Source organism: Cryptomeria japonica, chromosome 5, assembly GCF_030272615.1.
Source record: "Cryptomeria japonica chromosome 5, Sugi_1.0, whole genome shotgun sequence".
NCBI classification, from domain to species: domain Eukaryota; kingdom Viridiplantae; phylum Streptophyta; class Pinopsida; order Cupressales; family Cupressaceae; genus Cryptomeria; species Cryptomeria japonica.
The window spans coordinates 511,108,550-511,180,638 of NC_081409.1; positions in this window are offsets into that span (position 1 = coordinate 511,108,550).

Below are 72,089 nucleotides of genomic sequence, written 5' to 3' on the forward strand. Positions count from 1 at the left end.
TCGTACATTAGACTTCTCCTATTTTCAGTCTTCTTTCCAATCTATAGTCTGCTCAGTTTTCTTTTAGACTTCTCCCTTGATAGGTCTTCTTCCTCTATATTAGTCTTCTCCCCCTTTGTAGGTCTTCTCCCCCTTTGACAACAATGCCAAAAAGTAAATAACTAAAACATAATTACTTTCTGTAAGAAGTGATTTCCTGCTATTGTGTATCAACTGAGTCTCGGTCAGAGCATTTTGTCTTCAATTCCTGTTCCCTATAATATTTCTTTTATTATTTCCTATACACCTTTAGAAAAAATCCTAAAGTGTATAAATCAACATCAACTCCCAAAAGATATGTGATAGAGTCATCGAATTGATGCTTTCATTGAACTCGGTCAGTGAGTAGAAGATAGGGGTAGGACCCCTAACTTGCTTTTGAGATATTCAAAAGTGTCCCTTGGTAGTGGCTTGGTGAAGATATCTACTATTTGTTCCTTTGTGCTAACATACTCCAACACCACTTTCTTCTCTTGAGCTTCTTCTCTAAGATAATGATATTTGATAGATATGTGCTTTGTCTTAGAGTGCATAACAGGATTTTTTGAAATATTAATGGCACTAGTATTGTCACAGAATATAGTTACTGGTTCGGTAACTTTCTCATTTATACCTTCCAACAATTGTTTGATCCATGTAATGTTGGTACAATTCAATGCTGCAGCAACGTATTTAGCTTCTGCTGTTGACTGTGAAACACATCCTTGTTTCTTGCTAAGCCAACTCACTAGTCTTTCTCCTAAAAAGAAAGCTCCTCCACTTGTGCTTTTTCTGTCATTAATGTTTCCTACCCAATCAGCATCAGTATAAAATTTTAAATCAAAATCATTGCCTTTCTGATATACTAAGCCATAATCCTCTGTCCCTTTCAAGTATCTATAAATTCCTTTGATTGCTATCATGTGTGTTTCCTTAGGATTTGCAAAGAATCTTGCATCTATACCTACTGCATGTGCTATATCTGGTCTGCTGTGAACAACATATTGTAGCTTTCCAATCATGGATCGGTAAAGTGTCTCATCAATAGATGCAGATTCATCATTCTTTGATAATTTACAGTTGGTAGTCATAGGAGTACTTACTAGTTTTGAATCCTCCATTCCAAATTTCTTCAAGATTTCCTTTATGTACTTGGATTGAGTAATGAAAATCTCATTTTTCATTTGCAATATCTGTAAACCTATAAAATACTTTATCTCACCGATTAATGACATCTCAAATTCTTTGCTCATTTCATTTCCAAAGTTCTTGCATAGAGAGTCATTGCCACAAAATATAATATCATTAACAAATATGGCTGAGATCAGTATTCCATTATCATCATTCTTCATGTACATGTTGTTGTTCTCACTTGTCCTTATAAAACCAATCTTAATCAAATAAGAGTGCAATCTTTCATAACATGCTCTTGGTGCTTGTTTCAAACCATATAAAGCTTTGTTCAATTTACATACCTTATCCTATTTATAAACAATTAGGTAACCGCTTAATCTCCTTGAACACATTTCCCATGATCAATCATAGCCATCAGATCTTTGATCTTGTCTAGGTTCAATGCATCTTTCAATCTGAAAATGTTTTACCCCGCCTAGGAACTTGCATATTAGTCTTGGAACTTGTGCCAAGGTATTGCAGTTCAATCTGAGCTGTAGATCTTCATGCCAACTTTTCATTGCCTTAGATTTGTTAACAAACTTCATCCATGGCTCACCAATCATTTAATCAGTTCCAGCTCATTAGCTTCCTTCATTAAATAACAAATGTAAACATTTAATGTATTTTGTTATAGCTCGGTTACAACTCGGTAACAACTCAGTGAATACTAAACTTCACTTGGTAGACATTCTGCCTTCATTAACCGATAATGATAACCTTAGGGTTTACCGACTAGGTTCTTTGCTTGGTAACATAGTATAGTATTAACCTTTGCAATTTACAACATATCTATGATGTTAAAACAATCTAAAACATCATGATCTCATCATTATCTGACTCGGTACTAGTTGCCCATTGAATACCTTATTCATCCCCTTATTCATCATATTCTTTCTCGTGTCTTTTACCGATATCCTTATAATCTTCATATTATACTTCTCAAGATATGGCAACATCATACTGAATTAGAAAATCAATTTCTTGACATCAATGACAAAATAATAATATCAAGATAGTAAAACATCCTTAATCAGTTATATCCATAATCATCAACAGCCTTCTCAATATCCTTATGAAATGCCAACAATCTTTCATTGTTTGTTATAAAGCTATATTGCCAATAGTTAGAAGAAAAAAGTGGAAACTTGGTGAATATACCAAAACACCTAAAAAGAGATAGCACTGACCCTCCTAAAGACCCCCCTTGAAGGGGAATAAAAAGAATGAAACTAGGGAGTTTGAGATCAAAGTAGGCAATACATTTGAGGCTCTGCAGGCATAGGCAAAGGAGAATGAAATTAGTGAAGAGACACTTGAAGATGGTGAGATTGAGAATTTCACTGACTCTCATCCTGAGGATCTTCATGAATTTATATCGAAAAAAGATGAACCTTGTATAGAGGAAGAGTTTCAAGAACATGAAATACAACTGGGAAGGAGTTACAAGTCTGGGTCACTACAAGCAAACTTAAATGCCTTATTCTGGAATATAGAAGTTGATATGACCACTTCTTCCCAAAAAATAGAAGACCTATGGAGCAACAGGAAAGATGAGTCTAGAGCTAAACAACAAGAAGAAAACACAACAGGAAATGGAAAGAAAATTAAAACCAACAAGGGAAGAGGCCCCAATGGAGTAAAAATGAGAACCAGATCTAAGGCTGATTTTGGGGCTTCAAGATCCCCACCGGGATGCAAAACTATGAAATGGCATAGGGACTAGGAGAGTAAGAAAAATATAGCTGATGGAAGGCAGTGAACTATCAAGGAATCCTGCCCTCAAGCTTCCAAATGAAAGTAATATCTTGGAACATCAGAGGCCTAAATGGTCTCAATAAACATGATATATTAAGGAACCTCATTTGAGATCAAAATCTAGATATTATCCTGGTACAGGAAACCAAAATGAGTAAAGAGAAAGTGGAGAAATTAAAGTTTTTCAAAAATGGAGGGGCTTGTGGCAGTAGCTCGAATGGAGCCTCAGGAGGGGTTGCTATATTCTGGAATAAAAGCACAATCTCTAGAGATATGACTAATGTTGATGGAAATATTTTATCCCTAAAAGCTAAAAGCATCTTTGATGGTAAGGAATTTTTCATCACTAATATCTATGCCCCTAACTCCAAATCTGCTAGAAGTAAATTATGAGAAAAAATTCAGCTTAAAAGAAAAAAATTCCCTCTGTACAGCTGGGTTGTGATGGGAGATTTCAATACTCCTCTACAAGACATTTAAAAATTTGGAGGTAGTCAAGCTCAACCAAACAGCAGATCTGACCTGATGGACTTTATTAATGACAATGCTCTCATTGATATGGATCTCAATGGGGCTTCCTACACTTGGTCTAACCAAAGGGATGGTGAAGATCTCATCTAGGTAAGACTTGATAGATCCCTTCTCTCTAATGATTGGATTCTTTCTCATAGATGCTCCCTTACTGTTATTAATAGAATTGGGTTAGATCATTATCCCATCTCTTTTGTTGCTGAGAATTTTAAGAATAATCAAAGATTCCCTTTTCGTTTCGAAAAGATGTGGACTTCCCACCCTAATCTTGAAAAATCCATTGCTAATTGGTGGAATTTTGATGTTAATGGAACTACCATGTATAAAGTTGCCAAAAAACTTAAAAACATCAAAACCAACATTAAGACCTAGAACAAGAAGGTCTTTGGTGATATCTTTGACTCAAAGAAAAAATTAAAGGAGGAACTAGACCAGATACAAAATTCAATCCAGAAAGAAGGCTACAAAAAGTATTCCAAAGCCATGGAAGATGATGTTCTAGTCAGTATCCACAACATTATTTCTAGGGGAGAAATCTATTGGAGGCAGAGATCTAGGGCTTTATGGTTGAAGGCAGGGGACAGAAACACTAAATTTTTCCACATGACTTCTCTAAAACATAAGGTAGCAAATAGAATCACAAGACTGATTGTTGAAAACAACACTTTGCTTAATAAGGATGAAATCAGGGATGAAGTTGTCAGATTCTTCAAGCAGCTCCTTTCTAGTAACAAGGACATTGATCAGACCCATCAACTCAATTTGGTTAATATTATTCCTAAGGTCATTAACCCTATTCAAAATAAGGCCCTTACTGCCATCCTATCTGTTGGAGAAATCAAAAAAGCTGTATTTTTGTTTCAAGGGGATAAAGCTTCGGGTCCTGACGGTTTCCCTATGTTCTTCTTCCAAGAATTCTAGCATATTGTGGGGGAAGACACGGTTAATGCGGTCAAAGAATTCTTTGGATCTAGAAGAATCCTTAAGGAACTTAATTCCACTTTTATAGTCTTAATCCCCAAAGTTGCTGGGGCGGACTCCATGGGAAACTTCAGGCCAATTAGCCTATGCAACTCCTTCTACAAAATTATATCCAAAGTTTTGACCACTAGAATTTTTGGCAGTGCTTCCTTTCATCATATCTGAGGAGTAGAAAGGTTTTGTTCCTAGTAGGCAGATCCTAGACTCAATTATTCTTGTTCTTGAGAACATTCATTCCCTCAGTGCTGCTAAAAAAGAAGGTTTCCTGATAAAGCTGGATGGCAAAGGCTTATGATAGAGTTGAGTGGGATGTTCTCTTCAAAATCATGGGGGCTTTTGGTTTTGATGATAAGGTAATCAAATTAATAAGAGAATTGATCACTACTCCTATGTTTTCTATCCTGATTAATGGATCTCCTACAAATTTTTTTAAAACTTCAAGAGGGCTCAGACAAGGAGATCCCATATGTCCTATCCTTTTTACCATATTGGCTGAAAGTATGAGCAGACTGATTCATAAGTTGAAACAAAGAAAAACTATCAAAGGCCTTCAACCTTCCTCCACTAATGTCTTTTGCACTCATCAACAGTTTGTTGATGACACTATCCTCATGGGATATTCTTTGGTCAAGGAGGTTGATGCCTTCAAAATAGCCCTTTACTCCTATGCTTTGGCTACGGGTCAGCAAGTCAGTTGGGACAAATTGGCTATGTACTTCCTTAATACTCTGGTTACAAGACAACAGAAAATTGCTAACATTATTGGGTGCAAAGTGGAAATGCTCCCATCCACCTATCTAGGCCTTCCTTTGGGGTTAGCTCCCCCAAATTCCTTCTGGAATATGCTTATAGATAAAATTAATAAAATACTTGCTAGATGGAAAGGCTCAATGTTATCTCAGGCTGGGAAAATGCAACTACTTCAAGCTACTCTTCAAAATCTCCCTGTTTATGCACTCAACCTATTTGGTATCCTGGTTAAATTTTCCGAAGCTATGGAAAGAATCTAGAAGAGATTTTTATGGTCAGGAGTAGAAGAAAAAAAGAGAATACCCTTGGTTGCTTGGGACAAAGTGTGTAGACCAAAGAACAAACGAGGGCTGGGGATTAAAGCTCTAAAAACCTTTAACAAAGCTCTTCTTGCTAAACAATTATGGAGAGCTTATGATACTAAGAAAGATTGGAATCAAATTTGGTTTGAAAAATACATTCAAAATTAGACTATCCAAGGGATCCTTAACTCTGAAGATATCCTTGCTGGATCTTTCATCTGGAATAGTATTATCAAATCCATAAAAGTAGCAAAAGATGGGGTTGGTTGGGTCCTTGGAAATGGTGATAGAATAAGGTTTTGGGAAGACCCTTGGATGAAGAATGAAGCCCTTTATGATCAAAACAATAGTTAAATTATTGAGGAGTGTAAAAGGAGGTTTGGGCTTATGGTATGTGACTATTGGAAGGAGGACAAGTGGGTTAGGCTAGAAGACCTCCATTCTGGATTTTCCTCTCTCCAGAAGGAGTTGATGTCCTTTTCCCCTAACAAAGGATATGATGATGTTTTCCTCTAGGAAAGTGATCCTAAAGGTGAATTTACGGTTGCCTCTACCTATAAAAACACCTTTTATCAAACTAGCAATCCCATTTGGAGAAAAGTTTGGAACAACATTCTGATCCCTAAAGTCAACATTTTCTTTTGGCTTGCTTCTCATAATAGCACCCTTACTCTTGACAATTTAATTCAAAGGCGTTTCAAATTCCCTAATAGATGTGAGATTTTCCAGAAGGAGGGGGAATTAGTTGACCATCTCTTCTTTCACTACTCCTTTACTTGGGATATTTGGTGCAAAATGTGGGAAAAATGGAAAGTTAATTGGGTCATGAACAAGAGCATCAAGGATATTATCTGGCAATGGAATTTTCCAACCAAATGCCAAATCATCAAGAACCTTTGGTCTTTGACCCTCCCCATGATCTGTTGGGGCATTTGGAAAGAAAGGAATAATAGGATATTTAGGGAAGTTAAGTGCAATACTCAGGTGGTCTTTGAAAAAATATGTAGGGAAATAAAGGAGAACATCAACATTCCTCACAAGAATAATTAGCAGTGGTCTATTACTGATATGAATGGTATGGAAAAAGACATCCTTACCGAATGGAACCTAATGCATAAGGTCTATAGATCAAAAAATAAGAATAAGAGAGATAACATTGTATGGGGGTTTCCTGAATATGACTGGATAAAGATTAATTTTGATGGGGCGGCTAAAGGGAACCTTGGAAAGGCTGGTGGAGGAGGAGTTATTAGAAATGCTCAAGGAATATGCATTGCTGCTTTTGCTTCTCCTTTTGGGGTCCAAAATAACCATGTGGCTGAAGCTCTGGCAATGCTAAAGAGCCTCTAGCTAGCTCAGGATTCAAATTCAAAAAAATTTGGCTCGAAGGGGACTCTTCAAACATCATACAAGCCCTCAAAGGTACTAGTTTTGTTTCCTGGAATATTACCAATTTAATTAAAAATACTAAAGATATTCTAAATAACTATGCTAGCATTAGTATAACTCATACCTTTAGAGAAGGCAATAAGGTTGTGGATATCCTAGCCAATGAAGGGGTTAATTTGGAGAAGGATGTCAAATACATTGGAGAAACTCACATCAAATGAGAGGTTAAAGAGCAATTATACTTTGATTGCATCAATGGATCAAGTTAATCTCATGATTAATTTTTGGAGAACAAGTTCCAAGGATAGTTTTTGGGGGTGGATTAACTATCAGATTATGAGTGTTTCTCGGCATCATATCCAAGAACATATGTGTGTGAAAGATCATAGTAATAATACTTGGGTTTGTGCGGACATAAATAGCAACTTCAAAACTGCGAAAGGGCCTTTACATGAGGAATCCAGAAATAACAAGTTTTCAGATTTTTATTTGCAGATTGAGCTCAGAATGGGTGGTAACCTAAACAGGAATGAGCCTCCAGGATGTGAGAATTGGAAGAGTGAAAGAAAGGTCTGGAGAAGGCTCCATAGACATGGTTTCACTGATTATATGGAAAAGCTTCACGGAAGCAGAAACTCTGTGTCTTATGGTTTTGCTAAAAGCTAGAGTAACAACAGAGTTACCCTATTTGGAGATATCTAGCAAATCGATGAAAAATTGATTGCAGGGGTTGTGGGGCTCAAGATGGAGGGGATGAAATTCTACAGGGATCAGAAGTATGCAGCTGAGGCTTACAAAAATTTCCCTAAGGTGGAGGATGAAAAGGGCATGCTTGCAAAGAAGGATAATATCTCCTACTACACTCCCCAGCAGGTAAAGCCTTTCTAGCAAAAATTTCTTAGGGCTTTAATGGAATATTTGACTGTGGATGGTAGATTTACAAAAATTTATAACTATCATTTCGCTATCCTAAACCATTTCTATCATGGGGCTAAAATATCCTTGCCCTTCTATTTAGCATCCTCTCTAAACGAGAGCCATGCCGACTATGCTAAAAAGCCGAAGTCCTATCCTTTAGCTCACCAGGGACTCATTCTGCTAATATATGAACACATTAAGGCTAAGGCTAGGGCAACCAAGGATGATCCTTTGATCATTAATTCCCATATATCCGAGAGAGGCATAGACTCTGACTCGAATGGGGATCAGCCCAGCATCCCTACCCATAAAAAAAGAAAAGCTGAAATAGAGCATGAAGAACAGGAGGTACATTGTGATGAAGAAGAGGAAAAGGATAAGGACACTGATACTGAAATGGAGGCAAACAAGGAGGAGAACTATGGTGAGGGGAGGAAGTGGGTAATTCAGAGAACCCTCACTCTAACCCTAAGGGTTCGAAAAGAAAGAATGAGGCTCTGAAGCCTAAGGAGTATGACAAACCTAATGCTGAGGAGACTAAACAGAGAAAGGACTCTGCGGATACCATCTTGGACACCACCCGCAACTGCACTCTTGAATTCTTCAATTTCCAGAAATGGGTTGTTGAAAACATCACTAGTATGTAGGGTAAGCAAAGGGAGTTGGAAGATAAGATCAATAAGCTGATTAAGATGTCTGATTCTGGGAAATAGATTGAGGATATGGAAAATAGTGAAGCGGAGAAGGAGATGGAGATGGAGGACTGGCTGGAGAAAGATCTGATAAAAGGGGACCTGAAACATTTGGAGGATGTTATTAGAACTATGAAAGAATAGGTGAAGGAGGACAAAGACAACGTCAATATCTAGATTGCTCATAATGAGAAGGCATTAAAAATCCTTATGAACCACAGCCTCCAGGTCCTTAAAGTTTCTTCCTAGAATATGAATGCACTGGTGGATCATTTGGAAAAGAAAAATTAGGAGAAGAACCTGGTAATTATAGAAGATGCTCCAACTTCTAGCCCTACCCACCAGAACCCTAGGTGCAGAACTAGGCAAACTATTGCTGAGAAGGACACCAAAATGAAAGAGAGTCAGATTGGATAGGAAAACAATGACCTAAGGGAAGTGGCCAAGGTGATGATGCTCTTGGTATAGAATGCTTAGGAAACTATGAAAAGTTTTTTAACTTTCTTGTAATGCTAGGCTTGGGGTCAATTTCTTGTTGGCCTCTTGTTGTCCTTTTCTCTGCTGCTGGTTTTTTTTGTTGGTTTTTTGCAGCTATCTTGTTTTGTTTCCTTCTTGAATATCTTTTGGATGTAATTGGGTTTTAGGTCCCTTAAAACCTATTTTTACTTAATCAAAAACACATAACACATCAATATCATAAAACTATTAGTTTTTGTTATAACAATTACATTACTATCTCTCTTATCATGAGGATCATGAATTTCAAACACTTATCCTCTCATATTACCATAAACTCTCTAAGTTCATTTTAAAACATCAATTCTAAGTGTTCCTAATTCCCATATCTTTACTAACAATCTCTCTCAATGTGAATCCAAATAGCACTATCAACATATAAGCAATTCCAATTCCTTTCTTAGTTTCAACATACTTCCTATCAAGATAACATATACGTAGCCATGGTCAAGTATACACAACAAATACTAGTTACTTTCCAAATGAAACTACTTATAACAAGATTATCTAATAACACCATTTCTACAATAAAGACACACATAGCTAACCATTTAAAATCTTATTCCATATAGATCTCCATCTCTTTTCTACCTAATGATCTTTCTTACAACATGTATCATACAATGAATACAATATCCTATTCCATTACAAGATCGTAACCTCAGCTACCTCATCATGATGTCCTATTATATAAGGATACATGACACAAGTACATAATCTCTTTTACATTTTTGATATCATCATGATTCAATATACTATATCAATGCCTATAAATTATCTCTACGTAAGGAAGACTCATAGAGTCCATGCAAATCTACAACTACTCATTCTTTCCATATTCAAAGGATAACTATCATTAAGGATTAATATCTTTCAAATCAAGACATACATGATCATTAACACATCCACTGCCATTCACAAGATATACACAAGATAATCCAATCATATCATTAAGTCAATTAATTCCTTTCTAATCTAGAATTACATATGCATTGAATATCCATTATAGAGATCTTATCCAATACTTTTCATTATGAAATCAACCAACTACAAGCCCAAATACATGTGCTCACAAGATATTAATTACATAGTTTTCCTTTTCTTAAGATACAAAAACACATGATATCAATTCCATTTACATGAATTATGCTCCAAAGATCCATCCACATTATGAGATAATATAAATTCATATCCATGCACACAAGCATCCAATGAAGAACATCCCAATGGAAGAAGGCATCAAACCACCTGACCATGTGGAACCAATAGGAACCACCCCCCGTGCTAGGAGATGACATGGGGTTCCAACTCACACTCAAAACATAGGCTAACACCTATCAACCAAGGGACTCAACATGACAACCACAAGATAACTGTAGCGTCATAAATTGTACGCACTTGCTAAAGCAGTACAATTTAACACCTAGTTTAGCACCCGCCTTGGCGCAGTTGCACTTTGCATGGCATTTCCCCTTTAGCACTTAATTAATCAAATTAATTAGGTCTAAGGTCCTATTTCATCATTCTCTACATCATAAAGTTGGGCCCTTTCACTAAAGCGCGCCCTTCGCATTTTATTCCTCCAATACATCACTCAATCAAAAACCCTAATTAAGTCCTATTTCGAACTTGGGGGCTTGGTTTTGGGGTCAAAACATCTCGAAATCACCTGTAACTTTGGGATTCTCTCTAAAATCATCATATCCGACGGCCCTGAAAATTTGGTGAAAAGTTGTCGGGACCGTGGCACCCGGAGTGCACACGGTCCCAGACATTTTTCCTAAAATTTTAGGAGCGCGATCCAATCATAAAATAAAGCTTAACCCCAAGAAATTGGCGGGATATTCAATCTCTAGGTCGGCCAAAATACGAATTTACAATCTAGGGTTTCCTACATAAGAGCTCTCTTTCTTCATTTGAGGGGATCAGAATTTTGTTTTCAGGAACTTCATATGCAGTGAAAGAGCAGATCTTTCAAGACTTCAACATCTTACAACATCCCTCTATCAAGCATTTATCAATTCCATTCATCCATTTAGGGCTTGGAAGACATTGAAGAACAATAGGAGATTACCGACTGAAGATTGGCTTGTACTCCTCCCTTGAGGGTTGGGTATGATTTCATGTTGTTTTCATGTCTTTACATAAGCTTCAATACATCATTTATTCATGCTTTAGATCACTTTGCATCTTGATTTAGAGCATTTACGTTATCATTTACAAGCAATTAGGGTTTACTTTCTAGGTTGCTCTAGTTTGCTTTCTTGCATTTTAGGACCTTGCACACACAATACATTTTACAAAACAACTTGGCTATTCGTGGAGGTGGAAATCACCGAAGCGGGGGTTTGACTAAGGCAAAACCCTATATAGCCACCCATACACCCTTTTTCAGATATCATTGCAGGTTTCGGGATTCAGACGATGCCGCAGGATACAGATCCGGAGAGAGAAGGTCGAGACAGCACTCTGTATCAAATTGCAGAGCAGAAGACTGGGACAGGGGCGCTGGGTGCCCTGGTCCTGCCAGGATAGGGGCGCTGGGCGCCCTGGTCCCTGGGACAGAGGCGCTGGGCGCCCTGGTCCCTGGGACAGAGGCGCTGGGCGCCCTGGTCCTGCCAGGATAGGGGCGCTGGGCGCCCTGGTCCCTGGGACAGAGGCGCTGGGCGCCCTGGTCCTCCAAATAGACAGCTTTCAGACAGCTTTCCGACAATGTTCCAGAGTGCAGAACAACAGTTTTCGGTGCAGTTTTCAGGACAGTGGCACCCGCGCCCCCGTCCCGAACATTTTCAGTCCGATTTTTACTCTGGGTACACATTTGCATTCTTATTTCATCCTTGTATTAACAGTTGTTCATTGTTTAATCTCAATTCTACAATCTTGTTATTAGTTCATACTTGCATTTTGGGATTAGGGTTTGAACTTGCATTACTTGATCTTACAATTTCAACAAGGGAATAGAAATCCTAATAGATATCCCGTGGCTCTCTCTTTCACAAAAAGAAGTAGCCAATTGTGCGATATCTCTAGGCTCTTTCGTATTTCGTAATGTGTGTCAAAAGGTAGGATTAGGGCATGATTAACCTAGTCTCTCTTTTTCCCCCACACATTTTGGTGAACCCGACGTGAATCTATCATTGCTTCCTCTTGCATTGCATTTGTTAGATCTAGATCTAGATTTAGTATGTTTTCATTTCATTTTCATTAAAAAGAAAAAAAAAAAAAGTGTGTTTCTTTGCATTGGGTGTTTAAGTTGTGTGTAATCTTTTCAAAATGTTCATGCTTTTGATGATTATTATGAGTATAGCCAAGACAAATTAGATGAAGCTTTAGATGAGTTTTTAAACCCTAAGGATGCCAAACCTTCATTTTACCAAAAACTCATAAACCTTGTTACTATGCCATTTAGGTGTGATGAGAAAGATAAGTCGAATGATTCCTCTCAAGGATACATTCCTATCCACTCTTCCACTAAATCTAGTAACATGGTTGTTTTCAATAATCCCCTCTATGAGGAGATGTCTCCTTTTGAATCAAAAGACAAACCTTTTAACCGATATGATCATGCTTTGTTGGATGATGCTCTTGATGACTTTGTGGCTTTATCAAAATCTTTAAACAAGAACAAAACTTCTAAATTAGTTAACATGATAAACTTGAATGAGCATAAAAAGCCTCTCTTTGAAGTCCAAGGAGCTTATCCTTCTCCCACCTTTCAAGTTTCTAAGTCACCTCTCCTTACTGTCCAAGGAGGGTATGATCTCATGATTCCTTTCATACTCCGAATAAACCAATCATCACTGTGCAAGGAAGAAAACCTATAAGTCCTTATAATTATGCCAAGCAAATAACTAGAGAGAGTTATCATGCGGTTGCCCATACTTATCATACCAGAAATAATAGGCAGCCTAGTCCTCCTCCTGTTATCCCAGTTTCCCTTCTGAATCCTCAACCGGTTCTTCCACAAGCTCCACGTATTTCACAAGTTCTTGGAAAGGAATATGATCTCATAGAACAACTTAAAGCTACCCCTGCTAAGATATCCCTTTGGGATTTGATTCAAACTTCTTCCGCTCATAATGGAATGTTACAAGATGCCTTGAAAGATTTGAATGTTCCTCCACCGAATACATCTAGTAATATAGCATCTTTGGTTAACTCTTTGATGAATCCTAAAGCTCAAATTGTGCTTACCCAAGATGAGTTGCCTACTAGTGAAATCCAACATCAATATGATCCCTTGATGATTGTGGTTATCATGAAAGACACGGCTATAAGGCGAACACTAGTAGATAATGGCTCTGGTCTTAATGTTTGTAGCATTAATCTTTTGCATAAGATGAATGTGGATACATCCTTAATTGAACCGGACTCTCATCCTATTCGAGGCTTTGATAATGTGGCTAAAACTTCATTAGGTACTATCACCTTACCCATCACAGTGGGGCCTGTTACTTTGCCTACACCTATCCATGTTATGTCGGGAAATCTAACGTACAACTTGCTACTGGGGAGACCTTGGATTCACAGTATGCAAGCTGTCCCTTCTACATTGCATAGAAAAGTTAAATTTATTTATAACAATAAGACATATACCTTGATAGGTGATACTAATTTTTAAGCTTGTTTGCAAACATCCACTTCTAAGGGGGGTTCTTCTAAGCCGTCCTCATCTAGTGATGAATCTTTAAATAAGATACCTATCGGTGAATCCTCGCTCTCCGATGATCAAAATTCTTTGGATGAGTCTGGATCTCTTGGAGAAGATTCTTCTCGACTTGAAACTACACATAAGAAGGATTTTGATCCTGGGAAGATCCTCGAAGATGACAATTGGGGATACCTTGATTTTAATCCTACCTTTGTGGGTGAATATAAGGTTCCTTCTAGAGAAATTAAAGTTGAAAAGAAGGAAGAAGCTGAAAATCATAAAGTTGAAAAGAAAGAATCAACCTTACCTGAATCTATGAGTAATAATTTTGTGGCCGCCTCTCAAACTTCTTCTCCTCACATCTCTAATTATGAAGAGTTTGATTCTTTGTCTTATGAAAAACCACCTTCTCTTCCTGAAATGGCTGATCGTTATGGTCATGGTTTTTGCATTTTTGCTAAGCATGGGTATCATGGAAAAGGTTGTGGTGCTCATGAACAAGGGATAAGAGTTCCTCTAGAGACTAATTTTCACAATTATGCCTTTGGACTTGGCTTTAATCCCTGCAAACGTACTAAAGCTTCTAAAAGACCATGCATTAGTGTTAATGCTATCTCTACATCTTTATCAATACAACATCCTGAGTATATTGATGGGGATCCTTCGTGTGCCTGTGCTTTGGATGTCTTCCCTACCGACGATGCTTTAGCTGAGTTCTTGGGAGCCTATGACACTCTTCCTCGTTATCATCACAATAGGGGACTCCCTTATTGTTTGAACACTGAAGCCTATTTTGGAAAAGAGATTGATAATGACAAGATTGTGAAAGAATTCCCTCAGTTAAAGGATACTCCTCAACAAAGTAATCTTCTCATAAGTGACACCACTGATGTTAAGATGGATCCTTGCAATAAAGAGAAAGTCATTAAAATTGGGAAATGTTTGGATGAAGAGGAACAAAAACAATATGAAGAACTATTGCATGAATTCCCTGAGATCTTTGCTTGGGCATATTCTGACATGCCTGGTATAGATCCTAAGATCGTTACTCATAATATTGTCTTAGTTCCTGATGCTAAGCCCGTGAAACAAAAGATTCGAAAAATGAATCCTAAGGTAGCTTTGCTTGTTAAGGCTGAGATTGAAAAGTTATTGGAGGCTGGATTTATCCGCCCTATTGACTATTCCCCATGGATTTCAAATATTGTCACTGTGGCTAAACCAGACAACAAAATAAGAATGTGTACTGACTTTCAGGATCTAAATAAGGCTTCTTTAAAAGATGATTTCCCTCTTCCAAACATTGACATGATAGTTGATTCTACGGCAGGACATGCCTTGTTATCCTTCATGGATGGTTTTTCAGGCTACAATCAAATTTTTATTAACCCTCAAGATCAATTCAAAATTGCTTTCACCACTCCTTGGGGTATGTTTTGTTGGATAATGATGCCTTTTGGACTTAAAAACGCCAGTGCAACTTATCAACGAGCGATGACCCTTATCTTTCATGATTATATGCATAAGATTTTAGAGGATTATGTTGATGATATTTTGGCCAAATCCTTTCTTCGCATAGATCATGTTAAAATCCTTCGTCAAATCTTTGAAAGAATTCATAAATATCACATGTGCTTGAATCCCCGCAAATGTGTTTTTGGTGTGGATAGTGGAAAACTATTAGGGTTCATAGTTTCGCATCGTGGGATTGAGGTGGATACTAAGAAAATAGATGCTATTGTCAACATGCCACCTCCTAGAAATGTGTCTCAACTTAAAAGCTTACAAGGAAAGATTTAAGCTATTCGTAGGTTTGTGTCTCAGCTTGCGGATTGTACCTTTCCTTTTACTCAACTTCTTAAAAAGGATATCACCTTTCAATGGAATGAGGATTGTCAGCAAGCATTTGAAGATTTAAAAGTGTATTTGGCTAGTCCTCCTATTCTTCAACCTGCTGAACCTTCTAAACCCTTCCTTCTGTATATAGTTGCTTCCTCTCATGCTCTCACAGCATTGTTGGCACAACATGATAAAGATGGTAAGGAATGTCCGGTTTATTACATAAGTTGTACCTTACTCGATTATGAGACCCGATATTCTGCGATAGAAAGACAATGCTTGGCCTTGGTATTTGCGACTCAGAAATTGAGACATTATCTTTTAAATTCAGAAGTCCATGTCATGGTAAAGTTTGATCCTTTGAAGCATCTTTTCTCTAAAACTGATTTATCAGGACGTCTAGCTAAGTGGGTTATGATGTTAATTGAATTTGACCTTAAATTTGTTTCACAAAGAGCAATTAAAGGACAAGCGTTGACCGATCACTTAGTTGAGGCCCCTTCACCTTTCTCCTTCGCTAACCCTGAGTCCTTTCCTGACGACTTCATTCTTTCTATAGAGAAAGATGAAACTTGGGAGTTATACTTTGATGGCTCTAAGTGTCATACGGGATCGGGGGCAGGTGTTGTTCTAATTTCTCCTACAAAGAAACCCATTCCCTTATCCTATCGTCTAAATTTCCTGTGTACCAATAACATTGCTGAGTATGAGGCTCTTATAGTGGGAATAAAAGTAGCCTTAGCTCTGAACATAAAACACATACATATCTATGGAGATTCGCAATTGATTATAAGACAAGTAACAGGAATATATCAAGCAAAACAAGACAAATTATCACAATATAAAGACCTTGCTATCTCTTTATTACAAAATTTTGATTCTTATACTATGGAACCTATTCCTCGAAAAGATAATCGACATGCGGATGCAATGGCATGTGTGGCTTCTCTTGTATCTTTAGAGGACCCTGTGGTTGATCTTAAATTTTTTATTCACAACCTTATTTCTCTAGCTATTGTAGACGATTCTAGCTTGGTAACATGTTGTGATTTTATAGACTCAGATGAATGGTACTCGCATATCGTAAGATATTTGACTGATGGTACCTTTCCTGATTCCGCTAATAGGAACACTAGGGCTAGAATCCGCAAGCTGTCTGCTAGGTATATCATTCTTTCTAATATCCTTTACCGAAGGGGTTATGATGGTCTTCTCCTTCGTTGTCTTAACAAGTCGAAAATCCCTGTTGCTCTTGAAGAGGCACATTCAGGTGCCTGTGGGGGGCATTTTGGGGGCAAATCCTTGGTTCATAGATTGCTTCGTATGGGATACTATTGGCAAACTATGCAGAAGGATTCCTTTTCATTTGTTAAAAAATGTCATCAATGTCAACAACACAATAATCTGATTCATGCTCCTGCCCAAGAACTCCATTCTCAAGTAGCTTCTTGGCCTTTTTCCGCATGGGGTTTGGATCTTATTGGTAAAATCTCTCCTCTTTCATCTCAAGGACACACCTTCATTATAACCACAACAGATTACTTTACGAAGTGGGTAGAAGCTATTCCCCTTCGCTCTACCACTGCTGAAGTGATTTGTCAATTTCTTCTAGAAAACATCATTTCTCGGTTCGGGATACCTTCTACTATAATCTCAGATAATGGGACATCATTTAAGAATAAGGACGTGAAGAAATTCCTCGAGAAGTATCATATCAAACATTGATTTTCTACACCATACTATCCTCAGTCAAATGGTCAAGCCGAATCATCCAATAAGATAATTGAACAAATTCTTCGCAAAACCGTGAATAAGCATGGTAAGGATTGGAGTAACTAGCTAATCTATGCTCTTTGGGCCTACCGAATGAGTGTACGAATTGCTATGGGAACTACTCCTTATAATCTTGTTTATGGTGCTGACGCTATTATGCCCTTAGAATTAGAGATTCCATCACTTAGGGTTTCTCTCAAAGGTATAGTAGATGATGACTCTTATAGAGAACAACGACTTCAACAGCTTGAGATGCTTGATGAACAGCGTATAAACGCTCTTGAGCATATTCAAGCGTATCACAAAACTCTACAACGAAGCTATAATGATAGGGTCATTCAACGTTCCTTCTCAGTAGGTGACTTAGTCCTCTATGAGAATCAACACAATGTGAATGCCTTACCTGCAGAAAAGGGAAAATTTAGTCCTAATTGGCTTGGACCATATATTGTTATTGAGGATTATGGATCAGGTGCTTACAAAATAGCGGATGTAGATGGTATGCCTCTTAAAGAACCTATCAATGCTATGCACTTGCATAGATATTATGCTTAATTCTTCGTTCTTCATCTTTTCAATTCTTCAACATTGGATAATATGTTAGTGTCTCTTAATTAAAGCAAAATAGAATTAAATGTTATGTTGTTTAATCTATATTGCTTCGTTCCTGACAAGCATGTCTTCTTACTTTATGGTTTGTCTTGAATTCATTTATGTAAATTGTGAAAGATTTACATTCCATTATGCTAGCATATTATACAGTGTCGTTATGTGTTAAGTAGAATCGTATCATGTTGTGTTTAAGTTCAAAATTAAATCACATTAGTTATATGATTCTTAGACTTAATGCATATTTCTTCCTTATCATCAATGTTGTACTTGATTAAATATTTTAATTAAGTCACACATGTATCAATTTAATCATGGAGCATTGAGAAATCAATCGCATGGAAATTAAATTCTGAACATACATGTACATTTACCAAATGTATCAGATTTAATCAAAACAAAATATACAATGTTTTAAACATTAAAGATAACACATTTGAGACAAAAGAGAAGCATGTATATATACATATATATGTGTGGATCGTATACAAATATAGGTCACTGTATATCCAAAATGTGACCTCTCCTACATCATAAAATCATCTCCTATCCCTAGGGCTAGTGGCTGGAGAATGTCGACTGGACGCTCCCTCCTGATCTGGCCGTGAAGGTGGACCCATGGGTGTATAGCGCAATACAGATCGTGAGTGACTCCAAGAGGAACTCCTGCGATCCCTATCCATAAGGATCGTGCGATAGGTGGTAGCCTCGGTCTGAGCCGCTGCTAGATCTCGCCGTGCCTGCTAGAGGTCCTCTGATAGGACTCTCTCTCTCTTTCACGCCTGCTGGAGGTCCTTTGATAGGACTCTCTCTCTCTCCCTCCATATATCTACCTGTACTCGAAATGGGAAAAACAAATCCTCATGCCGACCCCCGTTGCCCTGAGGCCTATAGGCAATCTGTGAGGAACTGGGGATCTGTGCTATCATGGAAATGTCTGTCATTGCCTGCTAAATTAAGGAACGCCACTCCTGCACATTAGCTATGGCAGTAGAACATATTTTTTTGTTAGTACCATTCTATATCATCAAAACATCAATCAATCAATATAAACCTACTATACCTGGATCTCCCTCGCGCCAGTAGGGATCATGATATGGTAGTATCTGTGCCTGGGAACCGCTAGGCTCCCCTCGCTCGAATAATCTATCCACGATGGGTGTAGGCTAGACGGTACTTGGGACAGGCCTCCGTATCACCTCATGTTCCCCCTGTTGGGGAATAAGAGGTGGATCTAGTGCTATGGTATCATCTCTTGAATGGTGGGGAGCTACATTTGACTCCTCCTCATCATCTCTATCCTCCTCCTCGTCGTCCTCCTCATCATCCTCATCCTTGTCCTCATCCGCATCATCACCTGCATCTCCCTCGTCCTCCTCTCTATCTGTATCCTCCTCCTCCTTGGCACTGGGCTGATCGCCTGTAGGTGGATCAGGATCTCCCGCCTCCTCATGACCCTCTCCCTCCTCTGGCTCCTCTGACCTGGATCCCTAGTCCTCGTCTTGGTCTCCATGTCTCCATGGGCCCGGATAGCCTGTCGGATGATCTCGTGGAAAGATAGGACCTGGATATGATCTCATAAACCATGAGACGTACCTCCGCTGTGCTCCAGGCTCTGCAGAATAGTCAGTGACTACATCCTGATTAGATCCCTCTAAGTCTGTAGTCTCGATGTCATCTATCATCGGTCTCGCTACTGCTCTAAGTCTGGGAAGGACCCGTGAGTGTCGAGTATAGATGGGCACGTCGGCTGGAACACACTGCTCTAGCTTGAACTGCCTCCATACTCGGTCAAAGTAGAAAGGGACTATGATGTGTGCATATCATCCCCGCAGTAGGCGGTTCCTCTGTAGGCATGCTAACTATCTCTCCATCCCATCCCATCTGTGCATCCGTAGGTAAGGTCTCCACACTGTCACCTCGGCTGTCACTCTGTCAAAAATCACTCTCCAATATAACAAATCTCCAAATCTCCACTCGCTGGTAAGTGGATAAGCGAACACCCTAGGTTGCTCGCTCGCTGTACTCAGTGGAAAGCCGACGGGCCTGGTGCATGTGAAGTGCTCTAAAATCCACACCTGCAGAAGTGTGCATGCCATCAAACTGCAACCCTGTCCAAATACATACTCCTCAAGGTCGTGATAGAGATGTGCAAGCATACTCTGACCCCAAGCATACACTCTCCTGTGTCTCTCCATCGCTCTGATACACCATGTGAGACCCCCATGCATGTGCATGCCTCACCCATTAGGGCAGACGGCTAGTGCTATGATGGCTATCATAAGGCATCTCAGAAGGGGTACCTCCCCTGTAGGATATAAGAGCCAGCTGACCATGATGCGACCTCTCGTCTCGCTCAGCATGACTCTCCCTATGTAATACACCTACTCTCTCTGATGATCCTCCGCTGACCGATTGGTTGCGTATGTAACAGTCACTCCTGTGATAGGCAGACGAAGTATACGGTACACATCCTCGAGTGTAACCGTCAGCTCCCCTACTGGAAGATGAAATGAGCATGTGTCAGGATCCCATCACTCCATCAATGCCATCAGCATCATAGGATGGAACCAAATGGCTGGCATGAGGATCACATACCATAATCCTACTATCGACAGTGTGTCTCTCTCTGATTGAGTAAGCCACGGAATCAGATCTCGTAAACTGCGAAGAATATGTCCCGCTATATGCTCTCTCATGTACGGAAGGCCCTGCAACACAAAAACATAACCGTAATTAGTACTCGATCATCAAAATCGCTAATGCAAACTATCGAACATCATGTGCTAGTCCTGAAACCCCTCGCCAGGCCCTGATTGGGGACCATAGTGTCCTGTCAGGGACCATGGCACCCTGTCAGGGACCATGGCACCCTGAGGGGACCATGGCGCCCTGTCAGGGACCATGGTGCCCTGAAGGGACCATGGCGCCCCATAGGGACCATGGCGCCCTGGGTGGGCCCCGGGTCAGCCTTCAGGGCCCGCATACGATCACAGAGAAGTCAAAATGCAGAAAATCAAAAGTCAAAGTTCAGTCAACTCACCTCGTCCAGTGGCTCGTCGTCAATCACGGCCTGGCGCAGGATCTCAACCCTCGTGGGACGCTCTGGTCATCGTGAAGGCATGATGATGGCTATGTGGGCTCTGCTGCACTGAATAGTATTCTGAAATCAACAAAGTGACGAATACAAGTGTCACTTTCGAGGTATATACTCTCGTTTGTTTATTCTTACTTTTTGAAACCCTAATTTTCCTCTACCATTCATTTTATCATAACTTGGGTTTGGGAGATGCGATTTTCAAGCTGTTTGTTGTGTTGGAATCGTATTTTCCTTCCCCTACTCTCAGGATGTTCCAAAAAGTGCTCTGATGAAGCCTATTTAGTGAACACCCCTCATCAATACTACCTTACACAATTTGTTGCAAGTAAACATGCTACCCTATTTCACCTCCCTAATAAGCAAGTCGAAACAGGGGGGGCATATAGCTACTCACAGATTTCATCACTTTCCCTAGTAAGCATTAGGTGATTTTGTGATCTAACGTGTGTTTTGTAGGGTGCGGTTCCTAACTGTGTACTGCAGATGCCCCTGGGGGCTTCGTCCGACAACTTATGGATATATCCTTTTTCAAATAATGTTTACGTTCTGTACTTTAGCTTGCATATGCACGTAGCACTCATATGACCGCTAAAGTGGGGGCTAAATGTAGCGTCATAAATTGTACGCAATTGCTAAAGCAGTACAATTTAACACCTAGTTTAGCACCCGCCTTGGCGTAGTTGCACTTTGCATGGCATTTCCCCTTTAGCACTTAATTAATCAAATTAATTAGGTCTAAGGTCCTATTTCATCATTCTCTACATCATAAAGTTGGGCCCTTTCACTAAAGCGCGCCCTTCGCATTTTATTCCTCCAATACATCACTCAATCAAAAACCCTAATTAAGTCCTATTTCGAACTTGGGGGCTTGGTTTCGGGGTCAAAACATCTCGAAATCACCTGTAACTTCAGGATTCTCTCTAAAATCATCATATCTGACGGCCCTGAAAATTTGGTGAAAAGTTGTCGGGACCGTGGCGCCCGGAGTGCACACGGTCCCAGACATTTTTCCTGAAATTTTAGGAGCGCGATCCAATCATAAAATAAAGCTTAACCCCAAGAAATTGGCGGGATATTCAATCTCTAGGTCGGCCAAAATACGAATTTACGATCTAGGGTTTCCTACATAAGAGCTCTCTTTCTTCATTTGAGGGGATCGGAATTTTGTTTTCAGGAACTTCATATGCAGTGAAAGAGCAAATCTTTGAAGACTTCAACATCTTACAACATCCCTCTATCAAGCATTTATCAATTCCATTCATCCATTTAGGGCTTGGAAGACATTGAAGAACAATAGGAGATTACCGACTAAAGATTGGCTTGTACTCCTCCCTTGAGGGTTGGGTATGATTTCATGTTGTTTTCATGTCTTTACATAAGCTTCAATACATCATTTATTCATGCTTTAGATCACTTTGCATCTTGATTTAGAGCATTTACGTTATCATTTACAAGCAATTAGGGTTTACTTTCTAGGTTGCTCTAGTTTGCTTTCTTGCATTTTAGGACCTTGCACACACACTAGGTCTGCACACACAATACATTTTACAAAACAACTTGGCTATTCGTGGAGGTGGAAATCACCGAAGCGGGGGTTTGACTAAGGGAAAACCCTATATAGCCACCCATACACCCTTTTTTAGATATCATTGTAGGTTTCGGGATTCAGACGACGCCGCGGGATACAGATCCGAAGAGAGAAGGTCGAGACAGCACTCTGTATCAAATTGCAGAGCAGAAGACTGGGACAGGGGCGCTGGGCACCCTGGTCCTGCCAGGACAGGGGCGCTGGGTGCCCTGGTCCCTGGGACAAAGGCGCTGGGCACCCTGGTCCTCCAGACAGATAGCTTTCCGACAGTGTTCCAGAGTGCAGAACAACAGTTTCCGGTGTAGTTTTCAGGACAGTGGCGCCCGCGCCCCCGTCCCGAACATTTTCAGTCCAATTTTGACTCCGGGTACACATCTGCATTCTTATTTCATCCTTGTATTTATAGCTGTTCATTGTTTAATCTCAATTCTGCAATCTTATTATTAGTTCATACTTGCATTTTGGGATTAGGGTTTGAACTTGAATTACTTGATCTTACAATTTCAACAAGGGAATAGAAATCCTAATAGATATCCTATGGCTCTCTCTTTCACAAAAAGAAGTAGCCAATTGTGCGATATCTCTAGGCTCTTTCGTATTCCGTAATGTGTGTCAAAAGGTAGGATTAGGGCATGATTAACCTAGTCTCGCTTTTTCCCCCACATAATAACATCAAGAATTTAAGATCAAATCACAACACAAGGCCAAAATCAAACAACAAAATCCCATAGGAATGAATAACAAACCAAGGCATAAGGATAATGGACACACTGTTAAAAGTGTGGTTATTGGTGCACGAAAATATCGATGTATTAATGCCTAATACAATCACTAGACTTAGAGAATTCGTGGGAGGTGGTTAAGCCATGCCAAAAACCCAAACACTATACTACACAACATAAGGAGGCCAAGGGTGCACACCTTGCAATAACCTCCCCCTAGTGCAAGCGAGGAGTTTGAACCTGTGACCAGGCTCTAATACCACTTGTTACAAGTGTGGTTGCCATTGCACCAAAATATCAACTTGTTAATTCCCAATACAACCACTAGACTTATAGAATCCACAAGAGGCAGTTAAGCCATGTCATAAACCCAAGCACTGCACTACACAACATAAGGAGACCAAGAGCACACATCTCACAACACACACATAGGGAAGAGTGTCATCACATGATAGCCTCATGTTGAATTTTTGTCAACCTTGGAACCAAACAAGGGAGGTCATTCTAATACACCAATGGTCTTCCCAATCATAGATTCCAAAACCCTCTCCTTGGAATCTACCATCCCAAAAGCATCTCTCTGGGATTTGCCATCCCAAAAACATCTCTCTGGGATCTGCCATCCCAAAATCATCTCCCTGGGACCCACCATTAGGGCACACAACTCAAATTAATCATCTTGGTTAAGTTAATCCTATTTACAAAACCCACTAATCAATTTTTAAGGTTATCACTTGCAATTACATAGAAAAACTATTCATGTGGTTCATTGGCTGGTCTAGACCCCCTTTTAGAAGTCTATTGCTCACGACCTCGATCCACACATGCAAGAGCCCACTCTCCCAACCATGAACCATAACCTGAGGGTAAAATAAAATCAAAATAATATCACAACAACAATATGAAGGCTCACAAGAGACGTAAATACAATCACAATATCTGTGAGAACATACTAGGCACAATAGGATACATATGGCCATATACATGGCAAGAGCTTTCACCAAAACAATGAAAACAATTAACCATAGAATAAAAATTATTCAAAAGCTAATACAAAACAAATTCCATTCCTTAACAGTGAGTAAATATACATCCCAATGGAGCTCTTATAAATATTCCTCAACAACGAGGCAATATTCCTCTCGCTAGAGAAAATCAACATATATGAAAAACCCTCAATGATAAGGCACAAATCCTCTTACCAGAGCACAAAATCAACATGTAGAAATAAAAAATGACATTAAATCAAATTCTAAGAAACTCAATGCAATCATACAAAGCCTTTGGAAAGTGCCCAAAATCAAACAAATCAACTCTAGAGCTGAAAACTGACAAAACCCACCTTTGAAAGCAGTTCAATGCATAGAAAATGTAGATTGGAGAATTGAGGGTGCAGAATGGAACATATACCTCATAATCTAGCACATATAGATTAAAAAAATGGCACATTTAAGCCAAACAATGGCGCATGAGACCCAAAAATAAAAAAAATGAAAGAAAATGAAGTCTACAAAAAACATACACACCCAGAATTGAACATAGGACTACAAAATAGGTCTAGTACACTCCCAGAAGGTGTGGGAGGTTGAAATAACATAAGTTAAACTCTTACATGAATAATTATGAGCTTTCAAAGAGGATTCATCATTAATCTCTAGCAACAAATATTGGCCATTTGGATGAATTGATTATGTGTTGCATTGATGTTTTATCATTGATGTCAACACTAGTTGCTTTGGCTACTTTACCAATATCCTTCTGGTCCTGGTAGGTTGTTTGGTTTCTAGTTGGATTAGATAATGATGATCTGGTATACTCTGATATGCTTTGGCTTATGGAATTAGCTTAGATATGATATTCATGCTACTTAGATTCATGTTCAGTTAGTTAGTTTTGATTTGGTGATCAAATGCTATCTTGTATGCTGGTAAGCCTGGTTTGTTGATCCGGTGAGGGTTTCACTAGCAGAGCTTTGTTGAAGGTCTTTTGATATTATGCATAAGTGGTGTTGGTGCAGCTTCTAGTAAGGATTCAGGATGCTGATGGTGATTGTGTTTGAGACTTGGCTGATTGGGTTCATTTCTTTAGCATGTGTGGACCTAAATTGGGTACGATATTATCTAGGTTTTGGACCGACTTAATGTAATGTGTTGTTTGGTCTTCTTTATGTGTTTCCAGGATGACTTATGGGTTGGATACTATTTATTTCATCTCAGCCCAACATGTTTTTTAATTATGTAATTGCTTTATTGTCTGGTCTCTGACCTTATTGTTTATGGTTGAGGATCTGTATATATGTGTATGATCGCATTGTAGATCATGATGGAATATGTAAGGATGTATGAGAGCGAATAATGTAATAATCATTCATGTAGAGGATTTGGTCAATCATTGGTGATCAAGTTGGGTTTATGTAAGAGGATTAAGTCCTTCGGTATTGAGCTTAACCAGAATTGTACTCAGGCATTGGAGATACTATCATTGCAGTTCAATATTCCTTTTGGATTGTAGTCTAGATTTTTATGTAGTCAATGAGACTCCTTTTGTAATGAGTAGTGTGCTCTAGGCTATTGGCCTTCGTGCAAGTGTAGGCCTCTCAATTTGTAATCACATACTTACTGTAAAAGTAATATCTGACTATGGGTAGGCTTCACACCATGGTTTTTCCCTTTACTAGGTTTTCCACGTACAAATCTTGGTGTCATGTGGATGGTATCTATTCTCTAATTTTGGCTTGTGCTTAATTATTTTATGCATTCTAGTATTGATCTTATGTGTTCTGGTATTAAAGTTTTAGTTTCTTAAGGTTCCAGTAATCTAGTGACAACTGATTCACCCCCTCCTCTCAGTTGTCTTCTAGTTATTTTAATTGTCAACAATTGGTATCAGAGTTGTGGCTCTCTTTACAGAAGCTTAACCGCTTGAGGAATATCCTATGGCGTCTAACAATTCAAGTTCATCTAGCTCATATTGGCCATTTGGAGGAATTGATTATGTGTTGCATTCATGTTTTATCATTAGTGTCAACACTAGATGTTTTGGTTGCTTTATCGGTATCCTTCTGGTTCCAGTAGGTTGTTTGGTTTTTGGTTCGATTTGATAATCATGGTCCAATATTCTCCAGTATGTTTGGGTTATGGAATTAAATTATTCATGCTCATGTTTAGTCAATTGGTTTTTATTTGGGGATCAGATGCTATCATGTATCTTGGCAAGCTTGGTTTGTTGTTTCGGCGAGGGTTTCACCAATAGAATTTTGTTGAAGATCTTTGATGATATGTATCAGTGGTGTTGGTGTGGCTTCTCGTGGAGATTAAATATTCTTATGGTGATCATGTTCAAGACCTAGTTAATTGGGATCATTCATTTATCCTGTGTGGACTTATATTGGGTCTCGATATTATATATGTTATGGACCGGTTTCTATAACATGTTGGAGGATGTTCTTGATGCGTTACTGGTGAGATTTAAGGATTGGTTTACATTATTTCCAGCCTAAGATGACTTGGTTGATCATTTGACTATGGGTTTAAGTTATGAATTTATTGTATTATCTTTTAGATGGCTGACCTAATTATTTAGATCCTTGGTTGGTATAAATATGATGTGAGATCTCTTTGTAGATCATGGTAGAAATTAGAAGATCATGTATGGTATGGGATTATGCGAATAATGTTGCAGAGGACTTGGTCAATAATTGGTGATCGAGTTTGATTCATGGAAGAGGTTTTAGGCCTTCGGTATTGAGCTTAACCAGAACTATACTTAGGCATGGGAGATGTTATCTTTGAAGTTCATTCATTTCTCTGGGTTGTAGTCTGGATTTATATGTAGTGAGTAAGATTCCTTTTGTGATGAGCAGTGCGGTCTAGGTTGTTGGCCTTCCTACAAGTGTAGGCCACTCAATTATAATCACATACTTATTGCAGAAGTATTATTCGACTATGGGTAGACTTCCCACCATGTTTTTTCCCTTTACTGGGTTTTCCACATACAAATCTTGGTGTCATGTGGATGGTATTTATTCTCTGATTATTGTTTATGCTTAATTGGTTTATTTTCTATTTTTTTAATTGGTTTATGCATTCCAGTATTGATCTTTTGGGTTTTGGTATTAAAGTTTTAATTGTTTAAGGTTTCGGTAATCTAGTGACAACTAAATCACCCCCCCTCTTAGTTGTCTTTTGGTTATTTGAACTGTCTAATAGTTCATCTGCTGCTATCTTTTAGAGAGAAATTCCTAGGCTTGATGGAAAAAATTACAAAGTATGGAAGATTCGAATGGAGACTCATCTGAGATGTCTTAGTAAGGAAATTTGGGAGATCACAGAGAATGGTGTAACTCCTTTTAATCCAACATCTAGCAATCCTCCTCTGGCAAACTCGGATAAGGAGCTTGAGAATGATTGTAGAGCTAGAGAAGCCCTCTTGTGTGCACTTTCTGATCACCAAATAATGAGACTGACTAACAAATCATCAACCAAAGCTATATGGGATAAGTTGGAGACTCTTAATGAAGGTGACCCTACTGTTATGATTGCTAAACTTGATGGTTACCGGGTGAGATATAAAAATTTGAAGATGGAAGAAGATGAAAGGATTACTACATTCATGGAAAGGGTAAATGAATTTTTCATGGGAATTCAATGTTGTGGTGGATCTCTAAGTGAAGATGAAATAGTTTCTAAAGTTCTGAGAGCTTTGCCACTAGCTTATAAGATGAAGGCTAATGCAATTAATGAATTCATAACAATGGCTAATACCCCTGTCATTAGAGATACCTTGGTTGGGAAATTATCTGCTTTTGAGCTTGAAGAATTTGGACCTTTTGGAGATGTGAAGTCTGAACCTACTTTTCATGCATTTACATCATCAATCGACAAGAAAGATTGGAAAGATTTGTATGTGAAGGAATTGGATGATATGAAAAGGGAAGATGAAAAATTTGAGCAACTTGAAGCCTTATTTGATAGAAGAATACCTAAAGGAATGGTAGGAAGTAAGTATGAATGAAAATCACATTTTAAATTTTTTGCATGTAATAAGATAGGCCATTTTGCATCTAGATGTCCTGAAAGGAATTCAATATTTGAAGAAAGAGCTGGAAGATCTTTTGCATCTAGATGTCCTGAAAGGAATTCAATATTTGAAGAAAGAGCTGGAAGATCTTTTAAGCCTAACCCTATATATCATACAAGCATAAGTATAGGAAAAACATAGATAAATAATGTTACTTTGCAGATGAGGAAGGTGTGAATGATTCTAAGGATGAACCAACACAAGACTCTTCTAGTGGTTCCGGCAATGGAAAGGAATGGGTGTTCTTAGATATCAAGGAAGATGATCTGGCACTGAAAGAGATTGTACCTCAAGAAAAGGCCTTGGTTGCTAAAATTGAAGATAAGGATGAATGGGTAATTGACAGTGGATGTTCACATCATATGACTATAGATAAAAGGAAGTTTCTATCTTTGCAAGAATTTGTTGGTGTCAGGTTAGATTTGGAGATGACAAAGCATGCATGATCAAAGGAAGAGGAACTATATCATTAGATGGTAAGAACAATACTGATAAAGTTTATTATGTTGAAGGTTTAAGTCATAATATTTTGAGTGTATGAAAATTGGTGGATAAGGGATTTGAATTACAATTCAAGGATGGAAAATGCAAAATCATTAATAGATCTGGATTGGAGATTGCCAGCGGTACTCAGACAAAAGGTAATATATTTCATTTGAATTCTAGTGAAAAGACATGTTTGATTTTACAATTTGATGAGAGTTGGCTTTCGTATAAAAGGCTATGTCATGTGAATTTTGATTACATGGTAAATATCAGTTCAAATAAGGCAGTTAGAGATATACCTAAGATTGTGAATCCCTATAATCTAGTATGTAAAGATTGTCAAATGGGAAAACATGTCAGAACCTCTTTTAAGAGTATACAAGACAAATCTAATGATGTTCTTGATCTTATTCATATTGATTTGTGTGGCCCTACTAGAATTAGAAGTTTTCAAGGTGATAGATATTTTATGCTAATCATTGATGACTATTCCAGAATGATGTGGGTTACTTTTCTAAGGGAGAAATCTAAGGCTTTTGAAAAGTTTAAAATATTTAAAGCTAAGTTTGAAATTGAGACAGGTTTGAATATTAAGTACTTAAGGTTAGATCATGGTGGAGAATTCACATCTGGTGAGTTTAATAACTTTTATGAGAAGCATGGTATAAGGAGACAATTTTCTGCCCCCCGGACACCTCAGCATAATGGAGTTGTGGAAAGAAAGAACATAACTATCTTGGATGCTACTAGAACCATGATGATGGAAGCTAATATAACTCATATCTACTAGAGAGAAGCAATGAGCATATTAGTTTATATACTCAACAGAGTTCATATCAAAGGAGAAACTGGTAAGACACCTTATGAATAATGGTTTGGCAATACACCTATAGTTAAGTATTTTAGAATCTTTTGTAGTAAATATTATATCAGGAGAGATGATTTAATTGGAAAATTTGATCCTAGATGTAATGAAGGAATATTTTTTGGCTATTCTAATGAAAGAAAAACATATAGATGTTATAACAAAAGATTGTCGATAATTGTGGAGAGAGCTAATGTCAAGGTGGATGAGCAAAATTGAAGTCAAATCAGAATTTATGAGCAAGAACTAGCAGTGGAAATGATCATAATTGAACTGGTAACACCTTTACCAGAATAGAATGTTGAAATAGTTACTCCGATAGTATTCGAAAATTCAACAGTAACTGAAGAGAAGGAAAGAGGAATAGAGAATCAGAAGACTCCTAGGTATGTAAGGTTGAATCATTCAGAATATCAGATCATTAGGGATAAGAACAATGGAATGATGACAAGAAGAATATTGGCAGCTAATGAGGTATGCTTAATTTCTCAAGTTGAACCGGTATCAGTAATTGAAGCATGTAAAAGATGAATGTTGGATGAAATCTATGGAAGAAGAATTAGATCAAATAGAAAAGAATAACACATGGATTTTAGTTCCCCAACCTAAAAATAAGAATGTTATTGGAACTAAATGGGTTTTTAGGAATAAATTAGATGAAGATGGACAAGTTGTGAGGAACAAAGCTAGATTGGTTTGTAAAGGGTATTCTCAAAAGGAAGGAATTGATTAAGGTGAAACTTTTGCACTTGTAGCTAGGATTGAAGCTCTAAGATTATTTCTTGCCTATGTTGCACAAAAAAAATACAAGGTTTATCAAATGGATATTAAGTGTGCTTTTCTAAATGAGGATCTTGATGAGGAAGTTTATATTTAGCAACCTGATGGATTTTCACTTTCAGATGATAAAAATATGCTTTGCAGGTAGAAAGCCTTATATGGATTGAAACAGGCACTTAGAGCTTGGTATGCAAGGTTGGACAAATATATTTTAAAGCTTGGTTTCACTAAAGGTAACACTAACAGTAATCCATATTATAAAGTCACTGATGATGATATACTAATTATTGAGGTCTTTGTTGATGACATCATTTTTGGAGGTGAAGATAAGTTGTGAATGGATTTTTCTAACAATATGGAGAAAGAATTTCAGATGTCTATGGTTGGGGAAATAAAATTTTTCTTAGGTTTGTAGATTACTCAGACTGATAAAGGTATTTTTATCTATCAAACTAAGTATGCTAGTGAGATGTTGAGGAAATTTGGTATGGAAAATTCTAAACCGGTTAGTACTCCTATGGTTACAAGTGAGAAATTGACAAGGAAAGATGAATCTGCACTAGTAAATCCTACAAGATACAAGTATATTATTGGAGGTTTGCTATATTTTACTTGGACTAGACCGGATATAATGAATGTTATTTTCATTGCATGAAGATATCAAAGTGATTCTAGAGAAAATCACGAGAGTGCGGTGAAAAGGATTTTTAGATACTTACAAGGAACATTTGAATATGGTTTGCGGTACCCTAAAGATGATGACTTTACTTTATGTGTATATATAGATGTAGATTGGGAAGGTGACGTTGATGACCTAAAAAGGAATTCTGGTGGAGCTTTCTTTCTTGGATAAAAACTTATTTCATGGATCAACAAGAAATAGTCTTGTACTTCTTTATCTACTACTGAAGCTGAGTATGTTGTTGTTGCTACTAATTATAGACAAGTTCTATGGATGAATAAAATATTGAAGGACATAAAAGTGCATTGCAATAGACTGATAGTTATTCACTGTGATAACTCTACTGCTATAGACATATCAAAGAATCTGGTATTTCACTCTAAGACAAAGCACATATCTATCAAGTATAATTTTTTGAAGGAGAAGGTGGAAGAAAATGAAGTTAGATTGGTTTATGTGAACACTAAATAGCAGATTGTAGACATCTTCACTAAACCTTTGCCTAAAGAATCATTTGAGTACCTCAAAGACAGATTAGGGGTTTCTGCCCCTCCGACAAAAAACTGATTGATGATATTTGGCATCAGTTTGATATGTATTATCAGAGATATTATTCATTCTGGATTGATGTGGTGATGCTACTACTCAGGGGGAGTAGTTACTAGTTATTTTTGTGTTTCAGTGGTTTATGATTTTGCTTTGATATTTTTGTCAGATCTTTGGCATTGATGTCAAAAGGGGAGAGATATTCATGTGAAAAACTTAAGGAAATATATACATTAGGGGGAGAAATTTGCAGAACTTAACTGTGATATCATCTATAGGGAGAGTATGGATTAGAACTTCATTGCTATATTCTTGTGTAGGAGATTTGTTTGGCATTTTTTGGAACTTGGATATTTTTCACATCTAGTGTTGCCATCAATGCCAAAGGGGGATATTGTTGGCCATTTGGAGGAATTTTTTATGTGTTGCATTGATGTTTTATCATTTATGTCAACACTAGCTACGTTGGATGCTTTATCGGTATCCTTCTGGTCCCGGTAGGTTATTTGGTTTCTATTTGGATTAGATCATGATGATTCGGTATACTCCAGTATGCTTTGTCTTATGGAATTGGCTTAGATCTTCTATTCATGCTACTCAGATTCATGTTCAGTCAGTTGGTTTTGATTTGGTGATTAGATGCCTTATATATTGGTAAGCCTAGTTTGTTGATTCAGTGAGGGTTTCATCAATAGAGCTTTGTTGAAGATCTTTTGAAATTATACATAAGTGTTGTTGGTGTATCTTCTAGTAAGGATTTAGGATGCTGATGGTGATCGTGTTTGAGACTTGGTTGATTGGGATCATTTCTTTAGCATGTGTGGACCTAAATTGGGTCTAGTACTATCTAAGTTTTGGACCGGCTTAATGTAACATGTTGTTTGGTCTTCTCGATGTGTTTTTGGGATGACTTATGGGTTGGATATTATTTGTTTGATCTCAGGCCGACATGTTTTGTAATTATGTAATTGCTTTATTGTCTGGTGGCCAACCTTATTGTTTACAGTTGAAGGTTTGTATATATATGTGTATGATCTCATTGTAGATCATGATGGAATATGTAAGGATGTATGCGAGAGAATAATGTAATAATCATTCATGTAGAGGATTTGGTCAATAATTAGTGATTGAGTTTGGCTTATGTAAGAGGATTAAGTCCTCTAGTATTGAGATTAACTAGAACTATACTCAGGCATTGGAGATGTTATCATTGCAGTTCATTCTTCCTTCCAGATTGTAGTCTGGACTTTTATGTACTCAGTAAGACTCCTTTTGTAATGAGCAGTGTGTTCTAGGTTGTTGACCTTCTTGCAAGTGTAGACCCCTCAATTTGTAATCACACACTTACTAAAAAAGTATTATTTGACTATTGGTAGCCTTCCCACCATGGTTTTTTCCTTTACTAGGTTTTCCACATACACATCTTGGTGTCATGTGGATGGTATCTATTCTCTAATTGTTGCTTGTGCTTAATTGGTATATCTGCTATTTCAGTAATTAGTTTATGCATTCCGGTATTGATCTTATGTGTTCCGGTATTAAATTTTTAATTTCTTAAGGTTATGGTAATCTAGTGACAACTAATTCACCCCCCCCTCTTAGTTGCTTTCTAGTTATTTGAACTGTCTAACAACAACCACACTTAGAAGTACATAAAACTTCACCAAATTTGGACAACAACTTAGGGAGATGAAATAAAATAGAAATATGTATAAAATAATATTGAAAAGAAAGACATTATAGAGTCCAAAAAACACTCAAACCATCCACAAGGTAGGCTATGACAAATTACAAATCACAGAAATTGCAGAAAACAACTCCCGACAATGCCACATTCACCTCAGCCTTGCAAATGAAAACAAAATCTTGAGAAGATGTAGAAAAATTATAAGGGGAAATAAATAACAACTAAAATATTAACTAAACTTAATTCAAATCACAAGGGAGAGGAAACAAGGATTCAATAAGGGAAAATGCAGAATATGCATTCCCAACAATACACAATATTTCTATATTTTACCAAACTACATAAACATATTCAATCATTCATAAATTTTCCCCAAAACCAAATTGGAAATATTAAACATTTAAACCATCCCACAATCAATCTTTTTTTCAAACATAATGTAGATAATCTTTTCCAAATTGAAATGTAGAAATGGATTTTGAAGCTCCAACCTAGGAAAATCATAGTAATGGCAATAGAATTCGGAGAAGAGAAATCCCAATCTAACAATCTCATATCAACAATCTTAAATTCAATCGCAATCCTCAATCATTAATCTTCAATCCCATTGAAAATGCCAAATGCAAATCCAAAATTCTCTCAGATGGTAACCTAACCACAAATGAGGAGGCTCAAATAAATAAAAATCAAATCCAAAACTATACAAATTCATCAGCCAATCAGAAAATTCCATAAATCCATATATTATACCTAGTATGTGTGATTACGAGGTAGATAATGTAAAACTATATTATTCACTTACCCCCACAGAAAACAACCAATTAGAATAAAGGGTAGCTAAACTTTATATTATAACCAATCATGCAAATAATAATAATAAGGCAGTAGTATAAACATAAATGGGATAATAACAAATCAAATCCCAATAATAAATAAAATCTTAATAAATAGAAACTCATAATAAAATATAAAATCAAATCAACAATAAAGCATAAACAATAAATAATTAATAAATCAATGAATAATAAGTAAATAACCATTAAACGATAAATAAATAATTAGATAATCAATTAAGTAATAAATCAATAAATTAATCTCAATTAAACATTAAATAAACCAATAAATAAATAGACAATAAATAATAAGTCATATAATTAAATAAATCAAGCTCAATTAGTCATTAACCAAGCCAATAGTAATAAATATTAAATAACTAACCAAATAATAATCAAACCATTAAATAAATCGACTATAGTATTAATAATATACTAATCAAATATTAATTACATATAAATCACATACTCACAACACCCCAAGCAACCCAACATAGGGTCAAACATTGGCACAAGACTCTAACCACCAACTTGTGCAATGACACAACTGACAAGGTAGACAACATAAGCCTAAAGTATGAGAGGCAAACACATGTCATCTCCAATAACTTTCCATTGGGATAAGACACGCTCAAACCTATGGAACCAGGTGGAGTCATTGTCTAGTACCTGCAATCCTGCATCCACCACTAAACACAATTTTATATATATAAAAAATATTTACATCATAAATGATAAAGCAAGTGTTAGAGAATCACAACATCATATCATGCTCGCAATGAGTGGTATGAAATCATCTCTAGTCACAAAAACACTAGAAGACAATCACAATCATTGAAGCATAAACTCAATCATCATAAACATAGAGTAGGGTTAGTGTAATCATAATATCATCAAAATACCATAAGCAATGATCCATCATGAATGAAAAACACATATAAATAATCAATTATAGGTTTTGGTGCCCAAAAATGGTTTTACACTGACACAAGGTAGAGACCAAGGTATTTCTTTAAAATATATATGGAAAGCCACTAACAACTATTAATATTCTTCAGACTTGGACTAACATTAACAAGGATACAAGATCCTTCTACACTTTGGGCTCTGCAAAACTCGGGAGGGTGATCCCCATGCCAATCTCTAATTTCTACACCACACTAACAAATTATACATGAAACAAAGCAAATAATCTCATATAAAGGCTCGACGAAAAGGGAGAATGCTCAGGAATGACAAATTCCTCAGTGATCCTCAACTAGTTTCGAGCATGATATGATTAAAAGCATATAACAACATACATGTAATTGAAAATATTCTGATATTCAAAAAATTATAGCAAATAAGTGGTGATTTCGAACATAAAATCAACACCAAGATAGTTGTTTAGCTATGATCAGATCCTTACTCCATTGGATATATGAATTCATACTACATAAAATGGATTCCAATAGAATTTATCTAATATCATATAAACCTAAGATGATATTACCTTGAAATAGATCATGTTTGCAACCCCAACCCAAAACTACTTATCAAAATCCTTGCAAATAACCCTACCACTCTACAATTCTACTCAAGCATTTAATTAGCCCCTCACACCAAAGCATGAACAAAAAATACATACACCACAATAGTACAATGAATGATAAAATCCTTGATGATATACATTCAAAACATGATAGAACAATACACTGGAGATAAATGGGCTTGAATTATATTTCTATTGAACAATTCAGTTGTCTCTATCAAAATACAATTCATGCATAGCTCCTTCAAGAACCTACATAATTACAAACATAAGACTCTTTCTATTTTTCTCTACAAATGACCTTTTACAATTTTTTTGTTTCACCTAAACTATGCTATTGGAACCAAAAATTCGGAACACTGAAGGGACCAAAAATCGGAACCCTGTCTCATAGCCTTGAATTCACTTTTATAAAAAACAAGGGAGCAAATAAGCTTTAGGCCAAAGGAGACACCTGTCATCTCAAAATGATTACATACAACTACAATTTGTTACAAAAATATTTCATCCTTGATTTTGCTCATGCAAGATCAAAGTTTGTGACTGCTTTTCTAAAACATATGATGAATTTTACTTCCATTTCAGTTATACAAGTTCAAAAATATCTGCCACTAGAAGACAAAAACAATTATATCAAACTATTTACAACTTTTATTTATCATTCAGATACATACTACTCCACGCACTATATTCTTCATCAGATGGCCAGTCAAAACTCATGACTTCAATAGATTTTTCCCTGTATGGAATATATTTAATGGCTACTTTGTTTGCCTCTCTTTCAAAAGTTTCAAAAAATGATCTTGTGGCAATTATTTGATCCATGCTATCCTCTAGCATATCCATGTTTATCCCTTCACATATAAACTCTACCTAGGTATTGATGACTCTTTTTGACTCCTCCTTCCAAAATTGTAGAGGCTTAACTACCCCTTCTTTATCTTCAATATCTGGCAAAAGAGTTTGATTCAACTCACTGAAACTTTTCACTAGTTCTCTTACCTTTCTTTCTATATTTTCTGGCAAAATTTGGGCTTCCTGCATTGATTTTACCAACAAGTATATTGGTTGGAGTGCATGTGGTCTCTCGGCATGATACTTAGAAGCCACATATATTATTCTGAGCTCATTTCCTCTTTGCAGCCATTTTATAATCAAAGGAATTGCCACTTCTTTATCATCATCAATTTTTTGAATAGCATTAAATAATAAAGAATATAAGGCATGAAAACTATTGATTATACTATCAACTTTCTCATTCAAATGAGTTAGCACTGAGCTAACTATACCCTTTTGTTGGCTGATTGATTGATCCTCTAAATCTTTCAGCTTATTTCCTAATTCAACAATCTTTTATAAAAGCTGAGACTGAGTTGGTTCAGTTGATCTTGTAGATTCAGGCTCATCATCATCATCATATGGGACTAATGACATACCGGGGATACCAACACTTATATCAAGTTGAACTGTTTCTTCTCCCTAGACCATAGGTGATGACCTAGATGATGATGGCTTGGATAGCCCTATAAGTTTAGGAAAGGAAACCTTTATTTTTCCATGCTCAAAGAGTTGCACTCTAATTTGAAACTCCACACACCTTTGTTGAGATGTATTATAATCGTTAAAAAGTTTATCAAACTTTCTTATTAGCTCTTCCTTTTCCAAGGCCTCTCTTTTTGAAGTCTCATGTGCCAAGTTAGCAACATCAACATTTAACTTTGTAGCCTCTACACTTGATGTGTCAGATGCTCTTTTTTATAATAAGGCCTCCTCTCCAATTGGGTTTTAAGTCACTGATGTTAGGATTTCTAGGTCCTTCCTCTACTACCCATATTGGTAAGGTTTCATAATCATCCCCAAAATATGATCCTTTTAATGCCAACCTTGCTTCCTCCTCTGAATTTAAATGCTAACCTTTTGATTTCTTGATTGTATCAAAAGCCACTGCATCTGCTATATCCCATTCTGGTAAAATCAAGACTCCAGCCCGACTTATAATCTTCCTGCCCTCATCAACAATGATTTCCTTAAATTCTTCCATCATTTCATTCTTGAATTCTTCTTTGATTTTCTTGATTAGATCATACTGGCCTTTGGGCCTTTTTCTTAGTAATTCTTCTTTTGTATTCTTCAATCTTCATCTTCCATACTAGTTGCAGAAAGGCTAGGCTCCTCACAAAAGTATCATGTTCAAAGAATTTATCACATGCCTCTTTTCTTGCATCCCTAAAATCTTTACCTTGAATATCTAAAGGAGTGAGGTCCAACTCCAAATTAGGGGGCAAAGGAGGAAAACCAAGTTGCATTTCTGGATTTGTTTCTATGAACATATCTTCATCCTTTTGTTCTTCATTCTACCTTATAGGTAAAAAGGATACAAGTGATGGTGAAGGACTTTTGTCTGAGTCTTCAAGATCAATGATCTTTATTCCTTGAAAAGGCTTGATTTGCATTTTCAGGGAAGGCACTGTACTCATTATCTTTTTACCCTTTCTCCTTACTAACCTTCCACTGTCGTTGCTACTCTCCTCTTCATCACTCATTTCTTCTCTTTCTCTTTTCTAATAAGATTCATGAATAGGTCTCCTTTCTACCATGCCTCTTTCTCTTTGAGACAAAGGAGGTTGTGAGCTTGACTATTGTCGGCCATGAAATTATTCAAGTTTGGTCATCTTCTCCTTTAAAATTACCTTTAATTCATCAAAATTGTTCATAACAAAGTCGACCTTAGCACAAAATGGGGTAAAATCCTTCACTGGATCATAATTTGGATCCATCTTTTGAATTTCAGCCCATAACTTTCTTAAGATTATCCATTTTTCTTTCCTCCACTCCTGAGTCATGAGATCAAATTCATTTATGTGTGTGTCCTTAGGAAAGTTATGCTCATGAGGCAATAGACCTTTGTGTTTTCTTATTTTTAATATATTGTAGAACCTTTCAAGATCATTGTGTCTAGCTATACTCACCCCCAAATGATATGGAGCAAATAATTTATCAAAATGTTCATATACTCCCTTCAGAATTACAAAATAAGGGATGATAGTGTAATCTGGTTAAATTGTTCCTTTTCCCTTTCCCTTTAATTCCTTGTCATGAATGCATCCTATCTACCACATTATCTCAGCAAAACTAATTCTCAAAGGAACGTTGAAAGGTAGTACATGTGGCTGTCTGGAGAGACCGTAGATTTTGATAACAATACTTACAGAATAAGGGATAAAATCCCCCAATTATTCTCAATCCTGACAAGTGGCAACCTCTCTTTGGGCCTTACAAAATCATGTAACTCTTTGGGAATCCTTGGTGGGTTTACTTTCAACCTTTGCCTCAACTTAGAAGGAAGGTTGTTATCAAATCTTACAAAACTAGACCCCTCATGTCTATCCCAAGACATATCTATGCTCCAAAGCTACACTGTAATCTCCTTGTTATCAAATGTCCTTTTGAGGTTCATGGTACCCTCAAAGTAATCTACATTCCTAAACAGGAAAATATGCATGAGTATGGAATACTAGAAGAATTTAGCACTAGCCACTTCATTTTTAATATCCTGTAACCCCTCATGAATCTTTTCTTTAATGTATGGGGCAAAGTCAAAAACCACTGTATAATCCAAATGTTGAATTTGCATGGCCATGTACATAAAATCAGGTGGCATTATTGTAATTAGATTGAAACCCAATACTTGACATAGAGAGAAAAAGGTAGCCTGAAAGTAGGGAGAGAAAGCACCAATAGGGAATGACTCCTATGAGCGAGGGCCAATATGGTATGTTGTGCTCCCTGCTCTAGGCAAATGCATTGGAAGTAAATTAATTCTAATGAATTCCTTCATCTTATAGTATTCTTATTTTAGCTCATTGAGGTCTACTTGCACCAGGCTTGCAGATGGTTCATATAGGTCAAAAACCTCCTAGAATTCTTCCCTTCTGATGGTCAACAAAATCTCTCCTTCATTTCCCCTAATAACCATCGAGACAAGATCATATCTATTTGTAATAGCTTTGAGAAGGTCAACATCCATGAAGACACCCAACACTACTAACTTACCCAAATCATATTGCCAGAGACTCGATAGTGGGGAATGCAAGTTCCTCTATCCATATTATAGTTTCAACATATCTAATCCGGTCATTGGTATAATAACATCCGCCAAGTAGAATTCTTTATCAGTTAACCCTTCTCCTAGGGATTTTCCACTCACAAATCTCTAGCCTTGGTGTCTATCATTTGTCGAGGGCTTCGATTGGTCCAAGAAATCATCATAAAGATTCCTTTCATGTAATCAATTTTCCCTAAATGTTTTCATGAGGGAGCCATCTTTTGAACTAGGGTTTTCTAGTATAGCTTCAAATTGAGAAAGAAAAGACTAGGGCTAACACAAGATTTAAATTACAACAGTAATTTAAACAATTTTCACTCTTCTCTGTTTAGATTCTAACCCTAGAACAATTGAAATTATTTTCTTATAATTTCATGTAAAATTTATAACGTCAATTGCTTCAAGAATAGATGAAGAAACTCAGATAAACTTACTCTTTTGATTACACCAAAGGGATAGTGGTTTTGGATTGTAAGGAATCATTTCATCCTTCTTCAGCAGAAGGAATGTCTTTTGGATCGCTATGAAATCGTTTACGAATCAAGAACAACTTTTAAAAGTACTTTTATTGCTTCTTGGAATGAAATGCCAATGTCTCATCCCCCATTACAACTCATGTGAGTGAAAAAATGGCTCTTGACTTGCATTTGAAAATTTTAAAACATGACCATCGATCATCTTTCAATTTGGCAAATCTTATAGACCAAACCATTTAATCTGACAGTTACTCACTAATATGGCAAGTGGGTCCATCCTTGACATGATGTGGCACATCCAAATCATTGCTTGTTTCACCACCTTCAGTGACCCCACCATTGGCTTTCCCTAGCCCACCTTGGACAAGTGGCATCATCTCGTGATGTCCCGGTCCATAATCTCCTCACATCTCTTGATCACGGGATCACCAAAAATGTCAGATTTTCTCTCTGTTTACTTTATAACTGCACCAGTCACTTAACAATGGCCACTAACTCCCGAGCATTTCTCAAACCAAAATTAAAACATTACCACTTGATATAAGCACGTGCAAAAACATTCATTTCTAGTAACTTAGGTTTTGCCTGTCGGGAACCAGTAATATCAAAAATTTGAAAATTCAAACTATTGGCTCACCTTTCTCCATCGAGCACATGTGGCATCATCTCATGATGTCATGGTCTTTATCGTCCTTGCACTTTCAACCATGGGGAAGTGTGGACCATTAGATCTGCCCTGCCTTTATCAAATGGCTAAAATACTTAAGAATTTTAGACTTAGGAAATTTATGGGTAGGGGGACAAACATTAAAATGAAATTGACTATAGGGAAAATTTTCACGCGACTTAGAAAAATCATTTCATAGACTAGTCTAACACAACTTAGTGATTAGGAAATAAAATGGCCCTACCAATAGAATACAACCCTTAGCCTTAAGTGGGAAAAGTAACAATGGAACATAAAAGGCTCAAAGTTTATTCTTTTATATCAAGACTTAACCAGAAATCACAACCCCTAAAACCCTAAACCCTGAAACCTTGACAGCGGGCACAAATAAAACCAGAATGACCAAAATTTTGCAAGACATAATTATAGGTCCTATCAGTGGCTCTAGTTGGGGATGTTAATTTCACATAAATGAGGTGAGAAACTTGAATCTTTAGTGAAGCAAACCAATTGCATAGAAGACCAAAAATAAATTACTTGGACAGGGTAATTTCAACAGAAAAGGAAACTACACTAATATGTACAAAACCTAACTAATGCTCATGGATAATAACTACTTTTAAGAAAAGTAGAGCTTCAAGAATTATCCATGAATAGGAAATTCAAGAGTGTCACCATTTATATCTTGGAGAATATACAAATCTTCTCCCTATTTGCTTTGGATCAGATATGGGCCCAGCCAAATGGCATCAAACTTGCCATGTTTTCCCTTGTCTTCTAATCTTGCATTCCACATCAGAACCAAATCATTAATTTGAAAAGTCCTTGTAGTTGCATTTTTGTCATACAAGTTTCTAACCTACATCTATAACTTTGTATTCTTGGTACTGGCTTCTCTTCTAGTTTCATCTAGTTCCATTAAAGCCTCAATCCTCAACTGCATATCATCATCTATGTCATTTTCATGAGTTTGGACAAACTTATACATCTCCACTAGGTTGTTTTGGGGTAACCTTGCATGCATACCATACACCAAATCAAAAGGTTCACATTCAATTGATTTCTTAATGGTTACCATGTCTGCCCAAACTGCTAATCCTAACTTTGAATCCCAAGCCTTCTTATTTTTCTCTAGGATTCTTTTGATGATCTTCATCAAACTTTTATTGCTTGATTCAACTTGCCCATTTCCTTGTGGATGGTAAGGTGATGAATATGAGATTTGGATTCCATATTTGTTGCAAATTTTTCATATTCTTCTTACCTAAAACTCATGGCATTATCAGAGACTATCCTCTCTGGACATCCAAATCTAGTCAATATATTATTTGTTATAAAATCAAGTACCACCTTACTTGTTGCTTTTCTAGTAGGTATGGCTTCAACCCACTTAGTGAAATAATCAGTGGCCACTAAAAACCAAGAATGACCACTAATATATTTGTTTGCTATCTCTCCAATGAAATCTATACCCCATTGCTAGAACTGAGCCTACACATTTACAAGTCTTAATGGCAGATAACCTGAAAAATATTGGCATGGATCACATTTCTTGACTAGTTGATGTGCATCCTTGAAAATTGTTGGCCACCAAAACCCAACCCTTAATATATTGTGTGCAATTGTCTTGGCCATATAGTTCCCTCCATAAACTCCACTATGCAATTTAGATAATAACTTCTAAGCTTGATCCTGGTCCACACATTTTAGCATGACACCATCAATGTTCCTCCACCAAAGTTTCCCATTTACAATGGCATATTTGATAGCATGTAATTTTAATGTCCTCCTTTTATTGTCACTCATGTCTTCAGGACATTTCATCATCTGGAAATAGTACATGATATCATCATACCATTTATAGCCATCCATATCACAGATACAAGATCTGTGTTCTTCTTCCATAATATTTATTTGATTGGTATCCAAATTACTCTGGGCCATTAATTTTTCCAATCCTTTTCCTCTCACTAACTTAGTGATTTGGATATCAATGTTAAATTCTTGGATCTTGTTGATCCATCTACATCTTCTTCTAAAAACTTCATGTTGTGTGAAAATATCTTTAATTACAACACTAGGCACATATGCAACCATTGTTGCTCCCATTAAGTAACTCCTAAAAGCTTTAACCACCTTCAATAGTGCATAGGATTGCTTGTCATTTAAATCATACTTCATCTCTGCAACTTGCAAATATTTACTAAAAAATGCTATAGGTTGTTCAAAACCTTTTGAGTTCTTTTGCAACAATACAACATCAACAATATGAAAAGATGCGAATGAAAAAAACTACATAGGTTTTCCATAATCAGGTGTCTTAAGAACAGGTGCATTCTTAATAGCCTGTTTGATCTCCTATAATTCCTTGATTGGCTCCTCGTACCATTCTATCTTTGCACCTTTCTTCAACATCTTGGATATAGGCCTACTAATTTCAGCAAAATTTGTAACAAACCTTCTTAGAAAATTAATCTGCCCAAAGAAAGATTGGATACTTTTCACTCTCTGAGTTGAGGGACTTTGTCAATTGCTACTACCCTCTCTGGGTCAATTCTAACACCATATTTTGAAATGATGTGACCCAAAAACTTACCTTCAGTTACCCCAAAAGCACACTTTTTTGGTTTTAAACATATCCCATATTCAACAGCCCTGTCAAATTTTCAAGGTGACCACAGTGATCACTTTCCTTCTTGGACTAAGTTGTTAAATCATCCTGATATACCACCAAGAACATATTTATAATGTCAGAGACTGTGACATCCATGGCTCTTTGAAATGTCACTCCTGCATTTGTTAAACCAAAAGGCATTCTTATATAAACATAGGCTCCCCAAGGTGTAGTGAATGCTATTTTGTACTGTTCTGATTCTTTGATCATTACTTGGTTGTAACCCAAAAATCCATCCATCATAGACAAGAGCTCACACCTTGTTACCCTTTGTAGCATTGCTTCCATATTGAGCAATGGATAATTGTCTTTTAATGAAGATATATTCAGATTCCTGAAATCAACACACAATCTGATATCTCCATTCTTTTTTCTTACGGGTACTAAGTTAGACACCCATGATGAATGTCTAATAGGTTTTATAATCCTAGAATCTCTTAACTTGACTAGTTCCTCTTGCATTTTAGGTGCTAAGGTTGGATTAAAAGGCCTCTGCTTCTTTCTAAAAGGCTTAGCATTTTCCTTCAAAGGAGTCTCATGTTGAAATAAATCTTCCCTATAAGCCTTTAGGTCATCATATGACCAAGCAAAAACATGCTTATATTTTCTCAACAAATCAATCAGAATTTTCCCAACCATAGGTGACATTTTCTTTCAAATATACACCTTCCTTGGGGCTCATTCTGTCCCAAGGTTAACCTCTTCTAAATCCTCATGGTGTGAGGCAGTAGTAACAATGTTGGCTTTGTCCAGACTATCAAACACCCTCTCTAAGACAACGAAACCTTTGGGAATTTTGTTTGTCTTTAATTGAATCACTTCCCTCCCAAAGATTGTTTCTCTATCATCTACTATTTGTACAAAGGCACTAAAATCAATCTCCTAATTTTCATATTCATCTACACAATGTAGAAACCTTAAAATATCATCATCATCATCATTAAAAACCTGCTAGCTTTCAATGTTGTCAGGAACTGAAGGCCTCGTTTGAATCTCAATTTTTGAGATTCCAACAAAAGTGATATCCTCTAGCCTTACATCTATGTTTGCCAAAAGATCTGTCATTTTGTTATGGGTTCTTTCCTTCCATTCAATACCAAATGCATCAACATTCTCAATTTGATCCCATACAACATTTCTATACTGCTTTAAAATTTTATTTTTTGATGCATATTTAGATATGATTTGGGATATGACTAACTCAGAATCTCCAACAACCTTGATATTCTTTATCCTCTATTTTTCAGATAGTCTCAACTCAAGCATCAACACTTCATACTCTACCACATTATTTGTACATGCAAAGCCCAAAGTAAAAGACAATTTAAAAGTTTCTCTATGGGGTGATATGAATAACACACCTACACTCAAGCCCTCTTTAGAATTGGCTCCATTAAAATACATAGTCCACAAATTATCACCACTTAATGATTTTTCTACTTCATCCAATAATGCAGGTTGTTCCTTTTTCTTCTATGGAGAATCTTCAACCCTGAATGCATTTATTCATGTGTCTACAAAAAAAGTCATGTATTAAATAGATTTTGTTGCATGCACCATCATATATGGTACCCTGGACTCTCTTTTAACCTTTACATTTTTACCATCAATGCAGAAGGTAGCATAAGACAAGTCTCACTACAAACTTCCATGCATAGAGGCACTCCACTTTCTTGACAATAACATCCCATAATGCGGTGGGATGTCTACAACTAGGACACTCATGGTTAATTCCTTCTAAGGGAAAACAACAAGTTTATAAGGTAGTTCCTTTATAGTACCTATCATAGGCACTTCTCTTGAATCCATAGCAAAATATCTTTCCTAAGGAGTATCTACTTTTAAACCCATGGATTTCATTATTCTTACTGGCATAACATTTTTTGAAGCCCCAGAATTGATTATACATTTCTTCAGAACTCCTCCATTTATAATAACACTTAGAAATAAAGGGTCTACATTATCAGGGCTTTCACCTACTATATTTTTAAGATAAAGTTGGGGAATTTGAGAAACCATTCCCTCTAACTCTTTATCCTTTATCTCATTTTTAATCATTCATTCCTTTACATTATGAGACGCATTCGCATTTTCAATTTCAATAGAATGAGAAATACCTATGACCCAAGCCATGTCTTTCTCTCCATGCTCTTCAATTCTTAGCATTTCTTGTAAAGGAACTTTAACTGTAATCTGAGAAAGCAACTGAAGTATATCCATAGGTGTGTAATTTGGTAATTCAAGAGACATGCCTGATTATTCTTCATGTTTCTTTGGTTTGTTGCCTCCAATATTTTGTGTTTTCTTCAAGTCCTCTTTAGCAAGCAAAGTAGATTTTTCAACCATCTTTGCCTTCACCTTAGGTGAATAAAGTTTTCTCATTAGGTTTTACAAACTCAGCTTTCTTATCCCACTCCTTTCTCTTGACCTCCTTAATTTTGATTGCATCCTCTCCTGACTTATCCTCCTTGACCTCTTTGCCTTTATTTTTTAATTCTTTGACAAATAAACTAGAAGGCTTGCCTTGGTCTTCACCCACAATTATGTTTCTCAATTTATAATTACTCTTAACTTGAGCTATCATAGCAACTATTATTTTGGCAATTTCTTCATCTCAGGGCTATCTTAAGGACACAAAAGTCTCACCTTGTTCAGCATTACACATTCGGTCATCAACAGACAACTCTTCATCAGAGAAAACTTGTTGATGATATGATTCATTTATTTGCCTTTGATGATCTATATCAAAGTCTTGGGTTTTAATGTCGGAAGAATATTTTGCTTCCCCAAGATATAAAATAATCATGAGACAATCAACATTATCAACTTCAAAAGGTTCTTCCTCTTCTTCATGTAGCTCATCCTTGGAAGAAATAAATTGTGCTACAACACAATATTCAAGTGAATGCGGTGATTGGCAAGAAATACACCAAGGTGTGTCCACCATATTCACTGTGTGTTTTTGCAATGGGTCAGGAGTTTTCTGTTCCTATTTGCCCTTTTGCTACTGAAAATTGTTGGCATTCTACACTCTTATGAGAATTTTTGATGTTGTCATTGATGGCAATCAACTGGAAACAAACTGGCAACCAACTGGAAAACATATGTCAACCCACCGGTAGTTACCAACACTAGCAATAGACTTCTACATACACCGACAGGCACTTCACTGACAACGATAATAATGCATACTAGCACTCAAGCCGACATGGAATAAACTTTGTTTATTGTTTTATATTGTAAAAATCATTTGTGCAAGCCGACATGGTATATTGTAAAAGACTCATATATATGTATGAGATCTTATAGGTCATTTTGTAAGAGATAGGATAGATGATATTTTGATATAGTTGATAGCAAAGGTTTTCGTAATAGACTGAGCTTAAACTTGTACTGAACCTGGCATAGTCGATGCTAATATAAAGTAGTACATTGTATTGGATTTTGATAATCCATTTTGTAAGTCAGTGAGACTTTTGTTTTGTGATTGAGCAGTGAGCTCTAGGCTACTAGCCTTCCTGCATGTGCAGGCCCCTCATTGTAAGTAATATTTATTCATTGGACAGTGAGTGAATATTGTGGGTCACAAATCCCATCGAGGTTTTTCTCACACCGGATTTCCTCATTAAATATCTTGTGTTATGGTGTGTTCTCTATATTGTCTTTGCTCTTCTTATTCATTGCATTATTTCTTATTTACCGGTACACTATTTTGAGATACAAAGTTCTTAAAAGGTTTAAATATTCTGCTAACTAATTAGACACTGATTCACCCTCCCTCTCAGTGTCTTTGGGACTGTCATCGATTCTAACAAAAAGTTTTTCCATCTTTCCAATTTGTGTTGTAAGGATAATCTTGCATTCTTGGTGGTCTATTAAATTTATTAAACTATGGCTTTTCTAGTATAAGACCCTTGTCATTTTTTGCCATAGTTAATTTCAAATCCTTCAAGGTATTAAGCACCTTATCCCATCTATCTTCCTCTTTAGGTTTTGACCCTAAAGAATTTTCAACTTTGTCTTTGGCACTCTTAGAAAATCTAGGATCCTCTCTCCTTCCAAGCTTAACTGAAGCTCTTATATTTCCCTCAACATTGATAGCTATCTTAAATGCATCTCTTAGAGTTTGAGGATCTTTATCTCTAAGGATATATGCCATTTTTGCATCAAATGCATTCATATATGTGGTCAGACAAACATTATCATTGAACCTTATAACCTGAAATAACTTATGCATAGCCTTTTGAAACCTGATATTAAAATCAGCCACATCCTCAATTAATGACTTCTTAATGTTATTGAACTCATTTAACATGAAGCTTGGATTCATTTTATCACCATATTGATCTTTAAAAAATCTCTCAAATTCTTCCCAAGAGTTGATACTTGCTTTTGGCAATCCTCTATACCAATCCCTAGCATCCTCTATCAGAGATTGCATGAACAATTTTATAACAACATCCTCATGCTCCACCTCATAGTCATTTAACTTATTAGTGAATGCCCTCAGATGTTCCTCACCAGTAATAGCATTATTTCCTACAAACTTACTGAATTTATCCCTTAAGTCATTTGAGATTGCATTAGGATATCCTGGGATCCCATCAAAATGCAACTGCCTATATCTTTCTAGATGAATAGGTCTTCTTTGAAATTTCCCTACTGCAGCTCGTCCTACAACATTCGTTGTGGTATTAGCTACAATAGCGTCTATTCTATTGCTATCCCCGATAGAAATATTAAAATCTTTAGAAAATTGGGGTTGACTACTATTTTGAGTAGCCACCTGGCTTCTCTGCCCAATAATTGGAATTCTGATGTTCTGAGTATTCTAAACATTTTGGTCTAGAGTAATTGCATTGACATTTGGTGTTATTGTAGAAATTACACCAGAAATAGACTAAGTTTTGGATGGGCCAACAATGAATGAAATATTGTTTAATGTTGACAACTTAAGGAAATCAATTTTCATTTTCATCTTTGCATTTGAGGCTTCCATTTCAACTCTCTTCAATTCTTTTGCAAGAGTTTCATTTTCTATTCTAGCTGTTTCTAGCTCAATGCAACTTGGGATAACTTTTGACTTAGATCTAGGATAGTTGAATATTTTTTATCATCTATCTTAATACTAGATACCTTTTGTTTTCATTTATCTAGATCTAATTTTGGAATCCAAACACTTGGCTGACTAAGATCCACTAACCCTTGGTTATCCATATTACTCTTAGTCTTTTCCTTTGTGATATTTTCAAATTTTTTAATCTAAAATCTCTTAAAATAGGGCCCTCAACACTAGGCTTATCATTTTCCTAAGCCAAGGCTTTGAGTGTTGCTAATTGTCATATTAAACCATCTCTCTCTATTATGGCTCTAATAACTTTAGATTCTTTTTTCTTTTCTCTTTTACTTCTCAAATCTATTTGTTCCTAGAGTTCTCTTCTCATTGTGTCTATATCTCCAAAAAATTCTTCTAGATTTGGTAGAGTTATCTTAGATCCAGGAGTATCATCTAAATCAATTAAGTTCACATTACCTTTTTCTTGGATTGACTCATAACCACAAGAAAAATCTGTTGTGAGACCTAGAGGAGGAGGTACACCAATAGAATTTTCACTTTGGTGACTTCTACTTCTACTCCGACCTCTTTTGTTTTCTGAATACTAAACTTAAGTACATTATTTTCTATGTGGTTTCACTTCTTCTTGAACAGGTGTATCAAACAAGGAATTAAAAAACCCTATAAACTATCTAATTCAAAACTTTTAGAAGATGATGCATGAACCTTAGGAACATGATTTAACTGTGACTTACTTGCATTCTTGTTCTTAGGTTTCCATGATGAGGGAGTGGTGCTTGTTTTTGCATTTCTTCTTGTCCCTTATCTCTGCGGAGCTCCATGAAGCTCTTTGAAATTTTCTTCAAGATGCAGCCTCATGTAACCTCTGGTGTTCTTCACTTTACTCATAGTAACAAAATCCTTCAAACATTTGTTAGAATTATTTCAAAATATACGCACTAGCATAGAAACCTCAGATTCGCCACCCAAATTGCTTTGGGATATCAAATAATACACTGTTTGGTAATATTTGAAAGAAATTTGTGAACCTTGTTCACAAATTGGAATATCTTTCTCAAGAAAACGTAAAACACCCTTTTCACAGGAAAACATGAACCAAAAACACAAAACCGTGAGCTCAACCATCAAATCATAGAGATACTATGAAAACCTCTACTATATTTTAAACAAAACCTTTCTAACTAGAGATTCTCAACAGTTTATTTCCCCAGCAGAGTCACCATTTTTGTTGGTGACTTGGATGGGATAATCTCAACTATATATCAAGCAATTTTTTCTAACTAGAGATTCTCAAGGGTTTGATCCCCAGTAGAGTCCAGAGTCTTTGTTGGTGCCCAAAAACGGGTTTACATTGACACAGGGAATGGTCAAACTATTTCTTCTAAATATCTATGGAAAGCCACTTCCAACTATTAATATTCTTTAGACTTGGATCAACATTAACAAGGATACAAGATCCTTCTACACTTTGGGCTCTACAAAACTTGGGAGGGTGATCCCCATGCCAATTTGTGATTTATATGCCACTCACAAATTATACATGAAAAAAAGTAGATAATCTCATATAAAGGTTCGACGGAAAGGGAGAATGCTTATGAATGGCAAATTCCTTAGTGATCCTCAACTACTTTGGAGCATGAGATGATTAAAAGAATATAACAACATACATGTAAATGAAAATATTCTGATATTCAACAAATTATAGAAAATAACTAGTGATTTTGAATAGAATATCAACACCAAGACAGTTGTTTAGATACGATCAGTGCCTTTCTCCATTAGGTACATGATTTCATATTACACAAAATGCATTCCGGTAGAATTTATCTAACAACATATAAACCTAAGATGATATTGCCTTGCAATACATCATATTTGCAACCCCAACCCAAAACTACATATCAAAATCCCTATAAATATCCCTACCACTCTGCAATTCTACTCAAGCATTTAATTGGCCCCTTAGACCAAATCATGAACATAAAATACATACACCACAATGGTGCAATGAATGATAAAATCCTTGATGATATATATTCAAAACATGATAGAACAATACACTAGAGATAAATGTACTTGAATTATATTTCTATTCAACAATTCAGCTGTCTCTATCAAAATACAATTCATACATAACTCCTTCAAGAACCTATATAATGTTTCTATTTTTCTCTATAATTGACCTTTTACAACTTTTTTGTTTCACCTAAACTTTTCTATTGGAACCAAAAATTCATAACACTGAAGGGACCAAAAATTGGAATCCTATCTCATAGCACTGAATTCCCTTTTATTAAAAACAAGGGAGCAAACAAGCTTCAAGCCAGAGGAGACACCTGTCATCTCAAAATTATTACATACAACTACAATTTGTCACAAAAATACTTAATCCTTGATTTCACTCATGTGGGATCAAAGTCTACGATAGCTTCTCTAAAACTCATGATGAATTTTACCACCATTTCGGTTATACCAGTTCAAAAATATCTCCCATTAGAAGAAAAAAATAGTTATATCAAACTGTTTGCAACTTTTATTCATCATTTAGATACATACTAATCCATGCACTATATTCTTCATTGGATGTTTAGTCAAAATTCATGACTTCATCAACTTTTGCCCTGTATGGAATATATTTAACGACTACTTTGTTTTCCTATCTTTCAAAAGTTTCAAAAAAGATCCTGTGGCAATTATTTTATACATTCTATCCTCCAGCATATCCATGTTTATCCCTTCACATATCAGCTCTACTTGGGTACTGATGAGTCTTTCTGCCTCCTCCTTCCAAATTAGTAGCTTGACTGCCCCTTATTTATCTTCAATATCTGGGAAAAGAGTTTGATTCAACTCACTGAAACTTTCATCAATTCTCTTAACTTTCTTTCTATATTTTTTAGAGAAATTTGGGCTTCCTATATTGATTTTACCAACTATTATGCTGGTTGGAGTGCATATAGTCTCTTGGCATGATACTTAGAAGCCATGGACATTATTCTGAGCTCATTTCCTCTTTGAAGCCATTTTGTAAACAAAGGAATTTCCACTTCTTTATCATCATCAAATTTTTGAATAGCATTAAATAATAAAGAATATAAGGCATGAATAATATTTAGTCTACTATCAACTTTCTCATTCAAATGAGTTATCACTGAGCTAACTATATCCTTCTGCTGCCCAGTTGATTGATCCTATGATTCTTTTATCTTATTTTCTAATACAATAATCTTTTCTAAAAGTTGAGACTGAGTTGGTTCAGTTGATCATGTAGCTGCAGGCTCATCATCATCATTATCATCATCATCATCATCATCATCATCATCATCATCATCATCATCATCACCATCATCATCATCATCATCATCATCATCATCATCATCATCATCATCATCATCATCATCATCATATGGGACTAATGACATACCAGGGATAGCAACACTTATATTACATTGAACTACTTCTTCTTCCTGGACCACAGGTGATGACCTAGATGTTGATGGCTCGGATGGCCCTTTAAGTTTAGGAAAGGAAACCTTTATTTATCCCTACTCATAGAGTTTCACTCTCATTTGCAACTCCATACATCTTTGTTGAGATGCATTGTAATCATTGTAAAGTTTATCAATCTTTCTTATCGGTTCCGCCTTTTCCAAGGCCTCTCTTTTTGAAGTCTCATGTGCCAATTTAGCAGCATCAACATTTAACTTTGTAGCCTCTACACTTGATGTGTCAGATGCTCTTTTTTATAATAAGGCCTCCCCTCAAATCGGGGTTTAAGTCACTAATGTTAAGCTTTCTAGGTACTTCCTCTAGTGCCCATATTGCCAAGGTTGCATAATCATCCACAAAATATGATCCTTTTAATGCCAACCTTACTTCCTCCTTTGAATAGAAATGTTGACCTTTCGATTTCCTGATTGTATCAAAATCCATGAAATCTGCTATATCCCATTCTAGTAAAATCAGGACTCTGGCCTGACTTATAATCTTCCTACCTTCATCAGTAGTGATTTTCTTAAATTCTTCCATCATTTCATTCTTGACTTCTTCTGGATTTTCTTGATCATATATATTTGGCCTTTGGGGCTTTTTATTAGTAATTCTTCTTTTGTATTCTTCAATCTTCATCTTCCATACTAGTTGTAGAAAGGTTGGGCTCCTCACAAAAACATCATCTTCAAGGAATTTATCGGATGCCTCTTTTCTTGCATCCCTAAAATATTTTCCTTGAATATCTAAAGGAGTGAGGTCCAACTCCAGATTAGGGGACAAAGGAGAAACACAAAGTTGCATTTCTACATTTGTTGCTATGAACATATCTTCATCCTTTTGTTCTTCATCATGCCTTACAGGTGAAAAGGATATAGGTGATGGCAAAGGACTTCTTTCTAATTCTTCAAGATCAATGATTTTTATTCCTTGAAAAGGCTTGATTTGCATTTTTGGGGAAGGCTCTTTACTCATTAGCTTTTTAGCCTTTCTCCTTATTAACCTTCCACTATTGTTTCTGCTCTCCTCTTCATCACTTGTTCTTCTCTTTCTCTTTTCTGAGAAGATTCATGAATAGGTCTCCTTTCTACCATACCTCCTGCTCTTTGAGACAAAGGAAGTTGTGAGCTTGACTATCATCGGCCATGAAATTCTTCAAGTTTCACCATCTTCTCCTTTAAAATTAGCTTTAATTCATCGAAATTATTCATAAAAAAGTTGACCTTAGCACAAAATGGGGTAAAATCCTTCACTGGATCATAATTTGAATCCATCTTTTGAATTGCAGCTCATAACTTTTTGAAGATTATCCATTTTTCTTTCCTCCACTCCTGAGTCATGAGATCAAATTCATTTCTGATTATGTCCCCAGGAAAGGTATGCTCATGAGGCAATAGACCTCCTTTTATTCTTGTTTTGAAGATATTGTAGAACCCTTCAGGATCAGTGTGTCTAGCTATACTCACCCCCAAATGATATGGAGCAAATAATTTATCAAAATATTCATATCCTCCCTTCAGAATTACAAAATAAGGGATGATAGTGTAATTCAGGAAAATTGTTCCTTTGCCCCTTCCCTTTAATTCCGTGTCATGAATGCATCCTATCTGCCATATTGCCTTAGAAAAACCCATTCTCAAAGGAACATTGAAAGGCAGTACATGTGGTTATCAGGAGAAACTGTATATTGTGATAACAATACTTATAGAATAGGGGATAAAATCCCCCCAATTGTGCTCAATCCTAACAAGTGGAAACCTCTCTTTGGGCCTTACAAAATCATGTAATTCTTTGGGAATCCTTGGCAAGTTTACTGTCAACCTTTGCCTCAGCTTAGAAGAAAAGTCATTTTATCGAATCTTATAAAGCTAGCCTCCTCATTTCTATCTAAAGACATATTTGTGCTCCAAAGTTGCACTAGAATCTCCTTGTTATCAATTGTCCTTTTGAGGTTCATGCTACCCTCAAAGTAATCTGCATTCCTAAATAGGAACATATGCATGAGTAAGGAATACTAGAAGAATTTAGCACTAGTCACTTTAATTTAAATATTATATAACCCCTCATGAATCTTTTCTTCAAGGTATGGGGCAAAGTCAAAAACCACTATATAATCTGGATACTAAATTTGCATGGCCATGTACATAAAATTAGGTGGCATTACTGTAATTGGATTGAAAACCAATACCTGACATAGAGAGAAAAAGGTAGCCTGAAAGTAGGGAGCGAAATCACCAATTGGGAATGGCTCCTCTGAGCTAGGGCCAATATGGCATGTTTTGCTCCCTGCTCTAGCCAAATGCATTGGAAGCAAATTACTTCAAATGAATTTCTTCATCTTATAGTACTATGATTTTAGCTCATTCAGGTCTACTTGCACCAGGCTTGCAGATGGTTCAGATAGGTCAAAAACCTCCTAGAATTCTTCCCTTCTGATGGTCAACAAAATCTCTCCTGCATTTCCCCTAATAACCCTCGAGATAGGGTCATATCTATTTGCAATAGCTTTGAGAAGGTCAACATCCATGAAGACACCTGACACTACTAACTTACTAAGATCAGACTACCAGGGACTGGATATTGGGGAATGCAAGTTCCTATGTCCATACCATAGTTTAAATATCTCTAATCTAGTCATTGGTATACTAACATCCACCAAGATGAATGCTTTATCAGTTAACCCTTCTCCTAGGATTTTTCCACTCACAAATCTTTGGCCTTGGTGTCTATCATTTGTCGAGGGCTTCAATTGGTCCAAAAAATCATCATAAAGATTCCTTTTCATGTAATCAATTTTCCTTGAATGTTTTCATGAGGGAGCCAACTTTTGAACTAGGCTTCTCAACTACAACTTCAAATTAAGAAAAAAAGACTAGGGCTCACACAAGATTTCAATTACAAAAGTAATTTAAAGAAATTTCACTCTTCTCTGTTTAGCTTCTAACCCTAGAACAATTGAAATTACTCTTATAATTTAATGCACAGTGTATAACATCAAATGCTTCAAGAATAGATGAAGGAACTTAGACAAACTTACTATTTTGATTACACCAGAGGGATAGTGGTTCTGTGTTGCAAGGAATCATTTCGACCTTCTTCAACAACAAGAATATCTTTTGGATCGCTATAAAATCCTTTAGGAATTAAGAACAACATTTAAGAGTACTTTTATGGCTGCCTGGAATGAAACACCAATGTCTCATCTACCATTACTACTTGCACAAGTGAATGAACAACTCTTAACTTGCATTTGAAAAGTTTAAAACCCGATGGTCAATCATCTTTCAAGTTGGCAAATCTTATGGACCAAACCATTCAATCTGATAGTTACTCTCCAATGTGGCAAGCAGGTCCATCCTTGACATGATGTGGCACATCCAACTCATCACCTATTTCACCACCTTTATTGACCCCACCATCAGATTTTCTTGGCCCACCTTGGACACTGACATCATCTCATGATGTCACAATCCTTAATCTCCTTGCATCTCTCGATTGTGGGATCATGGAAATCGTCGGATTTGCTCTTTGTTTACTTTCTAACTGCACTTGTCACTTATCAATGGTTGCTAATTCCCAAGCATTTTTGTGACCAGAATTAAAACATTACTACTTCATATAAGCACGTGCAGAAACATTTATTTCTAATAACTCGGGTTTTACCCATTAGGAACCAGTAATATCAAAAATTTGAAAAGTCAAACCGTCTGCTCACCTTTCTCCGTCGAGCACACATGGCATCATCTCGTGATGCTACTATCTTTATCATCCTTGCACTTTCAACCATGGGGAAGTGCAGACCATTAGATATGTCCTATCTTTATCAACTATCCAAAATACTTAGGAATTTCACACTTAGGAAAATTATGGGTGCGGGCACAAACATTAAAATGAGATCAATTATAGGGAAAATTTTCATGCAACTTAGGAAAATCATTTCATAGACTAGTCTAACACAAATTAGCACTTAGGAAATAAAATGGCCCCACCAAAGAAATACAACCCTCAACCTTAAGTGGGAAAAGTAACGATAGAACATAAAAGGCTCAAAGTTTATTCTTTTTTATCAAGACTTAACCAAAACTCCCAACCCCTAAAACCCTAAACCTTGAAACCTTGACAGAGGGCACAAATAAAACTAGAATGACCAAAAATTTTCAAGAAATAATTTAAGGTCCTATCAATAGGTTCATCATAAATATAGTCCAAGATGTATAAAACATCCTCATAAGTCATCAAATAGCATATGTCCATATAAAGTATCTAGCATCACATAAGAATATATATATGTCTATCGATGCATAAATCAAAATGAAAGTCTAGAAGGGACTAATGTTAAGGAAAATACTAGAGCACAAATCTAAAAGTTTTTATCACATCCTCTCACAAAGGATGAGTAAGAGAGAGGCACTACAAAAATAGTTCTAAGAGAATAATGAATTTTTAGACCCCAAATTCCACTTCGAACACCTCCAAAAATGTCATTTTCAGAGAGATCAAAAATACTTATAAATTTTAACCCTATTAATTTATATCTCATTGATGAGGGATCCTTCTAGAGATGACCCTAGGAGTCCTAGGGTTTCCTCATGTGCCATCTAAGGCTCCCTTGTGGTTGAGCTCGCTTTAGTAAATTGATTGTCTTTCATTGATACGACCTTGCTTATGCAATGGTGAAGATTTATCTTGAGCCTAATCATGATTGATACTATATCTTGGTGTAAAATATTTTTGTTTAATTCCCTTTCAAAGAAGACTATTATTCTATTATCTTAGGTGAGATAAGATATTGATATAGGTTTTCAAAAAAAAAAAATTGCTAGTCTAGTTTTTGTATAGGTCCTTCAGACAGGGCATTACATAATAGATTTGTAATTTACACACAAAGAAGAGGGAAAATGTTTTTCTTCTAGGGGATTGCCTAAGTCAAAAAACATATTGAATTTTCCACCTCCACTTTAGCTATGATGATGAAAAAGTGAGTTTACCCTTCGTAGGGAATAGGCTAAACCAGAAATAAAATACTGAATTCAAATGATATTACCTTAGGTATGGTAATGGTGGTGTTGTAATACTCTTTAGATAAGTTGCTCAAGTCTTGATGCAATAAAATGAAATGAAATAATATAACTACATCAATCAAAAATCCATACTTGAATATAGTTTTTTGTAGATTCCTACTTTGTAATGGTCAATAATACTTGCTCAATGATTAGGAACTCATAGAATGATATTAGGTACCTTATGAATGAGAAATGGTTCCTTTACATAGAGATCACAAGGTATTTCCTAACTTAGGTTGATTTCTAGTGGTCATATTAAAATATTAGGATGAGATCACAAATGGTAGGAATCGAAACTCACATACATTTCATAAGATTCTAAGAGAAGAAAGAACTGATCTAGGATCTATTGTTGGTCATAGATCACATGTAACTCCAAGCAATAGATGATTGAATATCAAAATAGTTGAATGAAGGTAAATCTGATATGAGAGAAAAATAGAGGTAAAGAAGAGAATTTTGAGAAGACTCCCACCAAGATATCACTAAACTAGTGAAGGTGAGACTATAGTACTTATTATATAGAAAAATAATAGCATATACATCCAATGGGTGCATTAACTCCCACTCTCCATACAAAGTGGGATGTTTAACCTTCTTGGTAAATGGAAAAGCATGTGGCATAATCTCCTTACATGAAAGAAAAAAAGGAGTTATAAGAGGTGGCACTTAAAACCAAAAGAGGGTGAGAAACCCAACTACCCCATAACCCACTTAGGAAATGAAAAAATAGTGGTTATGTGAAGTGGAACAACAAGACAAAAGAGGGTATGTAACTAAACTACCCATATGAGAGAGATATTTACACATGTAGTTGGAGTATTTCACCACATGTCTACATATTAACCACTCCTAATAACTTAAGAAAGCTTAATAATATATGTATGGAAAAAATACCCCCTAACATAAGAAAAATAAAAAATCTACAGTAACACCCTCCCTTAAGAATAACTCAGGTGGGTGAATGATAGGTCCCAACAAATGAGGCCATGTTAAGTACCAATGTACATAGAGACCCCCCTAGAAGAAGAAGCCCCACCATAAGAGGAATATCCCCCCTAAACAGTGAGATAAAATGAAGAATGAAGGACTAAGAAGTCACTCCTGAAGTAGACATTGGTAGCATCCCAATACAAGCTCATAAATGAAAGAACTTGATTTTGGTGAAGAGTTTGGTGAAGATGTTTGCAGTTTGCTCTAATGTAGAATAATACTTAAGATCAATGATGCCTTCATGAATTAACTCTTGAATGTAGTGCATATGTATCTCAATGTGTTCCATCCACTAGTGATGAATTGAATTTATTGAGATCTGTATAGCACTCTGATTATCACAAAAGATGATGGTAGGCTTTCTAATTGCAATACCAAACTCAGTGAGAATATTTTGAACTTAAATAGCCCTAGTGGTGGCATTGACTACCCCTCTATTGTTCATCAAAACTGATTAACCCAAGTACACCTACAATTGATCTATGAAGTAGCCAATTCAATCTATGAAGAACCTCAAGGCTTGGACAACATGACAAGGATATGAATCCTTCTACTCTTCAGGCTTTGCAAAATCTAGGTGGGTATACCTTTGATGCTTAAAATTCAACCTATTACACACCTATGACAACATCAACAGAAGTAGATAGATCTCACTAGGGCTCAATAACAAGTGGGTTATTACAGATGGGATAGATCTACACATAAAACTTAGCTATGCTTGAGCATGAGATAGATGAAACATTTCAAAACATAACATAAAATAAAGATATTCTAATTGGATTTTGATTGGTTTGAGAATCCCCTTAATTGCAGGATTAGTGCCTTATCCAAAGGCAATAGAGTCACAAATCAAACTATAGATGAAAACTTATACTATAGATCCATCTTATTCTTAAGTATTCCTACATTTAATGCCTTGCATAAATGCATTACTCAGCTCATCCACAGAAAATATCAGATCCAGAAACATAAACCCTATTTTATTAATGTTTGCTCATAGAGTTTAAAATCTTCCTTGAAGATTACCTACAAACCAACATTACACTCATAGACACAACTACTCATGACCAACTTGATCCTCCTTAAGAATCAAATTTGAATAAAATGAGGCTACATTTCAGAGACAAATTTTGTGTGAACTTGTGCATGCCTTACATACACAAGAACCTGCAACTAAGAACACCTACACAATAATTGAACTCCATTACTGAAAGAAAAGCCCTGCCCTGTACAATCTTGAAGGAAACTCAGAATTGGAAACTATGAAAATATGGAGCCATACTCCAAATTTATGGAACCCTTACAATGAGAAGAAAATGAGAATAAGAAGAGGAGGGAAAGATCAAATCTGCATAACACACTGCCAAGTGTCCCTTCTTTCCTAACTGAAAAACATTTTCTTTGTTTCCCCTAAAACCTACTCTCTAAATATCCCATATTTGTTGAAACTAACTCCATAACTATATTCCTCATCCCCAGAGCTTTCTGGTGATATATAATACTTGCCCATTTCACCAAAAATGGACCTCTGGGCGAATTAAACTTAGATATGTGCACATCATTTAAATTTCTAGATTTTCTATATAGTTGAAACTATATCATTTAATCTGATTTTAACTTTGATTTTTCACCCCTTTTTGGCCTGACCCCATGCCACATGGTAGCCTCTGATTGGCTGATGGGGTCCACTGGGCACCACCTTAGATGACACCTCATCACTACCATGTGCATGCCTCGTCACTGCCACTTGTACGCCACTTGTCTGCTTGCTTGTTGGCCACATCGTCTCCACCTCATTGACACCTCAGCGGGACCTGCAAGCTGTCTTTCCACCTAGACCTGCCACCTATCTTTCACCATTTCGTAGAGCTTAATGAGCTTGCATCTTCAGGTCACGAAGTCATGTGAGCCATTGGATCCTCTGCAACCTGCGTGCTCTTTAACTCTTCACAATCCATCTGAGTTTTTCACCATTTCACAGAGCTTAATGTGCAAGCATCTCTCCTTCATGAAGTTGTGACAATCATCGATCTTTGACAACCTTCTCACTAGTTAATCCACTCTTTCTCTGCAAAATTTATCTACCTTGAGATTCATGCCTGCGTGGGGTCCACTTGTCACCACTTGTCGACCTCCTTTATCACCTCAGGAAGCGCACCCACATGCGTAGGGTCCACCTTGGGCACCCATCAACACCATTCATCAAAAGCCTCCAAGGCTTTGACACCATGTTATGGTGGAGCCTTACTTTTAAATATTAGAAACTCCCAGTGCATAGTTAATGTGGGATAATTATGTTATGCTTGAGAATGCATTTCTAAGCTTATCCCCTGGGTTTTAATGGCGTTTCCTACCACATGCATTTTCTTGAACATTTTCTGATACTTTTTCACCATACACTGCACAGGGAGGACACTGGCCAAGTCACGTGGCACTACAGATTTACATTTGCCATTGATTTTCATGTAGGGAGGAGAATGTTGCTTCATTTGTTTGAGGCTACAGGCAGCCTTCCAACTTCTACATAGGGGAGAATGGACCTAGTTTTCAATCATTTTCTGGAGCTTCTAATAGTCTTCCAAACACCTACCATGCAGAGGATCATTGCTAATTGCAGCTGCTACCATGCCTTTGTTTAAAGATTTAAATGATTCATTGCCCTCTTCTATTACCATGCAGGGGAGTCTTTGGCAAGAGGTGCATTGAACTTCTAAATTAACCTATTTCAAACTGCCATGTAGAGGGAGGAAACCTACACAGTTTGTGGGTTTATTCAATCGGGCCATAAGTGTCCCGTAGCTAGCCAAGGAAGGAAGGCAGCACCAACCCATGATTCTTGCCAATGCCTAGCCTTATTCTCTTTCTCAAAGGCATCCACATAAGGAAGGGGCTTAGACAAGCTATTGGGGAATGGAAAACAAAAATAATTAGATCCCCACGGATATGGCCTACGAATCAGTTCCTACACCTAACAATATGTATTTACTGGGAATTCATTTTAAAATGACCTCCTCACTCTCCACGCAACTCACACAAAGGAAAGGAAAACATACTGGTAGAGTTGTGGAATTCGGCACACACCTACCAAGTTCTTTTGCTTGAGAGCTCCTGTAGCTATTTCATATTCCACACTTGGAGTGAGTTTAGGAAGGCATCGTTAAATTTTGAGGGGTGACTGGCAGAGGGAAAACACCTGCCATGTTGCCATTGCTTGAAAGTTTCAACCCTTTTAGAAGCTTCTACAGCCTCAAACAGGCCCAGTCTCTTGCACATCGACACCTTGAGGTCCACCCAAATAAGCTTGAATGAGGAATTGATGAGATCATTCTCTTCCTAAGCTGATAGCCAACACACATAAGTTGCACCAAAATACATGGATAAAAAATGGATTTGACAAATCTTCAATAGACCGAATTTTATAAGCCTTGTAACCCAAATCCTTATAAATCCAAACAGTTGTTCGGAAAGGTATTTGCATAATTCCATTTGGAGGATCTGATAGGGTCACGTGGGGTGTAGGATTTGGTTGTTGTTTGCAACTACACTTTGCATTTGTTGGAGCCTTCTCATGGCCTTCAATGCCATTCCACAGAGGAAAGATGTTTGGCCAAGGTCGCTGAAGGTTCCTATGGTAACCACATCTAAAATTTCACAAAGCCTTTTCAACAAATGCTACTCAGGAGGAGGTGACTTGCTGACAATGCACTTGTTTTGAAATTTAATGGGCTTTACCCATTCCACGCACTTCACACACAACAGGGATGATTTAGCAAAGGTATAGTAATTAAATGTTACATATATGAAGGGGATTTGCATGAAGATCTTTTAAAACCTTTACCCACACTCAACATTGGGAGCTTAATGGCTTTCTCCATACCAATGCATTCAGTTTCAGACTTTTAATGCTTTCTGAATGCCAAAATGGGGGAGTTTATGCATTACCAATTTGCAATCTGCTTAAGTTTCTTTGGATTTCTCACTGTCCAACTGGCAAATTGCAATCGATCTAGTAATGATATGCCTCACCTTGAAATAAGAACATTTCACCATAAAATTTAATGCATGGGCATGAGCCAGGTTGGGCCCCAAAGTGGGTCCGACTAAAAAAAAAATCATTTTCATACAATTGACCTTTGAAAAACCTCAGGAACCTTAAACTTACCTTTGGAATCGATCAGCACCATTTTCGGATCATCAAACTAAGTTTTACAACTTTCAGGCACTTGCACCTCATTTTCGCATTTAATCGCAAAGACGTAATTTTCAAATCAGTCAAAACACCTTTCTGGACCTCGCCATATGATAGGCGTGTACTTTGATATACAAGCATGAACTCTACCAAATGGTTTTTCAAGACAAATCCCAAATGAACAGATATTAATTGTCGAAAATGGCCAACTGGCTTTGTCGGCACTGTGGACCTCATGAAGTCAATGTTCAAGCAACACATGATGCCTTTCTTAAACATATCAAACGACCTCTATAGACCCTCAAATCTGAGACATAGGTACCTTGAAGTACATATCAAAACTTAAAACTCTTAGTTCGATCAAAAGACTGACTGGGTGGAAATGGTGCGCTCATGAAAATAGCCACAATCTACTGATATAGTAATGAAAGAACGGACTACTGAAATAGGTGGCTCAAGAAACCCTTCTGAAAACCGATCAAACGGATTGGCAGGAGGTTGAAATTTGAAAAATATCTCATCATTTATACCAACAATAGCCTAGGACAAATAGTCTACCATGACACTTACTGAAACAACTTTTACACTTATGCAAAACAGGGCTCCGACTAGCAGCTGAAACAGGGACTTGCCAAAACATACAAACTGCAAACAGATTTGGCTTTGAAAACTGAGCAAATGGATTCATAAGGACTTAAAATTTTGCAAGATAACTCATAATTATGCATAAAATTGAATCCATTTTTAAATTCTTCATGATGATCAATAGGGAAAAAAATATAAACACTCAAAGTAGGCTACTTAGTAAAATCTGTATTTGTGCCTAAAATGCACTTTCAGCTCACCCCTCAAAATGGGTACCTGATAAACTTATCCAGACTGAATTTTGAAAGTTGCACATCACTGCATAGGCCAAATGAAAGGTGTAGGACATGATTCCTGAGCCTAACCCCTTGAAAATCAACTGGCTCCATTTTGCCCTCTCTCTAACTAGGCCACCTAAATGAGATTAGATGGCTTTCTGAAAATGCAATATCAAAATTTTGAAATGGGGCTCAAAAATTGACTCAATTTTAATGAGTCCCAAGAGTGGCTCTGACTGGGGATGGTTGATTGCAAGATCAACACAAGAATCTAGATATCTATGGTTAAGCAGACCACCCAAAAATGGATCACTCTTCTTCTCTTCTAAAAACTAGGGCTTCCTCATTCTACCCAAACAACAAGGCACTTTATTGAAATCCACACAACTAAAGAAAAGCAACTATACAAGATATACAAACATACTGATAGCTGAATATAAACTACTCCACTTTCCTCAGCATTTACCTCTGTCAAAAATCTGATTCTCATCATCTGATACCATGATCCAAACAAAAGCACCTTTCAATAACAACTAAGCATAACCCTTATAATAAACCTCTTTCATCTCATTACTGTAATAGCTAGTGTGCATACCTTTTGTCTGATTTTGAACTGCGTAATCACACACTATTTCAAAAGTAAAATCATGAGACAAAACACAATAGAGGCCTTCCCACAAGCTGCCATGCATTTCACTATCCCATTCAACTCTATCATTTGCAAAGGTATCATCATGTTGAATCTCAAAAATAAAACATTCATTTTCAACATTGTAATTTTCATCAGCACATGCCTTGTTATAATTTACATTCATAGAATGAGGAACATTAACAACCAATTGATGCAAACAAGGAACATAAATATCATGATCCAAATGTGATACTTCACTATGTTGATCACATTCTATACTATCCTTGTTTATCAAACTCAACACATCCACATCCTCAATATCCCATTCATGGAAAATAATGCATACCTCTGGCTGAAGAAAATCCTCAACTAAGTCTTTCTCATTCAGACTTACATCCACTTGAAAAACTTCCATTTGTGGTCTGAAGTAGTCATCACACAACCCATGCCTCTTATCTTCCTCATGAAGTAAATTCTTACAACACATGCTACTGCTGGTCAGAACTACATTAGCATTACAAACTTGTTCAACACAAGGGAAAAATTTAACATTTTCCATAATGAAATCAGCACCATGAACATTTATATCAGAGACAAAGAATTCCATCTCCAGTTCAAGCATACTATCAACATTCACATTCTCTTCATGGTACTTCAAATTCTGAAAGCATTCAAATACTGGTTCATTTAAATCTGAAAATAGAACATTATCAACACTGTTACATATGTTTTTATCTTCAAAGCCACTTTCATTTTCAGATTTCTGATTGAGGTATATAACTTGGTCTTTTCCTATATCATCTTCACAACATGAATAATAAGAATTCTCATAACCATCATCAACTACATAACTGGCATTCATTTTCTGATCAAAAGAAAGTGAAAAACTTGTGTCAAGATCATTCATATTCTGAAATTGCTCTTCGTTGTTCATTTGTATACCTTCAAGGTGCTGAAAATTGAACTCAGTGTCCTCATAATCAGTAGCACCACTCCATTCTGAAACACATTCATCACTGAGTATACTTGCACTGAAAACACTATCAACATCATCCACAATTTCATTTTCAGATTCATCAGACTTAATCAAAATCTGATTTTCATCATATTGCACATTTTCACTTGCATAATCAGCAACATTTGGTGATCCTTCAGTATTTGGTATTGCACATTAAACACATCAGCAACATGTAAAGATTGATGGTCATCACCATCATTGTTTTCATTTTCACTATCCTTGAGAGATGCATGATTCACTTCATAATTGGTAGCTACATAATCAGCATAACCGGCATACAAATCAAATGGTACATATCCCTTATATATGTCTATCTTTGTATCAGCATTATCACAACAATTCTCACTAATCATTCCATCATTACTATGAGAGGCAACCGGCCTTGACAGTAGATATTCTTGACTCTCATGTAGCTTTGAATCACACATATCAGCAAAACTACTAGGAACAACAGTGCTTAACATATTTTGACAAGGAATATTTTGTTTAGCTTCACATGGTATTTCACCATTGAAGGTAGTTTGATAAGAAACAACAGCAGACACAACTCTCTTGGATATACCAAATTTCAAATTATTTTCAATGTCCCTAGTTGTGTTAAAAGCTTCATACAAAGTTTCGGGCTCTTTGTTTCTCAATAAGAAACCTATCTTCTTGTCAAAAGAACTCATATAAATATCCAGACATACTTTATCATCAAACTTATATTTTCTGGAAATTTTTGACAAATCTTGTGAAAATCTGATATTAAATGTTGGTACCAATTCATCTTCCCTGATTTGTATATAAGTGAATTCTTTCAGCAAATCACAATCACTCATCTTTTTATCAAATTGGTCTAAGAAATCTAAAATCAATTCTTCCCATGAGGAAATACAATCTGCTGGCAAAAAAGAGAACCAATCCCTTGCATCATCTTTCAATGACTAGATGAATAACTTCATGCACACATCCTCTTGGCAAATTTCAAACTCTCCCATCAAATCTGAAAATCTTTTCACATGTTGACATGCTGATTCTGATTTCTTCCCACTGAATATGGGCAAATATTTCCTAATTTCTGTGGGCATGGGATTTGGGTAACCCAGAATATCTCTAAAATTTAGAGTAGCATAGTACTTCATATTGAAACCTTTCCTATTACATGGTTGTGACACTTCACTAGGCATGGTCATATGTGGAAATACACCCGACTGAAAAACTTCACTACACATTTCTTTTTACTCCAACAAATGATTATACAACCTTGGATAAAAGAATGAAACACTTCAAGCACATATCCTTATTTCAAATCTATTCATAACATTGCTTGACACAAATCTTTCCAAATTTGCATACTACAGAAGAACATGTACACTATACATTTCAGCAGAATGGATATGCAAATTAATTTGTGATTCCTCTCTTTCCCTCTTTACTAATGTTGTTTACTTAATGAGAAAACTACATTACTCATTCAAATTTTCAGAACAAATGGTTTTGCATTGAAATTTCTGAAAATACCTTGGTGTTTGCAGCTGTAGGACTTGTAGATCTGAGCATTTATTTCAACTTTCAGCATTGTCTTTTACCTCAGAGTCGCCATCTCTTGCATAGAGGACATTTTGATCAATAGAAAGCCATTCAACACATATTTAAATTATTTATTGTATCCTTCAACCTCGCTGCAATAAACACTCTTCCAGGCTATTTAACACATCTGGATTTGGGAAATCAACACCAAATCTATATGTATCTTTCTACTGCACCTTTTTATAAAACTCTTATGATGAAGAACTTATCTGAGCATACAACTAATTTAATCATCGGTATCTCAATGTGATTTATCAAATCATCTACTAATCCCTCAACCATAAAAGACATATTCTCCTCTATGTAATCTCAATGGACTGACTAACTGGATGAAATTAGGCAATTTCTATTCAGCATCCCCAACAGAGTCACCATTTTTGTTGTTCATCAAAACTGATTAACCCAAGTACACCTACAATTGATCTATGAAATAGCCAATTCAATCTATGAAGAACCTCAGGGCTTGGACAACATCACAAGGATATGAATCCTTCTACTCTTTAGGCTCTGCAAAACCTAGGCGGGTATACCTTTGATGCTTAAAATTCAACCTATTACACACCTATGACAACATCAACAGAAGCAGATAGATCTCACCAGGGCTCAATAACAAGTGGGTTACTGTAGATGGGATAGATCTACACATAAAACTCAGCTATGCTTGAGCATGAGATAGATGAAACATTTCAAAACATAACATCAAATAAAGATATTCTAATTGGATTTTGATTGGTTTGAGAATCCCCTTAATTGCAGGATCAGTGCCTTATCCAAGGGCAACAGAGTCAGAAATCAAACTATAGATGAAAACTTATACTATAGATCCATCTTAATTCTTAAGTATTCCTGCATTTAATGCCTTGCATAAATGCATTACTCAGCTCATCCACAGAAAATATCAGATCTAGAAACATTAACCCTATTTTATTAATGTTTGCTCACAGAGTTTAAAATCTTCCTTGAAGATTACCTACAAACCAAAATTACACTCACAAACACAGCTGCTCATGACCAACTTGATCCTCCTTAAGAATCAGATTTGAATAAAATGAGATTACATTTCAGAGACAAATTCTATGTGAATTTGTGCATGCCTTACATACACAAGAACCTTCAACTAAAAACACCTACAACAAGAATTGAACTCCATTACTAAAAGAAAAGCCCTGCCCTGTACAATCTTGAAGGAAACTTAGAATTGGAAACTATGAAAATATGGAGCCATACTCCAAATTTATGGAACCCTTACATTAAGAATAAAATGAGAATAAGAAGAGGAGGGAAATATCAGATCTGCATAACACACTGCCAAGTGTCCCTTCTTTCCTAACTGAAAAATATTTTCTTTCTTTCCCCTAGAAACTACTCTCAAAATATCCCATGTTTGTTGAAACTAACTCCATAATTGTATTTCTCATCTCGAGAGCTTTTTGACAATATATAATACTTGCCTATTTGACCAAACATGGACCTCTGGGTGAATTAAACTTGGATATGTGCACATCATTTAAATTTTCAGATTTTCTATATAGTTGAAACTATATCATTTAATCTGATTTTAACTTTGATTTTTCACCCCTTTTTGGCCTTGTACCCTACCACGTGGCAGCCTCTGAATGGTTGATGGGGTCCACTGAGCACCACCTCGGATGACACCTCATCACCACCACATGCACACATTGTCACTGCCACTTGTACGCCACCTGTCTGCTTGCTTGTCAGCCACATCATTGCCACCTCAACGACACCTCAGTGGGACTTGCGAGTTGTCTTTCCACCTGGTCCTGCCACCTATCTTTCACCATTTCACAAAGCTTAATGAGCTTGCATCTTCGGGTCACGAAGTCATGCGAGCCATTGGATCCTCTGCAACCCGCATGCTCTTTAACTCTTCACGATCCACCTAAGTTTTTTGTCATTTCATAGAGCTTATCACGTGAGCATCTCCACTTTGCAAAGTCACATGGTCATCGATCTTTGACAACCTACTCACTAGTTAATCAACTCTTTCTCTACAAAATTTGCCTACCTCATGATCTGTGCCTGCATGGGGTCCGCTTGTCGCCACTTGTTGTCCTCCTTTGTTGCCTCGAGAAGCATGCCCATGCATGTGGGGTCTACCTTGGGTGCCCATCAACATCATCCATCAAAATCCTCCAAGGCTTTGACACTATGTTATGGTGGAGCCTTACTTTTAAATATTAAAAAATCCTAGTGCACAGCCAATGTGGGATAATTACCTTATGCCTGAGAATGCATTTATGAGCTTATCCCCTAGGTTTTAATGGTGTTTCCTGCCACATGCATTTGCTTGAACATTTTCTGATGCTTTTTCACTAGACACTGCACAGGGAGGACATTGGCTAAGTCACATGGCATTGCAAATTTACATTTGCCATTGATTTTCACACAGGGAGGAGAATGCTGCTTCATTTGTTTGAGGCTGCAGGCAGCCTTCCAACTTCACCATAGGGGAGAATGGACCTATTTTTTAATCATTTGTTGGAGCTTCTAATAGTCTTTCAAACACCCACCACGTAGAGGATCATTTCTAATTGTAGTTGCTACCATGCCTTTGTTCAAAGATTTAAATGATTCATTGCCCTCTTCTATTACCACGTAGGGCAGTCTTTGGCAAGAGGTGCGTTGAACTTCTAAATTAACCTGTTTCAAACTGCCATGTAGAGGGAGGACACCTGCAGAGTTTGTGGGTTTATTCAACCGGGCCATAAGAGTCCCATAGCCAGCCAAGGAAGGAAGGTAGCACCAGCCCGTGATTCTTGCCAATGCCTGGCCTTATTCTCTTTCTCAAAGGCATCCACATAAGGAAGGTATTATCTCCCCAGGTAGGGCACCTTACAAACATAAAATAAGGAAGGGGCTTAGCCGAGCTATTGGGGGAAGGAAAATAGAAATATTTAGATCCTCATGGATATGGCCTACGAATCAATTCCTACACCTAACAATATGCATTCTCTGGGAATTCATTTTAAAATGACCTCCTCACTCTCCACGCAGCTCACACAAAGGCAAGGAAAACATGCTGGTAGAGTCATGGAATTTGGCACACACTTTCCAAGTTCTTTTGCTTGAGAGCACTTGTAGCTATTTCATATTCCACACTTGGAGTGAGTTTAGGGAGGCGTCGTTAAATTTGGAGGGGTGACTGGCAGAGGGAAAACACCTGCCATGTTGCCATTGCTTGAAAGTTTCAACCCTTTTAGAAGCTTCTACAGCCTCAACCAGGCCCAGTCTCTTGCACATTGACACCTTGAGGTCCACCCAAATAAGCTTGAATGAGGAATTTATGAGATTGTTCTCTTCCTAAGTTGATAGCCAACACACATAAGTTGCACCAAAATAAATGGATAAAAAATGGATTTGACAAATCTTCAATAGACCGAATTTTATAAGCCTTGTAACCCAAATCCTTATAAATCCAAATAGTTGTTTGGAAAGGTATTTGCATAAATCCATTTGGAGGATCTGATAGGGTCATGTGGGGTGTAGGATTTGGTTGTTGTTTGTATCTACACTTTGCATTTGCTGGAGCCATCTCATGGCCTTCAATGCCATTCCACACAGGAAAGATGTTTGGCCAAGGTCGTTGAAGGTTCCTATGGTAACCACATCTAAAAGTTCACAAAGCCTTTTCAACAAATGCTACTCAAGAGGAGGTCACTTGCTGACAATGCACTTGTTTTGAAATTTAACTGTCTTTACCCATTCCACGCACTTCACACATAGCAGGGAGGGTTTAGCAAAGGTATTGGAACTAAACGTTACATATATCAAGTGAATTTGCATGAAGACCTTTTAAAACCTTTACCCACACTCAACATTGGGAGCTTAATGGCTTTCCTATACCAATGCATTCAGTTTCAGACTTTTAATGCTTTCTCAATGCCAAAATGGGGGAATTTATGCATTACCAATTTGCAATCTACTTAAGTTTCTTTGGCTTTCTCACTGTCCAACTAGCGAATTGCAATTGATCCAGTAGTGATATGCCTCACCATGAAATAAGAACATTTCACCATAAAATTTAATGCATGGGCATGAGCCAGGTCGGGCCCCAAAGTGGGTCCGACTAAAAAAAATTTCATTTTCATGCAAATGACCTCTAAAAAACCTCAAGAACCTTAAACTTATTGTTGGTATTTTGGTATGGTTTTGTCATTGATGTCAACACCTACTGAAAACAAACACTTTGGAGATCCAACAACATTCATCAGCAAGCAGGTAACTATTGCAACAGTTACTGGTATATGGTTCACCGGTAGGATATAATGTTCACCGGTATTTGGAATGATATGGAAGACACTTGGTAATGTCGAAAACATCATGTGGACACTTTGTTTTGAAGAATTAATAATTGGTATATTCATATTTGAATATTTGATTTTACCAGCAAATAGGTCCAGGTTATCTAGGGTTACATCGGTAGGTTTATCTTTTCCAGATCAGCATGGTACACTATGGAGATGATTTATTATTGATATAAATACATTAAGCCGACATGTTCAATTGGTTATTGCATCAGATATTATATTGTTTGTAAAATGATTTTATTGTAATATCTTGTAGAGCCAACCTACTAAAATTGGTCTTACGGTATGATATATATGTAAGATCTTATTTGTAAGATCAAGTGTGGAATGCAAAAAAGAATTAAGTGAAGGTATATGCGAGATCAAGCAGAGGTATACACAAAGACATCATTTGAAGGTGAAGTTAGGTTTTTATAGAAGCATATTAGCATTACACCAGTAATGAATCCAGCATATGAAGATGTTATTTTGTACAGTACATTCTTATTGGATTTAACCATCCAACTATAGTCAGTGTGACTCCCATTTTGTGATTGAGCAGTGAGCTCTAGGTTGTTGGCCTTTCTGCATGTGTAGACCCCATTTATGTACACTTACTATCTGTAGTAGTATCATCTAATTGTGGGTAAGGTTTCCCACTGTGGTTTTTCCCCTTACAGGGTTTCCACGTACAAATATTGCTGTTATGTGTTGTGGATGACTTTATGTTTATGTTTCATGCATTAATCCTTACCGGTATAGCAATTTACTGTTAACACTGTCTACTGGCATACTTAACTGGTTTACCAGTATTAAGCATTAAGTTGGTTAATTTTTTTTTGGTTTGAATTTATTAGACAACTAATTCAACCCCCCCCCCCCCTCTCAGTTGTCTCTTGGACCTATAAATTGGTATCAGAGCTTAGTCCTCTTTTGCAGAAGTTGAACAACTTGAGGAGATCCAATGTCTACTAATTATTTGAAGAAGGACAGTCCTAACCTTGATGGAACCAACTATGGGATATGGAAGATCAGAATGGAGACACATCTGAATTGCATTGGTAAAGACATCTAGGAAGTTACTAAGAATGGTTATATTGCTGCTGTAGCTGGTCAGACTGCTCCAACTACCTTAGCTAAAGATGAAGAGAATGATTGCAAAG